This window comes from Lolium perenne, chromosome 7 (assembly GCF_019359855.2).
Source record: "Lolium perenne isolate Kyuss_39 chromosome 7, Kyuss_2.0, whole genome shotgun sequence".
Classification (NCBI taxonomy): domain Eukaryota; kingdom Viridiplantae; phylum Streptophyta; class Magnoliopsida; order Poales; family Poaceae; genus Lolium; species Lolium perenne.
This window is the reverse complement of record NC_067250.2, coordinates 193613808-193685497: the sequence shown is the minus strand read 5'-3', so window position 1 is coordinate 193685497 and position 71690 is coordinate 193613808. Positions and strand designations below refer to the sequence as shown.

Genomic DNA, 71690 nt, shown 5'->3' with positions numbered 1-71690 from the left:
GGATTTTACTTATGTGATCTCCGGAGACTCCTTGTCCCACGTGTGTAAAGGTGACAGTGTGTGCACCGTGTGGGTCTCTTAGGCTATATTTCACAGAATACTTATTCACTGTTATGAAGAGCATAGTGAAGTGCTTATTTATATCTCTTTATGATTGCAATGTTCTTTGTATCACAATTTATCTGTGTGCTACTCTAGTGATGTTATTAAAGTAGTTTATTCCTCCTGCACGGTGTAATGGTGACAGTGTGTGCATCGTGTAGTACTTGGCGTAGGCTATGATTGTGATCTCTTGTAGATTATGAAGTTAACTATTGCTATGATGGTATTGATGTGATCTATGCCTCCTTTCATAGCGTGAAGGTGACAGTGTGCATGCTATGTTAGTACTTGGTTTGGTTATGTTGATCTGTCATGCACTCTAAGGTTATTTAAATATGAACATCGAATATTGTGGAGCTTGTTAACTACGGCATTGAGGGTTCGTGTAATCCTACACAGTTAGTGGTGTTCATCATCCAACAAGAGAGTGTAGAGTCTAGCATCTATTTATTTATTCTGTTATGTGATCAATGTTGAGAGTGTCCACTAGTGAAAGTATGATCCCTAGGCCTTGTTCCTAAATACTGCTATCGCTGCTTGTTTACTGTTCTACTGCATCTGTACTGTCCGCAATATTACCACCATCAACCACACGCCAGCAAGCATTTTTCTGGTGCCGTTACTACTGCTCATACTTATTCATACCACCTGTATTTCACTATCTCTTCGCCGAACTAGTGCACCTATTAGGTGTGTTGGGGACACAAGGGACTTCTTGCTTTGTGGTTGCAGGGTTGCATGAGAGGGATATCTTTGACCTCTTCCTCCCTGAGATCGATAAACCTTGGGTGACCCACTTAAGGGAAACTTGCTGCTATTCTACAAACCTCTGCTCTTGGAGGCCCAACACTGTCTACAAGAATAGAAGCACCCGTAGACATCAAGCACTTTTCTAGCGCCGTTGCCGGGGAGGAAAGGTAAAAGGCACTCATACTCCGGTTCAGTGTAACAAGATTTTTCTGGCACCATTGTGTTTGTGCTCGAAGCTATTTCCTTTAGATCCTGCAATTGCATCTTTTTGTTTCTTGTTTACACTAGTAAGGCATAATGGACAACAATGAGCTTCTTATTCTATTTACTGATTTAAGACATGGATGGTTTGATCCGAAAATTAAAAAACCCATGGAACATATTAGCATGAACACATTGAACACCATTGTTGCTAATGATATGGAAAATTCTAAGCTTGGGGAAGCTGGTTTTGATGAGCATGATCTTTTTAGTCTCCCAAGCATTGAGGAGAAAATTTACTTTGATGATACTTTGCCTCCTATTTATGATGATTATAATGATATTGGTCTTTTGGTGCCGCCTGTTATGGAGGATAAATTTGATTATGATTACAATATGTCTCCTATATTTGATGATGAGAATAATAATGATGGCTACTTTGTTGAATTTGCTCCCACTACAATTAATAAGAATGACTATGCTTATGTTGGGAGTAGTAATAATTTTATGCATGAGACTCATGATAAGAATGCTTCATGTGATAGTTATATTGTTGAGTTTGCTCATGATACTACTGAAAGTTATTATGAGAGAGGGAAACATGGTTATATGCATCTTTACAATATTAAGTTTCCCCTCTTTATGTTGAAAATCTTGAAGCTGCACTTGTTTTATCTTTCTATGCTTGTTGCATTATGCTTCTTGAATTTGTTTATTTACAAGATTCCTTTTCATAGAAAGCATGTTAGACTTAAATGTGTTTTGAATTTGCCTCTTGATGCTCTCTTTTGCTTCAAATACTATTTCTTTCGAGTGCATCATTAAAACTGCTGAGCCCATCTTAATGGCTATAAAGAAAGAACTTCTTGGGAGATAACCCATGTGTTTATTTTGCTACAGTACTTTTGCTTTATATTTGTGTCTTGGAAGTTGTTACTACTGTAGCAACCTCTCCTTATCTTAGTTCTGTTGCATTGTTGTGCCAAGTAAAGTCTTTGATAGCAAGGTTGATACTAGATTTGGATTACTGCGCAGAAACAGATTTCTTTGCTGTCACGAATCTGGGCAAAATTCTCTGTAGGTAACTCAAAAAATTATGCCAATTTACGTGAGTGATCCTCAGATATGTACGCAACTTTCATTCAATTTGAGCATTTTCATTTGAGCAAGTCTGGTGCCTCAATAAAATTCGTCTTTACAGACTGTTCTGTTTTGACAGATTCTGCCTTTTATTTCGCATTGCCTTTTTTGCTGTGTTGGATGGATTTCTTTGTTCCATTAACTTCCAGTAGCTTTGAGAAATGTCCAGAAGTGTTAAGAATGATTGTGTCACCTCTGAACATGTGAGTTTTTTATTATGCACTAACCCTCTAATGAGTTTGTTTCGAGTTTGGTGTGGAGGAAGTTTTCAAGGGTCAAGAGAGGAGGATGATACAACATGATCAAGGAGAGTGAAAGCTCTAAGCTTGGGGATGCCCCGGTGGTTCACCCCTGCATATATCAAGAGGACTCAAGCGTCTAAGCTTGGGGATGCCCAAGGCATCCCCTTCTTCATCGACAACATTATCAGGTTCCTCCCCTGAAACTATATTTTTATTCGGTCACATCTTATGTACTTTACTTGGAGCGTCTGTATGCTTTTGTTTTTGTTTTTGTTTGAATAAATTCATGCTTGTGTGGGAGAGAGACACGCTCCGCTGTTGCATATGGACAAATATGTCCTTAGGCTTTACTCATAATATTCATGGCGAAGGTTGAATCTTCTTCGTTAAATTATTATATGGTTGGAATCGGAAAATGATACTTGTAGTAATTGATAAAATGTCTTGGATAATGTGATACTTGGCAATTGTTGTTCTCATGTTTAAGCTCTTGCATCATATACTTTGCACCTATCAATGAAGAAATACATAGAGCTTGCTAAATTTGGTTTGCATAATTGGTCTCTCTAAGGTCTAGATAATTTCTAGTATTGAGTTTGAACAACAAGGAAGACGGTGTAGAGTCTTATAATGTTTACAATATGTCTTTTATGTGAGTTTTGCTGCATCGGTTCATCCTTGTGTTTGTTTCAAATAAGCCTTGCTAGCCTAAACCTTGTATCGAGAGGGAATACTTCGCATGCATCCAAAATCCTTGAGCCAACCACTATGCCATTTGTGTCCACCATACCTACCTACTACATGGTATTTCTCCGCCATTCCAAAGTAAATTGGTTGAGTGCTACCTTTAAATTTCTATCCTTTACCTTTGCAATATATAGCTCATGGGACAAATAGCCTAAAAACTATTGTGGTATTGAATATGTACTTATGCACTTTATCTCTTATTAAGTTGCTTGTTGTGCGATAACCATGTTCCTGGGGACGCCATCAACTACTCTTTGTTGAATATCATGTGAGTTGCTATGCATGTCCGTCTTGTCTGAAGTAAGGGATATTTACCGCTAGAATGGTTAGAGCATGCATAATGTTAGAGAAGAACATTGGGCCGCTAACTAAAGCCATGTTCCATGGTGGAAGTTTCAGTTTTGGACAAATATCCTCAACCTCATATGAGAAAATTAATAATTGTTGAATGCTTATGCATTAAAGAGGAGTCCATTATCTGTTGTCTATGTTGTCCCGGTATGGATGTCTAAGTTGAGAATAATCAATAGCGAGAAATCCGATGCGAGCTTTCTCCTTAGACCTTTGTACAGGCGGCATAGAGGTACCCCTTTGTGACACTTGGTTAAAACATATGTATTGCGATGATAATCCAGGTAATCCGAGCTAATTAGGACAAGGTGCGGGCACTATTAGTATACTATGCATGATGCTTGCAACTTGTAAGATATAATTTACATAACACATATTCTTTATTACTACCGTTGACAAAATTGTTTCTTGTTTTCAAAATCAAAGCTCTAGCACAAATATAGCAATCGATGCTTTCCTCTTTGAATGACCTTTCTTTTACTTTTATTGTTGAGTCAGTTCACCTATTTCTCTCCACCTCAAGAAGCAAACACTTGTGTGAACTGTGCATTGATTCCTACATACTTGCATATTGCACTTGTTATATTACTTTGCATTGACAATATCCATAAAATACACATGTTACAAGTTGAAAGCAACCGCTGAAACTTAATCTTCCTTTGTGTTGCTTCAATGCCTCTACTATGAATTATTGCTTTATGAGTTAACTCTTATGCAAGACTTATTGATGCTTGTCTTGAAAGTACTATTCATGAAAAGTCTTTGCTATATGATTCATTTGTTTACTCATGTCATTTACCATTGCTTTGATCGCTGCATTCATTACATATGCTTACAATAGTATGATCAAGGTTATGATGGCATGTCACTCCAGATATTATCTTTGTTATCGTTTACCTGCTCGGGACGAGCAGAAACTAAGCTTGGGGATGCTGATACGTCTCCGACGTATCGATAATTTCTTATGTTCCATGCCACATTATTGATGATATCTACATGTTTTATGCATACTTTATGTCATATTTATGCATTTTCCGGAACTAACCTATTGACGAGATGCCGAAGGGCCAGTTCCTGTTTTCTGCTGTTTTTGGTTTCAGAAATCCTAGTAAGGAAATATTCTCGGAATCGGACGAAATCAACGCCCAGCATCTTAGAATTCTCGGGAGCTTCCAGAACACCCGAGAGTCGCCAGAGAGGACCCACAGGGGGCCCACACATGGGGCTGGTGCGGCCCAGGCCCTGGCCGCGCCGCCCTATTGTCTGGTGGCCCCAGACCCCTTCTGATGCCGCCTATTCACCTATAAGAAGCCCCTCGACCTAAAACCTCGAGATGGAAAAGCCACGGTACGAGAAACCATCCAGAGCCGCCGCCATCGCGAAGCCAAGATCTGGGGGACAGGAGTCTCTGTTCCGGCACGCCGCCAGGACGGGGAAGTGCCCCCGGAAGGCTTCTCCATCGACACCACCGCCATCTTCATCAACGCTGCTGTCTCCCATGAGGAGGGAGTAGTTCTCCATCGAGGCTCGGGGCTGTACCGGTAGCTATGTGGTTCATCTCTCTCCCTATGTACTTCAATACAATAATCTCATGAGCTGCCTTACATGATTGAGATTCATATGATGATGCTTGTAATCTAGATGTTATTATGCTAGTCAAGTGAATTTTACTTATGTGATCTACGGAGACTCCTTGTCCCACATGTGTAAAGGTGACAGTGTGTGCACCGTGTGGGTCTCTTAGGCTATATTTCACAGAATACTTATTCACTGTTATGAAGAGCATAGTGAAGTGCTTATTTATATCTCTTTATGATTGCAATGTGCTTTGTATCACAATTTATCTGTGTGCTACTCTAGTGATGTTATTAAAGTAGTTTATTCCTCCTGCACGGTGTAATGGTGACAGTGTGTGCATCGTGTAGTACTTGGCGTAGGCTATGATTGTGATCTCTTGTAGATTATGAAGTTAACTATTGCTATGATGGTATTGATGTGATCTATGCCTCCTTTCGTAGCGTGAAGGTGACAGTGTGCATGCTATGTTAGTACTTGGTTTGGTTATGTTGATCTGTCATGCACTCTAAGGTTATTTAAATATGAACATCGAATATTGTGGAGCTTGTTAACTCCGGCATTGAGGGTTCGTGTAATCCTACACAGTTAGTGGTGTTCATCATCCAACAAGAGAGTGTAGAGTCTAGCATCTATTTATTTATTCTGTTATGTGATCAATGTTGAGAGTGTCCACTAGTGAAAGTATGATCCCTAGGCCTTGTTCCTAAATACTGCTATCGCTGCTTGTTTCTTGTTCTCTCGCATCTGTACTGTCCGCAATATTACCACCATCAACCACACGCCAGCAAGCATTTTTCTGGTGCCGTTACTACTGCTCATACTTATTCATACCACCTGTATTTCACTATCTCTTCGCCGAACTAGTGCACCTATTAGGTGTGTTGGGGACACAAGAGACTTCTTGCTTTGTGGTTGCAGGGTTGCATGAGAGGGATATCTTTGACCTCTTCCTCCCTGAGATCGATAAACCTTGGGTGATCCACTTAAGGGAAACTTGCTGCTGTTCTACAAACCTCTGCTCTTGGAGGCCCAACACTGTCTACAAGAATAGAAGCACCCGTAGACATCACTTACCTAAATCGCAGCCATCAATTAGCTCTCTCTTTGCCAATTCTGCCATGCCAAGCTCACTCATATGTCCAAGACGCTTATGCCAAAGGTTAGTCTTACTAGATTCATCAGAACTAACAGCAGCAGCAATACCAGGCAAAGTGCTACCTCTAAGGACATATAATTTCGCTGAATTCATATCACCAATCATAATAATGAGAGAACCTGATGATACCTTCAAAAGTTTGTTCCCACCTTTGTACTTGTACCCGTCACAATCAAGGGTACTCAAAGAGATCAAATTCCTCGCCATGGAGGGTATGTGTTTCACTCCTGTCAACGTGCGTGTCATCCCATCATGGGTCTTGATCTGAACAGAACCAATGCCAACAATGCTGTACTGGTTGTCATTCCCCACACGCACAAAATCTCCACTCTGCACAGACTCATAAGAACTGAACCAATCTTTGTTACAGCAAATATGAAACGAACATGCAGTATCAAGAATCCATTCATCATCACGTGAAACACATGCAGCCAAGATAGCTAAGCAATCTCCATCAGAACTATCACTACCATCATTACCAGCAACAACATCAGCCTCACCCTTACTGGTGACAACGGCAGCCTTACCATTACCATCATTATTTTTCGGTTGGTAAGTTCCGTTCCTTTTGTCCTTGTTCTGCAGCTTCCAACAATCATCAATATTGTGGTTAGATTTCTTACAATACCTGCAGAACTTGTCACGTCCTTTGGACTTTGAGCGACCTCTGTCGCCCTTGCTCTTATCTCTGTTGTTGTGGTAGTAGTTATCTCGCTGCTCAGGCCTGCCACGGACCTCTAATGCCTCCGCCTTGGAGGACGAACTTTCAGCCTGCACCATAGATTTCATTTTCTCCTTTTGTTGTAGAGCATCATAAACTTCCGCGAGAGCTAGTTTGTCGCGGCTCAATAATATGGTGTCCCAAAAATTACTGAAAGAATTAGGCAGCGAGCATAAAAGAAGAAGACCTAAATCCTCATCCTCATAATTAACTTCTATAGACTGCAAATCAGAAACAATCTCTTTCCAGGAAGATAGGTGATTCATTACCGAACCTCCCTCTTGCAACTTATGCGAGAACAACTACATCTTCACGTGCAATCTGCCCGTGAGATCCTTGGACAAACAGATCTCCTCTAGTTTGACCCATAACTCGGCGGTGGTTTTCTCCTACAACACTTCCTGCATAATATTATTGGACAGATGGAGTTGAATCAACGATAAAGCCTTACGGTCTTTCCGCTTCTCCGCATCGGTCCAAGTATCCTTCGCTTTCTCGCCGAAAGCATCGATCGCTTCATCCAGATCTGAAGATTGGGCGAGAATCGCCCTCATCTTCACTTGCCACAAAGCAAATCTCGTGGTGTAGTCCAGCTGTGGTAGATCGAACTTCAGTGACGACATCTCGTAAACCCTAGATCCAAAGAACACGGGCTCTGATACCACTTGTTATAAACGAGATGCACAATAAACGAAGAACGAAAAGTAAAACACTGCAGGGGACACGAGATTTTAACGTGAAAAACCCTTGCAACACACAAGGGAAAAACCATGGGCGCCAGCCAGCAAAACTTCACTATTTCGGTGGTGTTTACAAACGCCGTGGGTGTACAATGATGCGACAAAACCCTAGCGGCGGCTTACAGGGAATATATATAGACGGTGTGGGCTAACTTCAGACTCGCTTCGCTTGGCCCAAGCCTACCGGCGACGGGCCTCGCTCCGCTCGTCAGAAGTTAGCCTCTTCTTTGAATTTGGATCACAATATAACATCCCGGATACAGTAGCAAATAAGTGAAGGACATCGCAAGGCGTCAAAAATAAGGAACTAGAACACGGTCCAAGTTGGTTAGAAATACAATACAGGACCTGGGAACCAAGTTGGACTTCCAAAATTTTCAAATAAATTTTTTGCACGCAGAGAATGCACGTATGTATGTGGGTGTCATTTTTCATTTGCAAATTTAAAAGTATGTATCTTATAGAATAATAATAAGTTTCAAATAAATAGTATGAAGGAAACTCACCCGCACAATAATTTCTGTAACTTAGAAATCGAGGCAACTAGGTAACTTAATCCCGGACTAAGTTTAATCAGGTTCAGAAACTATGACCCAAATCTCTGCCAATTGAAACTTTTCTACGTCAGCGGATGACCACTCCTCAAAATGCAAAAAACATGCTCATACCCTCAATATGAATATTTGCAATCTTCCTAAGCCTAGTTGGATCATCCTTTAAAAGAAGACCGCTCTGACACTACCTTCTGGATAGTAGCTAATGGTAGAGTGGTACAACTACTGATGTAGCCCGACCTTCGGTCTTCGTCACATCATATGCATCGACGCCGACATGTCACGCAAAGGTGAATCTTCTCCTTTATGCGTGCGTACAATTACCTATGTGGAATGGTATGCTACTTCATCCTCCGTCATATGACCATGATAGGAATACATCGCCAAGTACAGAGGAAGTGGAGGATGCCATGGATGCTCGAGGACTCAAGGCCGAGGTCGTGGAAGCATGGAAGAAGCTCCAGGCGCAGCTACACCGGAGTCGCCGGCCTCGCCAACTCACAACGGAGTCTCCGGCCCATGAAGATCAAGACCGGAGTCTCCGGCCTACATACACGAGAGTCTCCGGACTATGTGAAGCGCTAGCCACAAGTCAATTAGGGCCAAGGCCCATGTACCCCCTTCTATGCCTAAACTACCCCTCCTTAGTGGCTCCCTATATATAGGCTCCCACCTCCCCCTTCATTAGGTTAGAGTTGAACTTGAGAGAACCTAGGCTCATGCCTCCACCATCCCTTTGGGATTAGGGAAACCCCCTCCTTAGATTATCCAAATCTATTGTACAAGGCACTCCTTATATGATTAGTCTTTCACACTTGTGATTCTACCACGGTCTCTCACTCGTGTGATTCCACCGATCGTATACCGATCTTCCTCTCGGGGATTCTACCGCGTGTCTCTCCCTTGAGAGATTCTATCGGGATAGTGGTTCGGGCTATCGGGAGTAAACCGAATTGTATCGGGTTGGCGTGCGTTCGCGTGTGTTCATCGTGTTCTTCGCCGTGTTCTTCGTGTTCTTCCTCTCCCCCCGCCTTTCCCTCGGTCAATTCGTGAGATCGGGCAACCGCCGTGGCCTTAGGCCGCATCAACTACACACCCTGAGCTATGGTCGTCACACCGTAGTCCGAATCAATCGCCCTCTAGTTATCCTACCACCACCAAACCGGCACAACAATAAGTTCCTCAAGAGCCACAATAACCATTATAATGTTGTTGTTGACATGGTTGTTGCCAAAATGTTGGTTACCTTCATATTAGCCATCATCAAATTTACTGAAAACCTAGTTCTTCAAAAGTCTGATGACCATCAGGCCATTTGTCATTGTGATTCATGTAGCCTTTGTTGAGCTTGATCCAAATACAAAATGCCGAGGTACCTCCTAGAGAAGCTGATTCAGATTGTAAACCTGAGAGAGCCAACTAGACTGAACACCAACACCTTTCGCAACCAAGTTACCATATAGTCATCCCCGAGGTTTTGGTCCAGCCCCGGTGGTTGATGAATTGTCTAGGAGGTTGATTCTAAAAGTTAAAGTTTCCGTGTTTGATGGAAGCTGTTAGAGTATATTACGTTTAGTTAAGGTAATTTATGATTGTAACCTAGATCTATCTCTACTAGGCTTTTTCCCTCTAAGTCTTCTCTACTATATAAACAGTCCAAGAGGCTCAATATAATCACCAATTACCGCATATCAATACAATCATATTCCGCAATCTATCATGGTATCACACGTCTAGGTTTTCCGCACCTAAATAGCTTCGCCCACTCCGCCACCGCTGCCGACGTGTCCACTCTGGACCACGGCCGAGGCGCGCGCTGGCGCCGGCGCCGATCTATCTTCTTCCTCTACCTCTACTCTCCACCAAAATCCCCAACAAAATTCATAGCTCCCACAACTTACCCTAGTCGACACGATCGCCGACGTCTCTCCGTTCGCCCCGATCGTCCTCGATCTCTCCAAGCATAACTTTTACCATTAGCGCCACCTCTTCCATGTTCATCTCGGTCGCTGCGGCCTCCGTGATTACATCAACCTCGCCTCGACACCACGGCCCGCCGATCCACACTGGGTCAAGGATGACCTCACCGGCATTCAATGGATCTACACCAGGATCTCCACCGAGCTCTTCAACCTGGTCTCCACCGACGACGCCACGGCTGCCCAAGTATGGTCCGCTCTTCAGCAGCTCTTTCAGGACAACTCCGACTCGTGCGTCAACGCTCTTCACATCGAGCTCCGCACCAGCACTCAAGGCGAATCCCCCGTCACCGTCTTCTACCAACGCATCAAGGCCATCGGTGACGAACTTCGGGAACTCGGTGATCACGTCGATGACCGCACCCTCATCAATGCCCTTCTCGTTGGTCTTGGCGATCAATTTGAGAAGCAAGTCACCTTCATCCCGCTGCTGAAACCTTACCCAACTTTCGCCGAAGTGCGATCTATTTTGCAACTCGAAGCTCAGAATCAAGCTCGCAAGGCCGCGCGTCCTCCGCGAGTGTCTACACGGCGCTTCGCCCGCCCCTACTGCCTACCCCTGCTACACCACCGACGGCCCCTCCTGGATGGCGTCTGAGCCCCAACTACCGCGGCAAAAATCCCGTATATCGGCCACCCGCTCCAGCGCCGACTCCTCTGCCGCGGCCACCTGCTCCTGCACCAGCTCCACCCGCGCCGACATCACCAGCGCCGCCACCGCCCTCCACCATGGCCCATTGGCCGCCACAGCATGACCCATGGACGGGTCTCGTTCAGACCTGGCCGATGCCCTGGTCGGCCCCCTCTCCGTACGGCGCCCCACTAGCTTACACCGGGCACTGGAGTCCTGGGCTCCGCCCCTCCATCGACGCACCCGGGCCTCTCGCACCTTGTCCTCCACAGCAGGTCTACACCGACCAGGCTTCACCGACTTACATGCTCTCACCGCAGCAATACATGGCTCCGCCGACGTCGCTGCCCCACATGTACCACGCTCCTCCGGCTCTTTAGTACATGCCCGCGTCTCCCGCTCCGTCAACTGCTCCACCAAGCTGGGACCAAGCCGCCTTCCTCGCTGCCATGAACAATTTCACACTCAACAACCATGAAGGTACGGATTGGATTTCTGATTCTGGTGCTTCCTCGCATATGTCTTCAAACATGGATTTTCTATCAGCTTGTTCCTCTTCTCCATTTTCTACCATCACCATTGGCGATGGATCCTCTATTCCAATCTCATGCACCAGTCACTCTTATATCATTAATCCAAACACAAATTTTAAAAATGTACCAAATTTTATCATTCGAAATATTTTAGTTGCTCCATCATTAATTAAAAATCTGATTTATGTTCGTCAATTCACCATTGACAATAATGTTTCCATAGAATTTGATCCTTTTGGTTTATCTGTGAAGGATCTGAAAACGGGGGCGGTCCTCGCTCGTTACAATAGTTCGGGTGATCTCTATCCTCTCCATGGCGCACCGACCTCCACACATGAAGCCATGATTGCCTCCATTGACCTATGGCATCGTCATCTCGGTCACCCCAATAAAACTACTATGTCATCCATGCTACAAGAGTTTAGCATCCCTAGTTCTAGTTCTTCTCATGATCCCTCTATTTGTAATGCATGTCAATGCGGCAAACATATTAGATTACCTTTTGGCACATCAACTACATCTAGTACTTTTCCGTTTGAATTATTACATTGTGATTTATGGACCTCTCCCGTTCCAAGTGTTTCAGGGTTCAAATATTATCTTGTTATTTTAGATGATTACTCTCACTATGTTTGGACATTCCCTCTTCGTGCCAAATCTGATGTTCACAAACTTTTCATTAATTTTAGGCAATATGTTCTAACTCACATTGGTCTCCCAATTCGTTTCATACAATGTGACAATGGAAAAGAATTTGATAATAACCAAAATCGAAATTTCTTTCTCTCCCAAGGCATCCTCTTTCGTTTTCCTGCCCATACATATCTCCTCAAAACGGCAAGGCTGAACGTTCTCTTCGTTCTATCAACGATATCTTACACACCCAACTAATCCAATCATCTCTTCCACCACGTTTTTGGGCAGAGGCTCTACGGACAGCCACATATCTTTTAAACATACGACCAACTAAAACATGTTCTCTTTGTTCTCCCTTTCAATCTATCTTTCTATCTCACCCCAATTATTCTGATTTGTGTGTTTTTGGTTGTCTATATTTTCCTAACATCTCCTCTACCGCTGCCCATAAACTAGCTTCAAGATTTTGTGCCATGCATATACTTAGGTCCATCCGATGATCACAAAGGATCGCGATGTTTTGATCCTTCCTCTGGTCGTGTTCTTATATCCTGTCATGTCACCTTCGATGAAAATACTTTTCCCTTTTCAATTGTTCAGTCTCCGCCGATCCCTAACTCTATTTCACCGTCACCTACCCCCATGGCGGGTCATCTTTTAGTGCCTACCGAAACTCCAACCGCGGCAGCCGAGCCCCCTGCCGCGGCAGCACCACCTCCTGCCGAGAGCCCGCGGCACCCCGCCGCGTCACCTTCTCCTGCCACGACAGACTCTCCTGTCAGCACGTCCTCTAACTCAGTCTCTCCCGCATCCACCACATCTTGTTCTTCAGCACCTAATCCACTTCCTCCTAATGCCGTTCCCATACCTATCCCTACCAATGATCATGTCATGTGTACTCGTGGTAAAAAGGGTTTTCATATCCCCCGACGTTTTCTCAATCTCTCAGCTACTCCATCTATCTCACCTATCCCAAGCTCCTACAAACGTGCTCTTCTTGATCCATTATGGCACTCGGTCATGAAAGATGAATTTGATGCTTTTATTCAAAATAATACATGGGTTTTTGGCTCGCTACAAGGCTCATTGGGTTTGCAGAGGTTTTTCTCAACAACAAGGAATTGATTTTGATGAAACATTCTCCCCTATTGTCAAGCCAAGCACTATTCGCATCATCCTCAGTCTTGCAGTTTCTTCGTCTTGGCCTATTCACCAACTTGATGTTAAAAATGCCTTTCTTAATGGTACTCTCAATGAAACCATTTATTGTCAACAACCATCTGGATTTGAAGATTCCTCTAATCAAAATCTTGTCTGTCTTCTCAAGAAATCCCTCTATGGTCTTAAACAAGCTCCTCGTGCCTGGTTTTAACGATTTGCTACATTCATTCAAACTATTGGTTTTATCCCTTCTAAATCTGACACATCTCTCTTTATTTTACAATCTTCCTCTCACACGGCATATATTTTTTTATACGTAAATGATATTGTTATTACAGCTTCATCTGATTCTATTCTTAAACATATCATCACTCTTCTTAACAAAGAATTTTCTACGACTGATTTAGGATCACTTCATCATTTTCTTGGTATCACTGCCACTAGAACATCTTCTACTCTTTTTCTTTCTCAACGATAATATATTATTGATCTCTTAAACCGATCTGGTATGATTGACTGTCAACCCTGTCGTACACCAGCTGATGTTGGCATTAAACTCTCGGCTGACGGTGATCATGTTCCAGATCCAACCTTATATCGTAGTCTCACTGGTGCGTTACAATATGCTACTCTCACTCGACCCAACATCTCTTATTCTATTCAGCAAGCATGTCTCTATATGCATGATCCTCGTTTACCTCATCTTTCTCATGTCAAAAAGATTCTTCGCTACTTAAAAGGAACTCTTGATCATGACCTATTACTTAACTCATCTTCCCCAACAAGCTCGACAGTTTTTTCTAATGCAGACTGGGCAGGATGTCCAGACACTCGACGATCCACATCCTGCTTTTGTGTTTATTTGGGTGATAATCTTGTTTCTTGATCATCGAAAAGGCAGGTTACGGTATCTCGGTCTTCGGCTGAAGCGGAATACAGGGCGGTTGCGCATGCTGTTGCTCAAGCAGTTTGGATTCGCCAACTACTTGTGGAACTCCAGCGCCCCGTCGAGCACGCCACTATTGTCTACTGCGACAACATTTCAGACGTCTATATGGCCTCTAATCATGTGCAACATCGCCGTACCAAGCACATCGAGATCGACATTCACTTTGTTCGGGAAAAGGTTGCTCTTGGAGAAGTTCGTGTTCTGCATGTCCCAACAAGTGCACAATTTGCATAATTTTTTACCAAAGGACTCCATCCTACGTCCTCCGTCGACATACTCTCCAGTCTCAACATTGTGGCGCCCGATATTGACACTGCGGGGGGGGGGGGGGGTGTGTGTTATAGAGTAATTATGTTTAGTTATATTAGGTAGTTTATGATTGTAACGTAGATCTATCTCTACTAGGCTTGTTACCCTCCAAGTCTTCTCTATTATATAAACAGCCCAAGAGGCTCAATGTAATCACCAATTACCGCATATCAATACAATCATATTCCGCAATCTATCAGAGACTACCCGCCATGAACGTGGAACTCTCGTTGCTAGAGGAAGAAACATAATAATCCTGCCTGGAATGATACCTGATCGGGATGCGTACCCAACAACCAAACATAGCACCCTTTTTTAAGAGAAACGACAGCTCTAGCTAGGTCATGAGCATCAACATTCATTGCCCGTTGTTTGTAACTAAACCCAATTCTGCACTCAACCTTATGTGATCCTTGCCTCCTTGGATGTAAACTTTGAACATCTCGTACTTTGAAATAAAATGAAATGGCCGTGCGCATCTAGGCTGGGGCTAGCTCCCCATTTTGAAAGAAAGAAAAATCTGCACACAACAAATCAGCATGAGATGAAAGTACATGGACCGGTTCCTGCACTCAACAATGTTGGCTCTTGCACTGTTAGCAAAGCTAGATTAAACAAGTTGATATCTTGAAAAGCAAGGCCTTGCATGAACTTAGGTTGCGTCATAATTTTCCAAGATGCCCACACTGCATTTCGTTTACCCTTATTATCAAGCAGTGATTGGAAAAGTTCCCAACGTTTAGTCTTGTTTCAATTTTCCGATCGGAGATCAATGGCCTTATGGGCCTTGCTGACCAGAGGTGGCGTACTTGGATGTTTGGGCCTTGCACCCCAACGGCCCAACAAATTGAACGAGAACAGACCGGGATCTCGGATCTAATGACCACGGTGATGAAGGCCCACAAACTCTAAAGATTGGCACAGGTTGCATTGAATTGAAGCAATCCGAACTTAAAGTCGACGGCTCTAAAACGGGGACGTGGACAATCTAAAATTCATGTTCTAAAGTTGGAAAAAAAAATCTGAAACAAGATTCTGGAGATAGCCAATGATGTACACTACAAACTTGTAAAATTTCAATGCGAACTACTTTATTTTTGCACTACATAAGGTTTCGAAATAGTAACAAAATTAGATAAGATTATATGGTGTTGAAATGTGCATTTTGCACTACAAAATCAGTGAGATGGATGGCAAACAAAATTTGTACGTTTTCTTCTTCTTAGGTCTATATAAACGGGGCCTTACGAAGAGACGTACTGGTGGTGATGAACTGGTGGTGCCGGAGCCGAACGGAAGGATCTCGCACATTCCCACGTCACGATGCAGGTGGAGGCGGACGTCCGCTTGTCCGCTTCGTCCGCGCCGCTAAAAAGGCCAAAACGGCGGAGCGGCTGGGCCATGTAAGCGAGGCGGGCTTATGGACTGCGTCTACTTGGCCCGCCAGGCCGTCCATCCCGCCAGGCCGTCCATCGCTCGTAGAAGCAGAGTAGATAGGGCCCGCCGCCACGCTGGTCGCCGCCGTCGGGCCGGCGCCTGCTTGCTCGTCTCTGCCTAGCTCGCCGCCTCCCTGCACCTAGCTCGCCGCCTCCCTGCACCTAGCTCCGCCCATTGCCTGCCCGTATCCTTCTGCGCCCCCGGGCCCCGGCTCCCTTGCCGTCGCCGCCTCTGGAGAGATGGGCGCGGAGGTGGTGGAGGGCAAGAATCCGGTGGAGGAGGGACCGAATCTAGCAGACATGGAGGTGCACAAGAATCCTTCAGAGGAAGAGGTGAGTAGTAGTGGTCAACGCAATACTATTCGCCCGTCCATGTTAGCTGCTCTCCAATCCTGTCTATGGTCAAAATCGACAGTACTGCTAGCTAGTACCACTTCTTTGACGCTTGCGCTATTTTGGGTTGTTACGGTCTTGTCTGTAAAACTGTGAACTCGTGGAGACACTTGGGACAAATTACAGTCATACTTACAGTGTTTGATTTTTGTCTACAACTCTGATTGCTGGCGTATTATTTTACGCACGCGTTAGATTACAATATACGTACATCAGGATAGTGCGAGATTCAATCAATCTTTGGACTTTGGGGGATTTGTTGCTAGTTTCTTTTTGGGATCGTGCAAAGCTGGTTCTGTTCTGAGAGCTCTGATCTAGGGCCTTTCTGATGTAATCCCAGTTGGAGTGAGTTGCCCAGATGGTAACTTGATAAGATAACTGTCTTGAAAGATTTCAACTTGTAACTCTACGAAAAGGAACCATATATGCATTCTGGCACCATCCTCCTATACCCTTTGTAAGATGGAGCCATAGACCTGTTTGTGATGTGGCACCCTAGTGGTTTCGCCTTAGGTATGTACTTGTGTACAGCATTTAAACTCGATCAATCTGCAGTTTCCATGATAAGCTCCTTGAGTACGTATTTTAGGCCATTCATCTTCTTCCGGGCTCTCTGCAAAACATTTTTTAGCCTTTCCCTGGGGTAGTGCACTGAAGCTCAATTAGCCTGAGGTTTTGCCAAGTTACTAACTCACATTATATCTAAATCTTCTGTATATCCGATACTGGATAAATCATTGATTATATATTTGTACACAATCCATGCTCAATTGTGTGCTTATTGACAATAAATTGCAGTTACTTTATTATAACCTTCAAGTGAATACACAGTTTCAAACCATACTGCATGATACCATGCACCCATACCATGCTCATCAATTATGTCTGCAAATACTGTTATCCAGTGTCTTCCCAATTAGTATACATTTTATTTTGGCAGCCCCTATCTTCCTGAAGATATCTTGTAATCTAGGATCTTGCCATGATAATATCTGGGGATTTTTCGCTTCTTTTTTTCTAACAAGAGAAGGTGTTTCCACATAATCATATCTCTGTATGCCACACTAGAGTTCAGACTTTTTAGTTGTAGAAACTCTCTGTATAGCCGTAGAAGGTGATGATGTTCAGGCTAAGCACTGAACATCAATCTGAAAAGTATCAATCTGTAACCTCATATACTCATTCAGTTTTTCCATTCTGTATGTAGGACAAAAACAACGACAAAAGAAGTGAACTTGTGCAAGTCAAGAAAGAGCAGCAGTTGGGTAGTTCTCACCTGACCCAGTTGCCTGTTCACATAGAGGAGCCAGCAAACGCGGGTGTCAGTGCAATGCTCGACAAGGAACAAATCCGTCAGCTCACTATTGCAAAGGAAGACGTGCGAGAGGAGCCAGCAAGCGAGGGTGTTGCAGAGGGAGAGACTGCCTCGAAAAAGCTGCCGTTGAGGAAAAACAAGGACAAGAGAAGTGAACTTGTGCAAGTCAAGAAAGAGAAGCAGTTGGGTAGTTCCCACAAGACCCAGTTGCCTGTTGTAGCAGAGGAGCCAAAGCAAGACATGAGAGAGGAGCTCAACAAGGAAAAACTCCATCTGATGGATGTTGCAGAGGAAGAGGTTGCCTCGGAATGGCATGCCTCCTACTCCGTTCGCTTACGCAAACATCATCTTCGACGCATATACAAGGGCTCAGTTCTCCTCGACGCCGAAGTGAACCGCCTCCTCCTCTACGACATTGATGAAAGTTTCATTGATGAATATTACCTCAAGGAAGGAGAAATGATCTATCCAGGAGCAACTTTTAGTTGTCCTTGCCACAAGGTTGAGATTGGTGAGCGCATTTTTCAATCTAAAGAAGATACCCCTTTGCCGACCAACAATGCAACAAGAACAAAGGAAGAGAGGAGAGATGAGAAGAATAGGAAGAGGTTGAAAAGGAAGAGACCTGATGAGAATTTGGAGAGAACTAGTAACTTAAAGAAAGTAAATAAGAAAATGATGAGATCACCTCAAGCAAAATTGTTGAGATCTTCAATAGGCAGGTTTGCAAGAGTGGCGTCGCTAAGGAAGGGAATATCCCCTCAAGCACAACAGAGGAAATCAGAATCACCTTCAGTACCAAACGTTACTGTACATTTCCCATCTCCAAATCTTCCTCGTGCTAAGGCTAACTCCAGCCGGTTTCGACCACGGAAACTGAAGTCCCGTATCTGGAAAGAATTCATTCCTATATATGAAGATGGAAAACTTGCGGAAGGTCAGTGCAAACATTGCAATGAAGTCTTTCCTGCCTCGAAGGCTTTATTGAGTACTGTAGTATCCTGACTTGGTGATAATGTTCAGTAAATGGCGATCTGAACAGTTGATGTTGGCGTAAGAACCTAAAGGCAATGGGATGGCTTACATTTTACATTCTTTTTACAGGTGCATCTCAGAAGTCTCAGTGAAGATGGTTAAACTCTTCTTGAGGCGTATCTGAAAAGTCTCGGTGAAGATGGTTGAACTCTTCTTGAGCTACATGGAAAACATGTCCTCTTTCTATGATGTTGACCTGGATGAAAGCTGTCCTCTGCATTTGCAATCTGTGCTACATGATGAACATGTTATTTCTTTTTTGTTTGTTTAGTTTTGTGGATGCTGAACAGAAACTTGAGAGAGAGGTTATGTTCAGCTCGGTTATGTAAGCATGCAGATACGTGTTGTCCAAGTGGCTCGGCGTTAGCCAGTGATCGTATCTAGTGTTAACCATCGTCTTCCGACAGCATTCAGTAACTGAATGTGCGGAGTATCGTCCAGAACCGCGTCGGATTCTGCTGGCCTGATTTTATGTGTACTAAGCTTGTTCAGCTTAGCTCCCAGACTTTGATATTGATCGCTTGATGGAGGTCTGGCAATCCAACTGAGAACCATTTTGTTTGTGGTGATGGTATAATGTAGGCCTTTGTTGTGTGCTGTCTGTACTGCTCAATCTGCTTGATGAGCATGTGAGATTCTGGATAAAACAATGGAAACTGATCGTATCGATGGACTGTAACCTGCAACGCACACGCGCTTAACTGCAGCTCCGCTCTTCTCCACGGATGTTGGCGGATGTCCGCCGGAAACGACGGCCGGCAGAATTAGCGGACGCGGACGTCGCTAATTGCACAACTAATCTTGGCGGATGGAGCGGACAGGACGGACGGGGCCGGCGGCCTGTCCACTTGCATCGTGAATCCCACGGCACAACACAAGGTGGCGCAAAGCAACAAGCCGCGCGCGCCCAGGTCACACGCTTTGCCAATCTCGATCTCTTTCCGTTGAGCGCCCACATCTATATCTAGCCCACGTGGACACGTACGCGGCTGGCTCCGTTGAGGATAATGACGACGACGGACGAAGGCCGTTCCGTTTGCACGCGCGCGCGGAAGGAGCGACCTGCACGGCTCCGGCCGCGGCCGGCGACAAAGCCTAGCTTTGTTGGTTCCGTCTCACGCTTCTCCCCCGAGAGCGTGCGCAAGAAATTTCTTTTCTCCAATGATGGATGGAAGAGCAGGCGCTAGCTAGGTAACGGCCTGGCCGTATCACGTACGCACCATCGGCTTATCTCCCTGTACACCGGTCGGTTACGTGACGGAACGGTGCTTCACGTCGTGACCAATGACCATAGTAATTTCCCTGGTAATTTTGTGCTGAATGTAATTCATATATATAGATTTTTTCTTGAGATTTATTTTAGATAGAGGAAACATATTAATATCAGAAGATACCAATTACATTCAGCCTCTGCAACAACGCCCCATCCTAATAGCAGTACGGATGCACACAACTAAAAAAAAAGTAAAGAAAACTAAGAAATAAAAGTCCCGCTACAGCCTTCTAGACCTAGCAACAACAATACAACCACCACCGTGACAACATCTGAAGTACAGACTCTTCAAAGCGACGCCTCCAAGAAGAAAACAGTGCATCATCGCCATCATCGCTCGACCAAAGATCTGAGGTTTTCACCCTGAAGATAGTCCCCACTCTCAAAACAATGCCTTCAATAAGAACATTGCTAGGCACAACCAGTTAATGCCAGACCTTGGGTTTTCACCCTGAGAGGTAAGACTCTGAACTTCCTCTGTGTTGCCACCCCCACATGCCTACCACTGCTGCAGAGCCCGGAACACCAAGCAGATCAATCAGCATCACGAAGACTCGAACCTCCTTTAGCCAGTCCACCAATCCACCCTTCATGATATTTCTTCTTCTAACTTTACCATGGAGAAAAAAGTCACTTGATGTCAACACAGAATAGAGCTTCGCGCCGCTCCCTTCGGAACCAAACGGTTGGAAGAAAAACATGGGTGCCCGCGACCGAATACCACCCGATCCAGCAAACTGCAGACAAAAGATGCACTGTTCCATTCGCCAGCGAAGCTTTTCGGAACTCATCTCTCCAGCCATATCAAAGCAAACTGACCTCCGGAAGATCTTCATCCTCGCATTCGAGAAATCCAAGAACCGCCACCACGCCGGCAATCCCTCCAGCCGGATCACCAAGGAAAAGGATGCTCTTTTCCGCTGACTTCACCGAACATCATTCTATCATTATCTCAGGGTGGTTAGCTGCTCTCTATTTTTTTTCCCTTCTAAACCTCCATCCCCTATATATTTTTTGTTCGCATGCTTGTGGTAAGAGCTTTGCAAAGTTACTGGAAGAAAACTATATTTGGTACGTGTGTGATGCCCTATTTTACATCAACCAGCGTGGCAGCGGTGCCCTGAAATATACATCATCAACAGTAGAATGTGTTTTGGTTTGGTGGCCTAAAAGTTTGGTGGGTGCCCTGTTTTACTATCAAGGAACTCTTATCAGGCCCGTCAGCTCGGGTTCAGGATTCAGGAATGTCGTTGCGCTGACACGCTCGTAGTCATCCCCCATCTCCACTTAAACCACATCGTGACCATTAATCTCCATCTAAAAATCCATCGCCACTGCTCGAAACTCCAGACGGCACCTGGCCTTTCCGGGTCGTGGAGGCCGGGCCCAGGCGACCCCGCAGGCCAAGTTACACGTGACCGGGCCCGCACGCCAGCCACCGAGCACCCCGTGACCCCGTGGCCGCCACGCACCCCAAACCTAACCACGGTTAACCCCAGACCCAGACCCAAACCCAGGGTCACGTCGCTCGCTCCCATCTCCGAAGTCCGAACCCCGTCGCGGCGCCTCGCCCCAGCCACCAACCCTCTCCGCCTCCTCGCTCCGCGCCCGGCCCCCGAGTCGAGTCCATGTATAAAGCCGCCTGCTCCGCCCGCCTCCTGCTCAGATCCCTCTCCGCCTCCCCCCGCACCGCCTCCTCCTCCTCGCCTGCGTCGCGCCTCGTCGCCTCCAGGTGTCTCGCGCTCGCGCGCCCCTGCGCCGCCTTCGCCGGACGCTCCCCCTCCTCCGCCGTCCGCGCCCAGATCGGGGCCGCCGTCGCGCCTGCCGTCGAGCGGGTCCACCGCAGGATGGCCGCCTCAGGTGCGTCTCGCCGCCCGTCCGCCCGCCCGCCTTTAGTTCCAGTGGACACTGCTCACGGCGCTACTACGACGCATCGGTTGCCACGCCCACGCCGGTGCCGTCTAGCGGCGTCTCTCCCACGCGCACGCGGCACACGCACCGCTTACGTGGATACTCGAAGCGGAGGAGGCTGCTCACAGATTTGAAATAATAGATTCGGTGCTGTCGATCGGCAAGCTGGGATCGCGATTTATTACGTGCTAAAAAATAGATTTAAACTGGTCTCGCGACGCCACTGATCCGTGCTGCTGAGTGGATCGGTTCCGCTGCCGTTAGCATCGGCCCGCAGATTCGAACGGATTCAAGGCGAGCTCGTGCTGGAGCGCCACTTTAGTGGGAAAAGGCGCGCTGGATTCGCTCGTGTCCTCCGGGGCAAAGGGTTTATCTGTTAGTGGGAATAGATTCTAGTTCCAGCGCTTTATTCGAGACGTATATGCGCTGCTGTGATTTGCTTCAAGTGCTCCTCCTGTTTGGCCGTCAGCTTAAAATGACCTCGATGCAGAGCTCTGCCCCAGATCGATCGTTTGTGGTTTGGTGCTGTGAATAGTCGTCCTACCAATGCTCACTACTACACTGGTTCTCTCCACCATTTCATCTGGAAGATATAGTATAGTAGTTTAAGCTGCAGATTTTGAATTGCTATTTTAATGTAGTTATTGAAACAAAGGACCCTTCTGAGTTTAGTGTATTAGTTGGAGTAAGTTGAGCTGTTCAGGATTTATTTTATTTTATTTATTATCCTATGCATTGTATATTATACCTGCTACACTGCTACATGAATCTTAGGCCTGGTCTTCTTGGATATGTTAGAGTTCACAAAATGCTACTAATCATAAATGCGACACCAACTTGAGGACCTACCCAGTTGACTTGGAAGCCACTTTTTAATAACCCCCCCTTTCATTATGAAGTGGCCTATGCATTGAAAATGGAAATTCTACTTTACCAATTGATGTCATCCCTCTGTTTTTTTGTAACGACCAAGTAGCACTGTTTTGCTAGAGCATTACCCTTCATTTATGCTAATTATTCATCTTGTCTTTGCATGCAGCTACTGAGCATGCCTTCAAGAGTATTTTGACCAGCCTCCCTAAGCCTGGGGGCGGCGAATATGGGAAGTTCTACAGCCTTCCTGCACTAAATGATCCAAGGATCGGTAATTGCTCGGCTTGTTTTTTGAATTATTTGTGTTTTCTCCCTTCACTTTCTAAATCACAGTTTACACTCTTATTTGGCTGGTCAGTTGTGTCTGCGGAGTCTTTTTTTTTGCATCATCCTAGGCTTAATGAAAACAATAACACATGCTAACTGTGTACGTCAACTTTGCATTCTATCACTTCCTTCTGACAAGCTGGTAGAATTGCTGTATTTGAAAAGGATTTGTCTCGTCCCCCCCCCCCCCCCCCCCCCCCCTCTTTTTTTTGCAACATTCAAACTTTTTTGAGAAAGCTATATTTCAGTAAGGTGTCAAGTGGGATCCCACCTAAGTTCCACTTATAGTTCATTTTGTCTTTCCTTAGTACAATTTTTTTTTTCAAAATTTACACTAGAAAAACCTAAATGAACTACAAGTGGGATTTAGGTGGGATCCCACTTGACACCCTATATTTCATCATTAGTATTTGACTTATGGCTATGCTATGCATGATAGTATGATTAACATCTCAATTGCTGTGGCCCCTTTAATCTATATTGTGTCTATTTTAAGCAGTTGCAGGCATAATAGATTTGTTAATGTTGTTATCCGACTGACAAGCATTTTCTTCTTCGTTGTGTCAGATAAGCTGCCCTATTCTATCCGTATTCTTCTGGAGTCAGCTATCCGTAACTGTGATGACTTCCAAGTCACAAAGAATGATGTCGAGAAAATCATTGACTGGGAGAACACATCTCCGAAGCTTGCTGAGATACCTTTCAAGCCAGCACGAGTTCTTCTTCAGGTTTGAACTGTAACATGACACAAATCTCCCTGTTTCGATCTGTCTTTTGCTTACGATTGGTGCTACTCTCTAGGACTTCACTGGAGTCCCAGCAGTTGTAGATCTTGCAGCTATGCGTGATGCGTTGGCCAAGTTGGGCAGTGATGCCAACAAGATCAATCCATTGGTACATCTCATCTTCATGTTATCTGAAAAGCTCAATCAGTTTGTTCTGACCAACCTTTGGTTTTCACAGAAAAAAACATTTGAGTAGCCCATTTCAAACTGTATTTTTTTGATATATATCTATTCATTCGGTGTGTAGGTTCCAGTGGATCTTGTTATTGACCACTCAGTTCAGGTAGATGTAGCAAGGTCGACCAATGCATTGCAATCCAACATGGAGCTAGAATTTTCCCGCAACAAAGAAAGATTTGGTTTCCTTAAATGGGGCTCAACTGCTTTCCAGAATATGCTTGTTGTACCCCCTGGTTCTGGCATTGTTCACCAGGTAAATGCTTTGGATCAAATATTTTTTTATTGCCAATATCTCTTATAACTGAATAAAGTCTTTATCTTCATTTTCTATTTGTATGCATATTTCAGGTCAATCTTGAGTATCTTGGCAGAGTTGTTTTCAACACAAATGGCATTATGTACCCTGACAGCGTGGTTGGCACTGATTCACACACCACTATGATTGATGGTCTAGGTGTTGCTGGTTGGGGAGTTGGTGGTATTGAAGCAGAGGCTACAATGCTTGGGCAGGTAAATCTGCAGTGGAGCTCTACCAACTTCAACAATATTTATAAGATCTCGTTGACGAGAGGGAAAATTAACTGATGAGTAATGATCATCTATTTGCAACACAACTATGTCCCAACACCCTTTTCTCATACCTAAATCGTAGTGGCCTTTCCTTAAAATAGTCTACATCGCTATAATCTGGTGACTTTTGAACCTTTTGTGAAGCAACTTATTGGCTGTTATATCCTTTTGGCACGATGAGTTCACTTGGAATTGGAATTCGTGGGTTGTTCGGTTTGAGGAATTGGATGATCAGTGAACAAAATAACCTAGCCCACTTGTTCTTTCCGCATGTTTGAGGAATGATTGGGTTGGTTAAACTATGCCTTCCCTCATAAGCATAAGATCAGTGCATCCCAACGAAACACATGGGATTATCCCATGATGAGCCAATCCATCCTCTAGGATATGGTGGTCTCTGAAGCCAAATCCCCTATTTATTCAGACTTGGTCTCAGAAATGCTGACTTATTTGGGCACTTTTTATGTACCTCCATTGACCCATATGTTATTTCCTTATACAGCCGATGAGCATGGTTTTGCCTGGTGTGGTTGGGTTCAAGTTGACTGGAAAGTTGAGGAATGGTGTTACTGCCACCGACCTTGTTCTTACTGTTACCCAAATGCTAAGGAAGCATGGTGTTGTTGGCAAGTTTGTTGAATTCCACGGTAATTATTCATGTTAAACTACACATGATATTTATTGTCTTGACATGTTTAAAAAAAATCTTATTGCTGTTGTTTTCTTTCCGTTTGTTTTATTCAGGTGAAGGTATGGGCAAACTGTCTTTGGCTGACAGGGCCACAATCGCAAACATGTCGCCAGAATATGGAGCTACCATGGGCTTCTTCCCTGTAGACCATGTGACATTAGATTATCTCAAATTGACAGGGCGAAGCGATGAAACTGTAGGTTCCACGATCAGCGAACTTTTTTACCCGTTCCATCACTTAGCGAGTACTCTTTGATAGATAAAATAAATAGTGTAAAATAGGTGTTCAGTGTTTACAAAACAGTTCATTACAGCTCTCCATAGCATTGCTGATGCTTGATTGTAGCCATGGTTTTAAAGGCGTCGCCTAGGCGTCGCCTAAGCGACGCTTAAGCGTCAGAGCGCTCCAGGAGGTCAAGGCGTCGACGTCGCCTTCGTTTCCTGTCCAAGGCGTCCAGAGGCGTCTCTGAGGCGTCCAGAGGCGTCGCCTAGGCGCAAAAATCTCCGCCTTCCTCGCTTCTGGACGCCTCGGTCAGGTCGAGCGGGAAACTGCGATGGCGGGAGGGAAAACTGAAATTGGCGGTCATGGGAGGGAAATTGGGGGCCAGGGATGGGGAAAGAGAGGGAAGAGAGAGAGGGGAACATGCCAGGGGAATCGATTGGGAGAGAAGAGAGAGAGGAGGGAGCTCCTCTCACGCGGCCTCCCCAGCTCCGGCCAAGCTTGTGGCTGCCTCTCCGCCCGGCCTCCTCCTCCTCCTCCTTGCCCCATGGAGACGGGAGAGGCGGCGGTCGCTGCGACGGGAGAGGCGGCGGTCAGCGACGGGAGAGCCAGGAGAGCCGGCGGCGCTAACAGTGGAGGACGACGTGCTCGTGTGCGCTGTTCCTGGGATCGCTAGGGTTAGGCTTTAGATAGTTAGTTGGGCTTTTTGGGCTGAAAGGGGCTTTTGGGCTGAAAGGGGACGACGTCTTGGACAGGAAACGAAGGCGACGTCGACAGGAAACGAAGGCTTCAACTTCCAGCTTCAACTTCAACAGAGGCGTCGCCTTGCAACGCGCCTTAGGCGCCTATGCGTCCAGGCGCCCCCCCATCGCCTTGGGACGCCTTGGCGCCTTTAAAACCATGATTGTAGCAATAAATCCCCATGTTTTCCTGACTGGGGCTTTGATGGGTATTATTTTATCCCAATGTTGATTCATGCCTACCTCCGCTCCACCATCACCACAATGGAAGCTATGCAGTGATACGAGTTCAGTGTGTTCCATGTGCAATTTTTTGTTTATGCATGAAATATTATTAACTATATCTAAGAAGTATTCCTGGCAGTTCATTGTAGCGAGTAATCAAGTATATTGCAGCATGCTAGGGCTATTTCTAGGGATGAGGAAGGTTGCCCATGCTAGGGCAATTGAGGTGGTGGACATACAGTACAGCAGTAGCTCCTAATTTTCCATAATTGTGACAGCCCTGTTGCCATTCTTGCCAAACTGCAATTATTTCACCCTGCTCCCAAGTTTTTGTAACGGACATATAGTGCAATCATCCTTGCCATTTTTTCCATACTGCCACCATTGCCGGTGTTTCTTCTTCATTGTGTTATAGTTTGAAGTACTTATTTTCATTTGCATATTGGTATATGTAAGTTCTACCTGCAGCATTATGTTAACCGTATCTGGAATTGATTCAGGTGTCAATGATCGAAGCATATCTACGAGCTAATAATATGTTTGTGGACTATAATGAGGTAAGCTTTTTTTTGGTTATGTTTCTTGGATTTCAGTTATTTGTTATTTTTTTTATCACAATGTAGACATATTTGCATTCATGATGACAGCCTCAAATAGAAAGAGTTTACTCTTCATATCTCGAGCTGGACCTTAACGAGGTGGAACCTTGCATTTCTGGGCCCAAGAGGTATGAGTATTGGTTTAATCGTTGAAGAAATTTTCCGTTAATTGGTTTGTGCATTATGAGTTTGAAGTGCTGTTTGATTTCAACCTTGTAGGCCTCATGACCGGGTCACTTTAAAGGAAATGAAATCAGATTGGCATGCTTGCCTGGACAACAAAGTTGGTTTCAAGGTACGCTGTTGTTTATATGTCTTTGCATTGCAATATGTTGTGTTGTATCTGACATTGCTCGTGATACACAATAAATGTCAGGGTTTTGCGGTGCCGAAGGAACAACAGGATAAGGTTGTGAAATTTGACTTTCATGGACAAACTGCTGAACTGAAGCACGGCAGTGTTGTTATAGCAGCAATAACTAGTTGCACAAACACATCAAATCCCAGTGTTATGCTTGGTGCTGCCCTTGTCGCAAAGAAAGCCTGTGAATTGGGTCTTGAGGTTTTTTCTTCCCCAAAGTCCTCAGATATATTGTTATATTCCTGTTTTCTCTGTGCTTTCTGTTAACTGTGGAGTAATACTTCTCTTCAGGTGAAACCATGGGTAAAGACCAGCCTTGCCCCTGGATCTGGGGTTGTCACGAAATACTTGCTAAAGAGGTATCTTGTTGCCATTCACTAATTTTACTGTCATATGAGGTGGCATGCTAATATGGTGATTTTCATCATGCAGTGGCCTTCAAGAATACTTCAACAAGCAAGGATTCCATCTTGTTGGATATGGATGTACCACTTGCATTGGCAATTCTGGTGACCTTGATGAATCTGTATCAGCTGCCATCACAGAAAATGGTATGCCTAGGTTATAAGCATGTTGGATATATTTAGTTGCAACGACTTTTCTTGAACACATGCCAAAGCATGCGTCAAAGCTTCAACGACTTTGTATGATTGATTCATCATTTGTTTTTTGCGTAGATATTGTTGCTTCTGCTGTGTTGTCAGGCAACCGGAACTTTGAGGGTCGTGTGCACCCTTTGACTCGGGCTAATTACCTTGCTTCACCACCTCTGGTTGTTGCATATGCACTTGCTGGCACTGTAAGTCCAGGACATTTCCCCCCTTTGATGCTCACATAACTTTCATCAAACGGCTTGTAATGTCAAATGCCGCATTTTTTGTCTGCTGTATTGCACATTACAACGTCTATTTTTCAGGTTGACATTGATTTTGAGAAGGAACCCATTGGAATAGGGAAGGATGGCAAGGAAGTTTACTTCAGGGATATATGGCCCACAACTGAAGAAATAGCCGAGGTATAAACTGTACTGTAACTTCAGTAATGCCTTTCATCCTTCTCTACAACCAGGACTGATATCTATCATGCCACAACATTACAGATGTTCTATCTACAATTAATTATTTTGTAAGTAACAATTATAACTTAAATGATATTCAACAGGTTGTCCAATCCAGCGTGTTGCCTGATATGTTTAAAAGCACATATAATGCTATCACGAAAGGCAACCCAATGTGGAATCAGCTTCCTGTTCCAGAAGCATCGCTCTACTCCTGGGATCCAAACTCTACTTACATTCACGAGCCCCCGTATTTCAAGGACATGACCATGTCCCCACCTGGCCCACATGCAGTGAAGGATGCTTACTGCTTACTGAACTTTGGGGACAGCATTACCACAGATCATATTTCACCCGCAGGCAGCATACACAAAGACAGCCCTGCTGCCAAGTATTTACTTGAGCGTGGCGTGGACCGGAAGGACTTCAATTCCTATGGTAGCCGGCGCGGTAATGATGAAATAATGGCAAGAGGAACATTTGCAAACATCAGGATCGTGAACAAGTTCTTGAATGGAGAGGTTGGGCCCAAGACCATCCATGTTCCTACTGGGGAGAAGCTTTCTGTTTTCGATGCGGCCACGGTATGTTCTGTGGATAATGTGATACCTGTCTCCTTGTTATTAATATTGCATCTATATATCCTCAGTTTTGTCTGTTGCCATAATGCAGAAATATAAGTCAGAAGGTCATGATACTATTATTCTTGCTGGCGCTGAGTATGGGAGTGGCAGCTCACGTGATTGGGCAGCGAAGGGACCGATGCTTCTCGTAAGTTGCAGATATAATGACTTGTTCCAGTCCTTTTATTCATGAAACAATAGCATCAAGTATGTCCTATTTTCAGGGTGTGAAAGCAGTGATTTCCAAGAGCTTTGAGCGGATCCACCGAAGCAACTTGGTGGGTATGGGAATCATCCCACTCTGCTTCAAAGCTGGGGAAGATGCTGATTCACTCGGCCTTACTGGACACGAGCGGTTCACTGTTAACCTTCCTACTGATGTCAGCGAGATCCGTCCTGGCCAGGACGTGACCATCACGACCGACAATGGAAAATCTTTCACCTGCAAGCTTCGATTTGACACAGAGGTACATATATATTAGAAACTTGGTCAATCTCGATATCGGTCATACAGTCATGTAATGCTTTAGTTTGGAACCTTGCTGCTGGATTGTAACATTCTTGGTTGCGCTTGCAGGTGGAGTTGGCATACTACAACCATGGAGGCATCCTCCCCTATGTCATCCGCAACATGGCAGCAGCTCAGAACTAGGCGAAAGCAACAGTGCAGTCTTTTCAGCACCAGCATCAACATCGAGAGTTCGTTTGGAATTCTGTGGCCTTTGTTCAGCGTCTAAATAAACTGAAAATAAAGCTGCCGGAGACAGGAACCACAACAATGACATTTCCACACCTGGTTGTGATTATGAAACCTTGAGGCTGTCCGAAACATATCTTGAATTGTGTATTAAACCGTTCAGTTGTAGTCTATGAGACTGAGAGCATGGTGTACATTAAGTTGTGCTAAATATATCTGAATCGATAGTAAAGCTCTCCTTCTGCAAGGGTGTACTCTGCTTAAGACGCTTTGTGTCCGATGCCTCTGCGATGAAGAATCCAGCCTTTGCTTCCGTCACATGTAGGGATAGCTGGATGGTTCACGTCGTATGCAAATCGTACGTTCTGTAGAGGCATAGCAGCCCTCTCGCTTGAATCTTTTTGCCTGAAGAAACGACTGCCCTAGTACCCCCTCCGTCCCGTGTAGAGGCATTTACTTCGCCTTTCCAACTTGTATGCCTTTGTCTGCGTGTATGGTCGCACGAGCACATTCCATGGAGCATGTCGGAGCGGTGCATAACATTTTTTTTTTGTCCTATGGTCGTTTGATTCACAAAATTTCTTAGAATCTTTTACCTAAGGATTTAATAAGACACATTTTTGGATGAATTTTTTTATGCAGACATATCTTTCTCAATTTCATCTATGTTTACTGTAGTGTGAAACATGATATTGATCTAAATCCTATAAGGTCCATGAAACAATATACATATCATTATTTTTGGGCTATACTAGGTTTGCCAGATATATGGACAAAATGCGCTGAGTAATGCTAAGTGGAATTTTGGCATACTCCATCCATTCCGGCGACGCCAAAGGTTAGAGCATCAAAGGTTAGAGCATCTCCAACAAATGCTCGAATTGTTGTCTGCGCGGTAAAAACTGCCAGTTTAGCGCGCCAGTGTCGAAATAATTCGTTCCAACAGACGCACGGAGCGCTAACTTTTTCACAGTGCGCGAAATTCCAGCCTAGAGCGCTGGATATTTGACTCATGCGGCACCACACGCGGTAAAGAAAAGGCGAGCGTGCGAAGTCCAACTGCCGCTCTGAAACTTCCGCGCTCCGTCGCTGCCGAAGCATCCACCCCTTTCTTTTCCGGCGGATTCACGATGCCTACCAGGCGAGTTCGACGCGGAAAAAACGACAAGGCGCGCATCCAGGCGCCTGAATCGCCAAATCGCCACCGCGACCTCCCTGCATCCGGAGCGCCCGCAAGGTGTTTGAAGGTATGGTCGGCTTTTTTTGAATTAGATTTAGTAGTTCGTTTGTTGAAATTGCAGAGGAGCTCAAGAAGTACGACAAGTTCTTTGAACAATGGAGGAATATCACCGGAGAACTAGGGCATAGTATGGAGCAAAAAGTCACCACTACTTTGTGTATGTTGCCATACGGGATACCAGCTGATCTAGTTTATGACCATTTGGCGATAGGAGAGAGCCAAGCTATCAAGTGTGTCAAGCACTTTGCCATTGCAATGGTGAAGGTGTTCGGCGAGATTCATTTTCGAGCACCCAATCAAGCTGATACGGCAAGGTATCTTGAGTTCAACAAGAATCGTGGATTTCCAGTTATACTTGGTTCTATCGATTGTATGCATTAGAGTTGGAAGAAATGTCTTGCCACATGCCATGGATAGTTCAAAGGCCACAAAAAGGATTCCACCATAATCCTTGAAGCTGTGGCCGACTATGAAACTTGGATTTGGCATGATTTTTCCGGATTGTCCAGAACGACAACAACGTTGTCCAACGATCACCCTTAATGAGTAGAATTTTGGGTGATACTCCATCGGTTCAGTTTCAAGCCAATGGGCGCACATACAACTTTGTGTACTTGCTAGCCGACGATATCTACCCAAAGTGGCAACCATTTTGTGAAGCTAGTTGTGAAACCATCTGGTAAGAAAAAAGTTCAATTTCACAATGCACAAGTGGCATTTAAGATTTTGCAAGCTCAATTTATTATTGTTAGAGGACCGGCTAGATTTTGGGATCAAGAGGTCCCTTGGTAGATCACGAATGCTTGTATCATCATGCATAACATGATCATCAAAGATGAGTGCGGTCAAGACAATGACTGGTTGCACTATGAGTTGATGGGCCTGTTGGTTGACCTGTCAGGTTTAAGAGACAAAAACGTTCTAGTCAAATAACATCAGGTTTAAGAGATAAACATTGACAAAAACGTTCTAGTCAAATAACGTTAAGGAGGAGGCCCACGAACCAACGTTCGTGACCATCTCGTTCGCATCTCACGCGCCCTGATCGGGGGCACCAAAACCAACTCGATGGTTTGGTCCCCTGTCGCCTGCGCCATATAAAAGGGGGGGAGCCTGGCTGCTATCGATTAAGCCAGTTTTACGATCAGCTCGCTGCTTTCCCCACAACTCCTAAAGCCCTACCGATCTAGGGAGGCGCAGAACGACGGGAAGACCAGCCTACACCCCGGCGGTGCCAGAGCAGTGCCGCTGGAGACCTGAGGGGATCAGGAGGATCCCCAGATCATCAACGACCTCTCTGCTTCACGCCTGCAACGAGCAGGCGACGATGGCAACTCCTGCAATGCGTAATGCATCCCTAAACCCTCTATGTCTTATGTTAACTAGGTGTTCTAGTGGCTGCTTTTGCGATCTTGTGCATTTTTAGGCCTAACAATGGTATCAGATGCCTAGTACTGCTAGCACTAGAACCCTAGTAGTGATCTAAGATCACGTTTTTTTGTATAAAGATCATATTTTTAGGCAGTTTATGTTCATGTTTAGGCTCTCAGATTATTCCATCTGCAAGCGATCTCATGATGCTATCATTTTTTTTAAGCCTCAGATTAGATGATGTATGAACCCTAATTTATGTTCCCCAATTTCTGAAAACGAAATTGCAAGATTTGGAGTGTCACCTTACGCCGTCGGGTCGCTGCCTATCCCTCCGGGGGCCGTCGGAGCAGCCGCTGCTCCGACGAGGGCAGAGATCCCGCGCCGCCGTTTCCTCCCGACGGAGGGGCGTGCGGGTAGACGCGTCGCGAGGCACGGAATGGACGCAGACGCGGGTGGCCGCGCGCCGCCTGCCCCTGTCGTCACATAACGGCTGCCGTCCTCGCCGGTCAGCACCACCCCTCGCCTGCCCTCAAGGAGACAGCGCCAGTAGCCACGCTCGACGGAGGAGCGCGTCGGACATGGTCCGTCGCACGCTGCTCCGGCGAGCGCCGCCACCGCACCGGGATGAAGCAGGGAAGGGGAACGCGGGCCGCCGGGGCCGTGGCTGCCTCGCGCGCTCGGGCCGCCGGGGACGTGGTCGCCTCGCACGCTCGCCGTGGCCTCTGGCGCCCTCGCGCCCGCCGGGGCCGGGGCCGCCTCGCGCGACCGCGCCGCCGGACGGTGGTTTCTTCGCCTCTGTCTCTCTGTCGCGGATTAATCGGGGGAGGAGGCGAGAAATGTTTTAGGGTTAGGGCTCGGCCGCCATTTTGTTCTGGCCGCGGGGGATCTCGGCCGTCCGATCGATCGGACGGTCAAGATTGCTGCGGGAAGGGGAAGCCGGGCCGGGCTAAATCTGAGGATGGGCTTCGGCCCAGGTTGTCGGTAGTCCAGTAATTTTCTGGGCTGTCGATTTTCTTTGTCCATTTTCTGTGTTTTTTAGTGCATTCTAAATGTCATTCCTTATGTTTTTTGCACTATTGTATACAGAAAAATCATTGCCTATAAAATATGATCAGAAAACATGTTATTGTTCTGGAAAGAAATGAACCAATGAGATTTTCTTGTCTAGAATATTTAATATGTTTTAATGTTGAATTATCAAATTAAGCATCACATATGTTGTTCCTTAAATGATTTAAAGTTGATGTTTATTTTGAGAATGTTATGGCTGCAAAATAATTCTGACCAACGTTGTATTATTTCTGCAAGTCAACTCCCTAATGTTGTTCTAATTCGTGTCATTTCTGCCCAACGGTGTTTGACATAGAATAAGAAATTTATGGCATGTTTGTTTTATATGCATGCAATTTTACTAATGAATGTCCATGTCAAATTTCAGCTTCCGCTGCGATGCGTTATGATGCTGTCGAGCAGTTGACCGGCAACAACTTTCCTCGTTGGAAGAACTCCATTGAGCTATGTTTGGATTTCAACGAGTTTGATTATGCCTTAAGGGAGGATAAGCCCGTGGCGCCAGTTGCTGGTGCTACGGGGTATGATGAACTAAAGAAAACTTATGACTCCAAGATGGAGAAGTGGGACAAATCCAATCACGTTGCAATGCTCGTGATGAATTCTTCCATTTCACCCGAGATTATTGGGGCTCTCCCCAAGAAAGATACTGCTAAGGAATTTATGGAAGCCTTGGAGGAGCAATTCAAAGGCTCTGAAAAGGTTTATGCTCATGAGCTTTTTCACAAGCTACTTGGCAAGTATAAAAATGATGGTGATGTTAGGGGACACATACTGAGAATGATAAATGCTTCAAATAAACTGAAGCACCTAAAGTGTGAGCTCAGTGCCAACCTCCTTATCATCATGATCTTGGAGTCCCTCCCTGAAGAGTTCGATCAGTTCAAGATCAACTACAATTCCATGAAGGAGAAGTGGACACTTGCTGAGATATCCCCTAGGATTGTCCAGGAAGAAGAAAGAATGATGAGGCAGAACAAGGATCAGGCTTTTCATGTTGGCTCCTCAAAGAGAAAGCATGACGGGTCAGGCCCTTCAAAATCGCCAAAGAAAACCTTCAAGAAGGAAATGCCAAAGTTTAAAGGAAAGGAAAAGGATAATGGACAGTCTTCAGAGCCTACTGATAATGTGTGTTTCTTTTGTAAGAAGGAAGGCCATTACAGGAAGGACTGTCATAAATACCTCAAGTGGATGATGAAGAAAGGTACAGATGAAATCACTTTTGTTGATGAAATGTTATATACTGATTTCTCTTGTACATCATGGTGGATTGATTCAGGTGCAACTGCTCACGTTGCTAATTCTATGCAGGGATTAAATTTGATCCAAACCGTAACAAGCGGGGCAAGACGACTTAGAGTTGCAAATGGAGTTGAAGTTGATGTTGAAGCTGTTGGGTCACTCACCTTGGAGCTCCACACCGGCTTTCACCTTCATTTAAATAATGTTCTTTATGTACCTACTTTAAGTAGGAATTTGATTTCAGTTTCTTGTCTCGATGATAACATGTTTGAGTGCAAGTTTGGTAACAAACAATTTGTTTTAAATTATTGTAATAAAGATGTTGGCCTCGGTGTCAGACGAGGCAAACTATATATGTTATCTATGAATGATTATGTTTTGCATGTGAGTAATGTTTCAAATGTTGAGAATAAATGGAAGGGTACTAGCACTTCTTCGAAATTGTGGCACTGTCGTTTAGGCCACATTTCGAGGGGGGGAATGGAAAGACTTATTAAAAATGATGTACTCCTCCCATCAGACTTCTCTGATGCGGACAAATGTGTTGATTGCATCAAAGGTAAATATGCAAAAACAATTAAGAAAGGAGCGGTAAGAGCCACGAGTGTCCTCGAACTCATACATACTGACATATGCGGACCTCTTAATGTTAAGTCTATAGATGGTTTTGATTCGTTCATCACCTTCACAGACGACTTTTCCCGTTATGGGTATATTTACCCTATACGTGATCGATCGGAAGCTTTGGACAAATTTAAAGTGTTCAAAGCCGAAGTTGAGAACCAACTGAATGCAAAAATTAAAGTTGTACGATCTGATCGCGGGGGAGAGTATTACGGTAGGCACGCTCCTTATGGGCAAATTCCAGGACCTTTTGCTAAGTTCCTAGCTGCGAATGGAATTGTTGCCCATTATTCAATGCCTGGTGAACCTCAACAAAATGGTGTGGCTGAGCGCCGCAATCGCACGCTTTTGGATATGGTGCGTAGCATGCTCAGTCATGCAAGTTTGCCGGTAAGCCTATGGATGGAGGCATTGAAGACGGCTGCACATATTTTAAATCTTGCTCCCACTAAGTCAGCACCGAACACACCTCACGAGATGTGGACGGGAAAGAAACCGAGCTTGAACTATTTACGTGTGTGGGGCTGTCCTGCTGAAGCTAGAATTTTCAATCCACAACTTAAGAAGTTAGACCCAAAAACGGTTAGTTGTTTCTTCGTCGGATACCCGCACAGGGGAAAGGGATATCGTTTCTATTGCCCTGGTCATACCACTAAGTACGTGTGGAGACCCGGCAAGCGGTATTTTTTGAGGATAATGAAGTTAATGAAATAAGGAAGATCGATCTTGAGGAAAAGCGGGTGTGTGCTCCATCCCCGATTATCCAAAAGGTCGTTCTACCAATGCAGAGGAGAATCACTTCTAATGTTGAGACCGAACCTCACAGTTCTGGTCCTCAACCTGATGGTGATCCTGAAACTAATGATAACGCAAATCCAGAAGGTGAAGATAATCACCAGTCGGATAATGAAGAAGATCCTCATAATAATAATGCCCCTCCACCACCATCGCCTGTGAGAAGATCACATCGAGAAAGAAGAAAAGCCATCTCAGATGATTATATCACCTACATGAGTGAGGATGTAGATGATATAGGAAAGGTGGAGGATCCAACCTCATACAAGGAGGCCATTAAGAGTTTGAATTCGTCTAAGTGGCAAATCGCCATGGAAGACGAGTTGAAATCTATGAGCTCAAATGATGTTTGGGACCTAGTAGAAGTTCCTAATGACGCCAAAAGAGTAGGTTGCAAATGGATCTACAAAACTAAGTACGACCCCAAAGGGAACATCGAAAGGTTCAAAGCTAGACTTGTGGCAAAAGGTTTCACACAGAGAGAAGGAATCGATTATAATGAGACTTTCTCTCCTGTGTCATCTAAAGATTCCTTTAGGATCGTCATGGCTCTGGTAGCTCATTTCGACCTAGAATTGCATCAAATGGACGTTAAGACGGCATTTCTAAATGGCGACCTTGATGAAGACGTGTACATGACTCAGCCGGAAGGTTTTGTTGTGGAAGGAAAGGAACATTTAGCATGTCGTCTGAAGAAATCCATCTATGGCTTGAAGCAAGCTTCAAGGCAGTGGTACCTCAAGTTCGATAAGATTATTAGAACTTTTGGTTTTACCGAAAATGTTAAGGACAAGCGCATTTATGTTAAGTTTAAGGGCAGTAGGTTCACAATATTAGTCCTGTATGTGGATGACATATTATTGGCCTGCAGTGATAAGGATATGCTGCACGAGACCAAGAATTTTCTGTCTTCCAATTTTGATATGAAAGATCTCGGTGAAGCTTCGTATGTCCTCGGCATTGAGATTCATCGAGATAGGTCTAAAGGTGTGTTGGGACTATCACAAAAGGCATACTTTGAGCGAATACTAAAGAAATTCAATATGCATAAGTGCTCTGGCTCACCTGCCCCAGTAGTCAAGGGCGATAAGTTTGGGACATTTCAATGTCCGAGGAACCAAATTGAAACTGATCAGATGAAGTCGGTTCCTTATGCTTCAGTTGTCGGAAGCATCATGTATGCACAAGTTTGTACACGCCCTGATTTGGCTTTTATAACCGGGATGCTTGGCAGATTCCAATCAAATCCAGGACTAGACCACTGGAAGGCCGCAAAGAAAGTCTTGCGTTATATGCAAGAAACAAAAGGGTACATGCTTACGTACAGAAGGTCTGATAACCTACAAGTTGTTGGTTATTCAGATTCTGATCATGCCGGTTGTGTGGATAGTAAGAAATCCACGTCAGGTTATATATTCACACTTGCCGGAGGAGCTATATCGTGGAAAAGCTCCAAACAAACTATAGTTGCTTCATCTACGATGCAAGCAGAGTTTATAGCATGTTATGAGGCCCTTTGGGCATTTGTATGGCTAAAGAATTTCATTCCCAGACTTAAAGTGGTCGACAGCATTTCAAAACCACTTCTATTGTACTACGATAATGAACCCGCAGTTTTCTATGCGAATAACAACAAGTCAAGTGATGCTGCCAAACACATTGACATTAAGTATCATGTTGTGATGCATAGGATCCAGGATCAAACAACTAAGGTTAAGCATATAAGTACGACTCGTATGCTTGCGGATCCGCTAACGAAAGGCTTACCACCCAGAATTTTTCGTGAGCATGTTGCCGGCATGGGATTACTGGAAGCCTTATGATTCTGGAATAAAGGGACCATAATAAGAATGACTCCCAATAAGTATTATGTTATCCATTTCAAGATAGGCTGGTATGCCATAAGTGTTGAGGTTCAATAGCATTTCATTGGTTGTTGTAACACCTCACTTTGGTTTATTATTCCTATGGAGAATGGGCAAATGATGTTAAACCTAACGATCAAGGGGGAGAATGTTGGTTGACCTATCAGGTTTAAGAGACAAAAACGTTCTAGTCAAATAACGTCAGGTTTAAGAGATAAACATTGACAAAAACATTCTAGTCAAATAACGTTAAGGCGGAGGCCCACGAACCAACGTTCGTGACCACCTCGTTCGCATCTCACGCGCCCTGATCGGGGGCACCAAAACCAACTCGATGGTTTGGTCCCCTGTCGCCTGCGCCATATAAAAGGGCGGGGGGAGCCTGGCTGCTATCGATTAAGCCAGTTTTACGATCAGCTCGCTGCTTTCCCCACAACTCCTAAAGCCCTACCGATCTAGGGAGGCGCAGAACGACGGGAAGACCAGCCTACACCCCGGCGGTGCCAGGGCAGTGCCGCTGGAGACCTGAGGGGATCAGGAGGATCCCCAGATCATCAACGACCTCTCTGCTTCATGCCTGCAACGAGCAGGCGACGATGGCAACTCCTGCAATGCGTAATGCATCCCTAAACCCTCTATGTCTTATGTTAACTAGGTGTTCTAGTGGCTGCTTTTGCGATCTTGTGCGTTTTTAGGCCTAACAGGGCCGACTAGTTCAAGTGCATAGGAGAGAAGAGAGAGTTGATAAGTTTATTGCCTCCTACAAAGCTATTCGGAAGGAGGAAACTCATCTTGACATATTATCCAAAAGTGGTGGGCATGGGATGGGCAGCAGTAATCATATCTCATTTGTAGTTGTTTATTTCATTTATTCATAGTTTGTTGTATTAACAATAAATTTTTATTTCGTACTGCTGTAATAGACTATTTATATTTTATTTATTTGATTGTGTTTGATCTTCATAGCGCTTTATAGATGTTGTTTTATGTTTATGCATGCGCTACCGCGCTGCATTTTACAGCGTCTAGAATCGACGCGTTTTGTGCGGGCTAAACGCCTGGTGAAGGGATTCGTAAACACACGTGCTAAAACTGGAAAACGGCGCTATATAATTGTTTTACCGGGTGGTGCCAGCGCGCATATGTTGGAGATGCTGTTAGGCGTGCCTGTGCCTTGTCTTTGTCTGACAGCCCGTGCTGGCCCAACATGGCCTGTTTAGTTTTTTCCTATTTTTTGAAAAAGCAGCCAAGAAAGGGTGCTGCTGTATGCCGAGCTGGTCGGCGCGGAAGCCGGTTGCCGCACACCCCGCGCCCGGATTACTAAACTGGGCCGCAGCCCAACATCAGGTAAGCTGGTTTTTTCTTTTTCGTTTCTTTTTTTTTCTGTTGTTTGTTTTCTTTTTTAAAAGAATCTTTTTTAAAAATCTGAACATTTGTAAAAAAAATTAAAAAATCAAATTAAAAATAAATTACTTTTTAAAAAATCTGAACATTTTCAGATTTGAACATTTTTTAATTTGAACAAAAAATGTATTTTTTTTCTATGAACAATTTCCGAATTTGAACATTTCTAAATTTGAACAAAATTTATATTTGAACAATTTTCGAATTTGAACGATTTTCATATTAGAACAATTTTCAAATTTGAACAAAATTCAAATTTGAACAAATTTCGAATATGAACGATTTTCATATTTGAACAAATTTTGAATTTAAACAGTTTTCGAATTTTCGTAATTCTCAAATTTGACGTTTTTTGAATAAAAACTTTTCTAATTTGAACAAAAGAAAAAATATACAGAAAGAAAAAGAAAAATAAAACAGAAAACGGAAAAAGAAAAAAGGAAAAAAAAAGAGAAAACGAAAGCGAAAAAGTTAAATGGGCCAGGCCCAATACCCGACCAGGGGTGTGCGGCAACCCGCATCGGCACCGACCTGGTCGGTGTATAGGACTGGCCGCCAAGAAAGGGTTAAACGAGGTACTGGGCCATGGCGAGGCCTTTGTACCGGCATGACACAGCTCAATTATTCACAACTCCCATGGGCCGTGCAGGGAGGGGGGCGTTGTGTCGGCCCGTTGGCCACCCTCTGTCGGTACTCGCAAGAATATTTTCCTACACCGAAGTTGGTCGCCGAGTCGGTCCGACCCACCGGAAGCCAATCCTCTTTCCTCTCCTCTTCTCTTCCTGCCGAACCCCGAACTCCGATCACCGGCGGCGGCGGCGGCGGCGGCGATGGTGTGCACCAAGTGTACGAACCCTTCTCTCCTCCCACCTCCTCTACGCCCAACTCTTCTCCTGGATCAGCAATCCTTCCGCTCGAATCCGTCGATTTCTTCCGCACCCCACCCTAGATGACCTAAGCCGTGCGCGCGCGCGCGGCCCCCTTTTTTCGCAGGCGAGAAGAAGCTGGGGAAGGTGATCGTGCCGGACAAGTGGAAGGAGGGCGCCAGCAACACCCTCGAGGGCGGCGGCCGCAAGATCAACGAGAACAAGCTCCTATCCAAGAAGAACAGGTCCCTCCCCGTCCCTTCCCCCACTCCTAACCGCCTTGTTCCTTTCACGCTGAAAGCTACGATTCTCTAATTTGAGCGGAATCCTTCTGGTCTCCGTATGTATGGTCCTGTCCCGGTTGGCATCCGTGTTGGGAATCTCGGTGCTTGCTGGTATGGTTGGTCGGGTGGAGGATCTCGGGGAAGTTGAGAAATAGATCCCGCCACGAATTGATGATTAGATGGGCATTGGTTAGATGGTAGCCGTCGTTGCAATTGATTTCACTTGCTGGTGTCAAAGAAAGTAGTTCTGGGATGAGGACACCAGTTTCAAGGTTCTTAACCTAGGGCATCGATAATATGCCAAATCTGTTGCGTAGAGAGTAATACGGAGTAGGAGTTTTTTTTCCCTCAATCAGTTGAGGGGGATATTTTGTAGTAGTTAAGTATATGATGGATGTTCACGCAAAGATCCACACTGATTAGAGTTGCTTTGTGGTATTGGCCATGGGAATCTGGGTGTTGGTCTGATTGGTTGGATGGAGGATCACGGGGAAGTTTAGGAATAGATCCTGCCATGGGTTGATGATTAGACTGGCATTTGTTAGATGGTAGCTGTCGTTGCGATCGATTTCACTTGCTGGTTTAAAGAAAGTACTAGTACTGGAATGATGGCACCAATTTCAAGGTTCTTAACCTAGGGCATTGATAATATGTCAAAGCAGTTGCTGTAGAGTAATAGGAGATCTGATTGCAATTGATTCAGGGGATGTTATGTGGTTAAGGAGACGATGGATCATCACACAAAGATCCGCACTGATTATAATTGCCTTGTGGTTGAATTCGGATACCAGTATGGTATACTTGAGGTTCAAGCAACCGAAAGGAAGTTTGAGAAAAAGTCATCTATATGAAAACATTTTTTCTCCTACCTAAATCATGCTGGCAACAATTGTGCGATTTGAAATCATGTGCAGTCGCCTTATCTACTAGGGTGAGAACCACATGAACCTAATTGCAACCAAGAGCTTATGGCATTTTGCCAATGCAAGGCCTTATGTGCATGTTGAACTTAACCACAAGGTTGCCTTATATTAAATAAAATTAGTGAAGTACTATTATTATAAAGTTTTGAAGTGCTGCAGATCTGGATCACATAAGCTATGTACAGGAAAAGTAAATTTATCAAGGGGGACTGTTCGCAGTAGTTATATTTAATTCCCATACTATCATTTATTTGAACATTACCTTGGGTAATGGATAGAAATGAAGGCGGAAAATAAAGGTGGAATAGGAATATACATGTTCATTTCGTGTTGTACAATTAGAGGTAGGGATTAATATATATATGGAGAAGGAACCACAGTTTTGTGAATGATCTTGACGCACTGTGCTGCTATGACCAATGTGCGTCAGCCGTGGTGAGATGTGAGGGTGGGTGCGGGGATGATGTGTGACAGAAGAGAGATGATACAACTGAATAAAGGAGGGGATGACATCTCTTGTCTAGTTCTTTGTGTGTTATCTCTGCATGTTTTGATAGTCTGGGGGTGTAAGTGAACAATTCGTGCCAGTGTTCAGTAGGGTTATTTCCACATGAATTTCTCTGTTGCCTCTATTAGCCTCAACCTATTCAATTTTTTATTGGAAGGTAATATGGTGTGAATGTGGTTTAACTCTTTGCCGTTGCTTAATATCAGGTGGACTCCATATGGAAACACCAAATGCGTAATCTGCAAGCAGCAGGTGCACCAGGACGGCAAATACTGCCACACTTGTGCCTATTCAAAAGGTAAGCATGGAAGCATCTAACTCCTTTAGGAATAGCACACCACGAGGTGTTGGTTTTCCTCCACTGTGGTTGTTGTCGGCACATTAAGTTTGTCTGCTAACCATGACATGAGCTATTTTGCGATCTTGGTATCTGTACATAACCATGTAATTTTGTACTAATAAAAGGCATATTAGTTCACTTGCTATATTTTCCTGTAGAAGAGTTTGCAGAACAAGCTTACCTTTTGAAATTCCCAGATTCTGACCGTGTTACTGGCTTATTTCAGGTGTGTGTGCAATGTGCGGAAAGCAAGTTCTGGACACGAAGCTGTACAAGCAAAGCAACGTATGATGTTATGACATTGCCAGCTTATAAGCTGTCAAGGATAATCCTGTAGCTGTCTGTCTATGTTTAACTTGTAACTTTGTAAGGGCATGTACTCACGACATGACTGTGGAAAGATACTTCTATGCGTTAAGAAGAAAAACCATTCACTTGGCTAAATTCTGTAACATGAGCGGTTGTCTCCGAAAATTCAAACACATGTATTTCTATGACACAACGATGCGAATCTGTAGTTCTTTCAGCCAGTTGTGAGTCAGGACGATAAAATGTGCTCGTTTTGTTTGTTAGTTGTTTCATCTTGGCTTAGCAACTGGCTTAGAGCATCCCCACTCGTTGACGCTTCCCATGCCCAAATCCGGCGAAATTTTCGTCCGGATTGGAAGAAGATTTGGCGTGGGGAGCGCCGAAGTTCCAGCCGTCCCCCCGGCAGGAAACCCCCAACCTCGACCATTTGACATATTTCAAACAAATTCAACATAAAATTTAACAAGTTCGGCAAACAAGAGTACAAAAATTGCTGAAACAAATTCGGCGATAATCAGTACAATGTTTAACAAGTTCTGAAACAAATGAAGCACACAATTTAACAATTTTTCAAACAAATTAAGACAGACTAGTTGGCGTCGGCGTTGGCGTTGCCTCGGAGCCTCCATATGTGCTCCACCAGATCATCTTGCAGCAGCTGATGCATTGTAGAGTCTCGAATCTCCTGGCGCATAGCAAAGAAGGCGGCCCATGATGGAGGCACCTGGTGATTAGGCTGTGCAAGAGGACCCTCTCTCTCATATGGTGTTTCTTGCTCAGCCAGAGGAACCGGATGCTTTCGCTCATTTTCAATAATCATATTGTGTAGGCACACACAGCAGTTCATCACCTCCCACATCTGATCTCTGCTGGAGGACACCAAATGCACGCTCGACGTCTTTTCGGCAAGCTTCTTGTTTCTTGACAAACTCGCAAAGTTTGGGGGTGCTAGGGTTGGAGATAGTCTTCACAAATGTTGCCCACTTTGGATAGATACCGTCTGCAAGGTAGTATCCTTTGTTGTAGTGCCGACCATTGATCACATAGTCCACCGGGGGAGCATGACCCTCAACAAGCTTGGAAAAGACCGGGGAGCAGTTTAGGACGTTGATGTCATTGTTGGATCCAGGCATACCAAAGAAAGAGTGCTAAATCCAGAGATCATGGGTAGCCACTGCTTCAAGTATCACAGTGCAGCCTTTTTTGTGACCCTTATACATTCCATGCCACGCAAACGGACAGTTCTTCCATTGCCAATGCATGCAGTCAATGCTTCCAAGCATCCCTGGAAAACCCCTAGCTTCATTTGTTGCAAGGATCCTCTGAATGTCTTCGACAGTGGGTGATCTCAAGAAATAGTCCCCGAACACTGCTATGACGGCCCTGCAGAACCGGTAGAAACAATCAAGGGCGGTGGACTCCGCCATCCGAAGATAGTCATCTGCAGTATCATCGGGAGCTCCATACGCCAGCATCCTCATAGCCACTGTGCACTTCTGCAGTGACAAAAATCCAACCAAATCAGTGCAATCCGCCTTGCATCTGAAGTAGGGATCAAAGTGGCGGATGGCATACACAATTTGCAGAAATAGCTTTCTGCTCATCCTGAAACGACGCCGGAAAACACTCTCACCGTGCAATGGATTGTCGGCGAAGTAGTCGGCGTACAACATGCAATAGCCCTCTATTCGCTGTCTCGGCTTGCACTTCCGGCGACCTGGTGCCGACCCACCACGTCGACCAGTTGCCAGTCCGGCGTACATGCTTGCCAAGCAACCGAGGATCATCATGTGCTCGTCGTCTTGGGCGGCTGCTGCCATCTCTTCTTGCATAAGCTCGACGAACATCTGCTCCTCCTCTTCATCCGAGTCCATGGCCGGCGAGGCAAATGGACGAACACCTGACGGACGTGGTCGAGGCAACACGAGCCGCGAGCGACGAGGAGCAGGCCAAAGTCGGAAAACAGGCCGGCGGAAGAGCAGCCAGATAGGCCGTCGTCCAAAGACGGCGGAATATAGACAGGTGGGGAAGGAGGGGCGGCGGAATCTGGGCAACAAGCCGGCGGGGTGGTGCCGGCGGCGAGAGAGATACGAGGGGTGGGGGAGATTTTGAGCGACGTGGCGGTGGGGTTCGTGCGTCGAGTCACCGACAGATCGGGCCCTTCCCCGCTTTTCACTCGTCCGGAGTCCCCGAGCGCGCCCCGGGGGGCCGAGGATGGCGTGGGCTCGCCGGATGGATGAAGGGCCAAATCCGGACGAAAACGAGGAACCGGGGGCGCGACTGGGCCGAATTTCGCCGTCCGGATCGGAAAAACGTCGCTCGGGGGCCTCGTCGGGGGGACGAGTGGAGAGTGGAGATGCTCTTACTGGCATGTGCATGTTGTTGAAGTACCACCAGTTTAACAAGGTAGCTCACGACATGAATGACACGGTAAATACAAAAGTGTACCTTGATCTTCCAGTTACTGTGAACCAGTGGACTCAATACAGGCGCTGGGGGGAAAAAGATTACTGCAATTCAGCATAAGTGTAATGCTTTGCGGTAACAAAGAAGCAGCTGCTGTTATTTGATGAATAAAGTTGTATTCCGATCCAAAAGTAAACGAAAACAATGATTCTTGATTATCAATAGCAGTTCGTTTGAACAATGCAGTTTAGTGCTACAATTATACAGCAACAACGACACGACACTACAGCCTGTCAAATGTACTAACACAAATGGGACAGCATCAACTACGGCTAGATCAGGCTACATACGGGCTAGCTAATGAAGTAGACTACGTTACAAGAGTGAACTGCAGGGTAAATCGTGTCCTTGGACTTATTTCATTGGCGTAAACTGAGCGCATCTCACTCTTCCCTCCTTCAGGTTCTTTGGTTGAGCACGTGGCGAAGTTGGATCTTCTGGCTTTCCATCCGGGCTTCTAGAAGCTTTGCCTTCAGGCTCTGCCTCTGGACCAGCTCCATGCAGCCTCTGAAGCCGCGGTTGAGCTGGCTGTTCATCGAGTCCGGCGAGCTCCACCGCTCCATGCCCGGGGAGCTCAGTTCCACTCCCCGATCCCCACCTTCGGTACCATAATATATACCGCCATTTGATAGCCTGCCAGTCATCGAATTTACCGGTTCCTCAGCATCTTCCTCATGGATTTCACAGTTTTTCTGAGGGGAAGATCTCCAGAGCTTTGATATTGCCGACTGTTTCTTCTTGTGTTGCTGTTTCATGTCAGCCAAGTACACATTGCTCAGTTCATTCAGCCCATCCTCCGAATCGTTCCCACTCGTCCAGGAGATTGTGTCGCATATCTTGTTGACTGAAGGTTCACTTCTGTTTCCGTTCTGAGAAAAGCTTGAACCCTGCAAATCTTCGTGGCTTGTAGTCTCCCAGCTGCTGCCATCTTCGGTTTCGCTGTCTTCGCAATGGCTTCTACTCGAGTACAGTTTGGTTGGGTTTTCCAGGAATATGTCAGCCATTGGGTTAGCTTCTTGGATTTCTGATTCGTGTACTGAAGGGCTGTGCTGCTTACGGCATGTCTCCTTATTCCCAACCTCTTCACTGGGGCGGAGCTCCTCGAATATGGATAGTATGTCCTCCGATGCTGCAGGCGGCTCATACTTGAATTCAACCTCCTGTTCCCTGACCGACTCAATTTCCCTTATAATGTTCTCTGCTTCTCGTACTATAGTGCTATCTCCCTTGGTATGATCGAAAGAGGCGACAAAAACCTCGACATCCTGTTGCAGTTTGCTTAACTGCTCATATTTGTCTTCAAGAGTGAGCCTTGCATCCACAAGTTTCATCTGAACCCGCTCTTCACGCCACACCTCAGCCATCTGTAGCAATTTTTTGTCCTCTTCCATATCCTCCCGCAATTTCTGAGAGTCCCGCTTCATGAGTTCAATCTCGGATTTGTAGTCCTCGACCTCCCTCACCAGTTTGTTGCACACCTCCTCAGTGAGTTCCCGCGTCTTCCTCTCGTTGTCATACTCCTGCAACAGATTATTAGCTGCCATTTTGACCTCCTTCAACTCATCAACAAGCTTCAAGTTAATTGTCTCTAGTTGCCTCCGGTTCTTCTTCTCATGGTCGAGGTCTGCCTTCATGTCTTCAAGAATGGACTGAACCTTCTTGTGTTCTCTCCTCCTCCAAGCTGCTTTCTCCTCCCTCAGTTTATCGAACAAGCGGTCAAGTTGCTTCTTAGCAGAAACCCGTTCGGCTTCTAGCTTGCATACCCTATCTTGTGCCCGCTGAAGCTCCATCTGGAGACTATCAGTATGAGTATCCCCTTGCTGTTTATCAATGTGATTAAGTTGGCTGGCAATCACATATGCACCATCCAATTCAACCCCCTTTACGCTGTCAGGCTCCCACTTCGTTGCATTCTCCAAGCCGGTGATAGGCATCAAAGCTGACGCAAGATGAAGTTGAACCTGTGCAGGTAAAACCACAAAATTAACTTGCCGCATAGCACAAACAACACCAGTTGAGGTGCAAGTAATTTCTAGCTATACCTTCTGGAGCTCTCCACTGTGTCGCTCCAAGACGGAATTGGGGCTTGAAGTTTCAACCTTCAGACTATTTTTGTGGCCAAGATGATCCTTTCTGAGAAGCTGGGCTTGCAGATGTCTTGGTATATGCTGCCATACAAGTCAATGAATCCAAGTGAATACATGACTGCTAAATTGTCAACGGCTAACGAATAATCATCGTTAATTTCCATCTGGCTGGAGCAGCAACATGTTATATTGCTAAAGAAATTAGACAGCACGCTAAGATCTACTTCGTATCATAACTTCTCGGTAAAGACAACAAAAGGCTTGCAAACAAAACAACTCTATATAGATGTGCCAATAAACATCAGGAAGTTGCACTGCTTTGGGTCAGAGATTTTTTCACCAAATCTGAGCAAGAACAGTCAAACAGAGCTGTATAGCACCCTCCAAGTGGAAATTAAATCAGCATGAGCCAACCCACTGAGATCCACAAAGTCAGACATTTCTGAATCCCAACACATACAAGCATTTTTTTTGTTCACTGAGCAACATGGAGCTGAAGCTAGTTATAATTAGGCACTTCACATAATTAACTAACTAAACTGTGAGGAAGTTTCTACTGCATTGTAATAATTAGGCACTTTACATAATCAACTGACTAAACTGTGAGGAAGTCTCTACCGCATTGTAATAATTAGGCACTTCACATACATTTTCCACCATCATCGAATCATCGTACAGATATGAGTTGAGAAAATTGCGAGAGAGAGGTTATCAGTACAATTTTTCTCTCAATCCAACCACCAGTACGTTGCACAACTTACACTAAACCACCTGGTGAGGTGATAGCAACTCCACTAAGCACCCAATAAAGTGATAACCCCAATAAACAGCAGGAGACAAACCGATTACTCCTGCATCAACAGCATCGGCAGGACAAGGTACTAGTACGAGCGTACACTGTGATTCAATGTCGAGGTCGGGGCCCACCTAGGTGGGTGTCGAGGTGTAGTAGAGGGGAAGATCACAGGAGCAAGATTAGTGTAGCTCACAGGAAACGCGCCCATGGGCGGGCGGCCAATAAATGCCACCCCTAAACGACGGCTCACATGGCTAAGCACCAATAAATTTGGGGGATCTATCTTTGCTTCGATTCGGAAGCTCCGGACGGACGTCGCAACGGCCGGCCCATTAACTGCTGCGCCACGAGCGAGCGCGAAGGTACGGCGGTGCACGAGATGGCGCGCTTTAATGCGGGCACCAGATTCGCCGCCGGCGCGCGCGCCAGATTGGCGACGGCGGTAGTGAGAATTCGAGCGTGGGCTTGGCTAGAGCGGCCTAGGGTTTAGCGTTGTGTGTGTGGAATGGGGGAATGTGGCGTGGGATTGTGTACGTACCTCGAGGCCGACGCGGGCGTCCGCATGGCGCTCGGCGGCGGGCTTCTCCTCCGGTGGCCGCAGGCGCCACACCGCGGCGGCGAGGCGCCTCACGGAGGCTGCCTTCTGCTCGGGCGCGGCCTCGTCGCTGTCCCGGACGCTCCATCGAAGCTTCGGGGTACTGGGCCCGCCGCGGCGGCCGGTGGCGGCGGCAGATGCGGGGGCGATGGGGGGTTTGAGCAGGCGGCGGCGGCGGCTGGGGGCGCGAAGCGCGGCGGTGGCGGCGGCCGAGCGCGGCATTGTGGCGGGCTAGGGTTCCGGCGGCGGTGTGGGCATGGGGAGAGCCGTTGGAGGAGGCGGCGGTGAGGTGAGGTAAATGATAGGTGAGCGAGGAAGGAGTGCGTGGGAGTGGGAGGGGGGTGAATAAAGGAGGAAGGAGCACGTTTGTTTCGGGACTTGTAAGGAAGGTGGAATTAATGAGAGGTTATTTTTCATTTTTCACTGCAAAAGGTGCTAAACTGAAACATCAGGCCAGAAAAGTATTGTACCCACACTGTTGTTCACTAATATAAGATCTTTAGAGGAGTATTTTAATTAGACTAAATACGAAATAAAGTGAGTGAATCTACGTATTAAAAGATGAACTAGATACGAAACCAAAATAAGTTAATTTAGAAAAGCTAAAAGATTCTACATTGGGGGAAGGGGAGTAGTACAACAAGAAGGGACAAAAGAATAAACCAGATTCTCTTGTTTTCATTGCAATAGGAGAACCTCATTTGTATACATGTTGAAGGGACTATGTTGAGACACATCCTGGGAGACATCTTATCGTTGTGCGATCGACCAGTATGCCATAGAGGTACCTCACAGCGTGGAGAAAGAGAGAGGTGAGCGAAAGGTAGGGAGCTACCGGGACGGCGAGTTACCTAGCTTCAGATCTCGCAACAGCAGCGAGATCTTACGTGCTGCTATAATTTACTACTATAAAGACAACAAGTGCGTAATTACAATTCGAGGGTTGGTTTTGCCTCAAGGACTCCAGGCATCCGGCTTATAAAGGCAGCAAGATCTAGAGTTTACAAGGAGTAGTCAGTGTCGTACTCTACTAGCATTATCCTAACTAGGTACAAATTGACGTACGACATAAGGATCCGACTAACCTATGTCGGTATGGATCCGTCCAACTACATCGATGTGGATCCGGCTAGAATTTATGATCCTGGAATCTCCATCTTTTGGTGAATCAGCAACTATGCCGTCCATTTAGGCCCAACAACCATATGAGGATCACCCGGACTTACCGGTATTAGACTATGTCGTTGGCACACCCATGTAGTATCTCCATAATAGTAGCCCCCAGAGTTCTTCAAGATTCGCATGTTCCTCCACCTAGCTCAGGTCACACAATTTCTCCGTCTTGTATCTTCAAGGCGGATCTACACAGAATCTCGAAGGACTCCAGGAATTGAAATTTGATAGTTTCCGCCTAACATCTTGGCGAAATTTCTTCTTCTTCTTCAAAGTTATTTCCAATGATTAGATCCATGGAATATTCTCCCCAATGGTCACTGCGCAGAAATTTCGTATCTTTGAATGGAAGTTATCGTGAATTTTACCTGGAATGTACAATAAAATTTCCGCTCCGTCTTAATAAGCATCAGATAAGGTAGTTCAAACGGTAAAATACTTCACGAGGACATTACCACTAGTGTTTTAGGGACACGTGTCAACGATCCAACGGTCATGATGTTTGTGTTTGAACCACATGATGCGACCCATTCACCTCTATAAATACCGCGCAGAGGAGAGCTCAAATTCATTCACCGCCCATTCGTGTTTGCTTTGTCTTCTCCGCCTAGTGCGGCAAGCGATCTTTGAGCTCAAGATTAGCACCGTCACGCTAGATTTTTCACCATCGACGAGCAGCGGCGTTGGAGCTTCCATCGGAGTAGTTTCTCCATCGAGCCACCGTGCCCAAACTTAATTCATCGCCGACGATCATCCTCGCCGCATCCGCCATGGCCGGTAAGTTTTTATGCCAGAATTTTCTTCGTCGTAGCTGATACGTCTCCGACGTATCGATAATTTCTTATGTTCCATGCCACATTATTGATGTTATCTACATGTTTTATGCACACTTTATGTCATATTCGTGCATTTTCTGGAACTAACCTATTAACAAGATGCCGAAGTGCCAGTTGCTGTTTTTTGCTGTTTTTGGTTTCAGAAATCCTAGTAACGAAATATTCTCGGAATTGGACGAAATCGATGCCCAGGGTCCTATTTTGCCACGAAGCTTCCAGAAGACCGAAGAGGAGACGAAGTGGGGCCACGAGGTGGCCAAACCCTAGGGCGGCGCGGCCTGGCCCTTGGTCGCGCCGACCTGTGGTGTGGGGCCCTCGTGTGGCCCCCTGACCTGCCCTTCCGCCTACTTAAAGCCTCCGTCGCGAAACCCCCAGTACCGAGAGCCACGATACGGAAAACCTTACTGAGACGCCGCCGCCGCCAATCCCATCTCGGGGGATTCAGGAGATCGCCTCCGGCACCCTGTCGGAGAGGGGATTCATCTCCCGGAGGACTCTACGCCGCCATGGTCGCCTCCGGAGTGATGTGTGAGTAGTCTACCCCTGGACTATGGGTCCATAGCAGTAGCTAGATGGTTGTCTTCTCCCCATTGTGCTTCATTGTTGGATCTTGTGAGCTGCCTAACATGATCAAGATCATCTATCTATAATTCTATATGTTGCGTTTGTTGGGATCCGATGAATAGAGAATACTTGTTATGTTGATTATCAAAGTTATGTCTATGTGTTGTTTATGATCTTGCATGCTCTCCGTTACTAGTAGATGCTCTGGCCAAGTAGATGCTTGTAACTCCAAGAGGGAGTATTTATGCTCGATAGTGGGTTCATGTCTCCGTGAATGCTGGGAAGTGAGAAATCTCTAAGATTATGGATGTGCTGTTGCCACTAGGGATAAAACATTGGTGCTATGTTCGAGGACGTAGTTACTAATTACATTACGCGCAATACTTAATGCAATTGTCTGTTGTTAGCAACTTAATGCGGAGGGGTTCGGATGATAACTTTGAAGGTGGACTTTTTAGGCATAGATGCATCTTTGGATAGCGGTCTATGTACTTTGTCGTAATGCCCAATTAAATCTCACAATACTCATCATAATATGTATGTGCATGGTCATGCCCTCTTTATTTGTCAATTGCCCAACTGTAATTTGTTCACCCAACATGCTGTTTATCTTATGGGAGAGACTCCTCTAGTGAACTGTGGACCCCGGTCCTATTCTTTACATCGCATACAATCTACTGCAATACTTGTTTTACTGTTTTCTGCAAACAATCATCTTCCACACAATACGGTTAATCCTTTGTTACAGCAAGCCGGTGAGATTGACAACCTCACTGTTTCGTTGGGGCAAAGTACTTTGGTTGTGTTGTGCAGGTTCCACGTTGGCGCCGGAATCTCTGGTGTTGCACCGCACTACATCCCGCCGCCATCAACCTTCAACGTGCTTCTTGACTCCTACTGGTTCGATTAAACCTTGGTTTCTTACTGAGGGAAACTTGCCGCTGTGCGCATCACACCTTCCTCTTGGGGTTCCCAATGGACGTGTCAACTACACGCATCAGTAGCTCATAAAGATGATAGGTTTTTTTTAGAATCTCAGTTTCACGTCCGCCATAGCTTACTTTATGCCATTTAATGAAGAAACATCTTCTCTGTCTCCCTCCCTATCGAATCCTTTGGAGGTGCCTCCTATCTCAATCGTGGTTCCATCCACTACTCCTGTGATCCTGGTTACTGATTTCTACCAGGCCTCTTTCAAAGAAAATGATACTTGAGGGCCAAATCCAGGAGGACGATTCAAAGGAAGAAGAGGAGGAGGACGACATGCAAGAGAAAGTGGAGGAGGTCACCAAAAAATCCAAAGCTAGAAACCGTTAAGGAGATATGAAGGGTAAATGATGGCCTTGTAATTTATCGGAGAAGGGCGTTCAGAACTTGGAGTCAGAGGGGTTCCTCAAGCCCAAATCTTGGTGGATCATAACTTCCGCAACCACAGATGCTCCTCGAGATGACGAAAGGGCGGTCACCAAAGCTTTGGTGGAACGAGGAATCTCGTTTCAGCCAAGCGACTTCTTCGAGGAGCTATCGACCATGTACCAGCTCCATCCGCACAACATTCTTCCCAATTCCATCACCGCCATATCAAACTTCATCACACTTTGCGAGGGCCACTTAAAGATCATGCTAGAGCTGGAGATATCTATAGTTCTTATTGTGTTCATCAAATTGCCAAAAAAAAAGCAAGATCGATAAAAATCAAGTCTATTCCTCACTCCTTTAGGAATCTCGAAAAAAGATAACATAAACATGGGTAGACTAGTAAGAACAGAGTTGATAAGGATTAGGCGATCACCATAAGATAGCATTTTCCCCGCCAACAGCCTTATTTTGCAGCAAAACGATTTTCCGTCGGAAGTATATAAGAACATCAACCTTGCATGATATTGGAGAGGTTGGATCAGTGTTGAGAACCAGCTTAAGGTGAGGTCTTTGCCGGAAAGTCCGGCTTCACGAACTTCGCGTGATTCACCTGGCCATCCACCACAAGTTAAGATGCTCTCAGAGAACTAGCATGGAGTTCCAGTACGGAATTTCAGTCGAGCGCTATCTTTGAGCGGAGGAAGCCCTTGTTCTTTACCCGTAGCATTTTTATCCTTTATGTAGAAGAAGCCACTAGACCAGTGCATGTCGTACTCGTGGTGGTTTAGCATGTGGTGAACTCTGTTTGAGCGGATCTTGAAGGTCACACTCCCATAGTTTGCTAGCGGACCACCCCTTACCATTGTTTCCTTCTTTATAGAGTAGAAATATTTACCATTGTTTCCTTCTCATTGGAATATAATTTGTAGACCAAAGGATCAAGGGGGTCTAGGCATTGAAGTTATTGAATTAAAAAATAAATGTTTGCTAAGTGTAAGGGTATATTGTCCCTATGTGTGGTTTTGGTAATTAATGACAACCCCTATGGACTAATGTTTTCATTGAGTTTATATGAAGGAATATTCTATAGGTACTACTTGTATTCCATATGTTGGATTCAAGTATGGATGCCATGAAGATTAAGATATACCTTGTGTATTGGCATCAGTATCATCGATTTGAAGATATATATGTGATATGATCAAGAAGAAGAAATGAAGATGGAGTTCTTATGTGGAACTCAATATTAGCCATGCTCTAGCTTATGTGATAAGCAATGAATGATCAAGATCTTGAGTGCTTGATTCCAAGTGAAGAATTCAAGTTATGGCTCTAAGTCGGTGTCATGATAGTCTCATAAGTTGAGCTATGGTTGACTAAGATTTAGAGCATGCAAACAAATAAAGAATTCTATATACACCCCAAGATAGTATGATAGAGCATGAGAAGATACAAGGTTGACCAATACAAAGAGTGAAGAATAGATTCAAGATTGGTGAACACATGAAGAATGAAGAATGTGCCATGAGAAGTCATGTGGTATGGTAAACCATGTCAATTATGCTTTATGACCTAACTCATCATATATGTTCCCTTGTGTTGTCTATGTGGTTTAGGTATCTTTCCATGAGCATGCATCAAAAGTGATGAGAGGATGACATCAAGTGGTGATCGTCATCAAGGTTGAGTTGGCCAAGTTCAAGTTGAGCATCTCAAGAGGATTATATGCTTGAAGCTTGCTGTCCATTTGGTGATAATGGACATGTGAAGATGTGCATCAATGGAGATTTCCCATCATGGTGTATGGGGGAGCATTTGTGAGTCTTCACTAAGCACAATGATCAAGTGAGGCATCCCGGCTTGAGTGGAGCTTGAAGAGATATCATCAAGATCAAGCGGGATCCACAAGGCAAAGGTATAGCCTTGCTAGGTTTTCCTTTTACCGGTCTCAAGGTGGTTGTTGGTGAAAGAACATCTCTCGGTTTATGTTTTGAATGTTTGATGTCAATATATTTGATACACTAATGTTTGATGAAGTGGTGCAGAGAATATATATATATATATATACATGTATATGGGTGTTTTGTGTGGAAAACGAGACAAAAAGAAGCAGGAAGTTTTTCTCCAGGCCGGATATTTGCACCAAAAATCGGCTAAGGACTTTTTGAAAAGTGGCTCAGTACTACCCTGGACTAGGGCCGGATTTTTGGCCGGACTTTTTCCCGGAATTTCCCAGCGCCGGATTTTTCAGGGGGGGCGGATTATCCGGCCCCAACTTACACCGGATAATCCGGCCCTCGAAGAGTTCCAACGGCTAGATTTTGGGAGGGGGTATTTATACCCCCTTCTTCCTCCTCCCCAAGCTGCTCAATCATTCCACAAGTTCATCACCATTAGAGCCACCTCAAGAAACACAAGAATCACAAGATCTCCTCCTCTACCCAACCAAAGAAATTGATCTTTGGAGATTCAAAGGAGAAGACCCCGATCTACATCTTAAGTGAAGAGGAGGTGCCTGAGGGGCCCACCCCATAGGGCGGCGCGCCCCCGTCTTGGCCGCCCCAGCCTATGGTGTGGAGGCCGTGGGCCTCCCCCTGGCTTGCCCTTCTGGCTCCGTGTGTCCCTCGGAAAAATAGGAGGTTTGAATTTTGTTTCGTCCAATTCCGAGAATATTTCCTGTGTAGAATTTCTGAAACCAAAACAACAGAAAACAGGAACTGGCGCTTCGGCATCTTGTTAATAGGTTAGTACCGGAAAATGCATCAAAATGATATGAAGTATGGATAAAACATGTAGATATTGTCATAAAACTAGCATGGAACATAAGAAATTATAGATACGTTTGAGACATATCAAGCATCCCCAAGCTTAGTTCCTACTCACCCTCGAGTAGGTAAACGATAACAAGGATAATTTCTGAAGTGACATGCTACTATCATAATCTTGATCAATACTATTGTAAAGCATATGAGATGAATGAAGTGATTTAAAGCAATGGTAAAGATAATGACTAAACAACTGAATCATATAGCAAAGACTTTTCATGAATAGTAATTTCAAGACAAGCATCAATAAGTCTTGCATAAGAGTTAACTCATAAAGCAATAGATTCTTAATAGAAGGTTTTGAAGCAACACAAAGGAGGATTTAAGTTTCAGCAGTTGCTTTCAACTTCAACATGTATATCTCATGGATAATAGTCAACACAAAGTAATATGATGAATGCAAATAAGCAAGTATGTAAGAATCAATGCACACAGTTGACACAAGTGTTTGCTTCTAAGATGGAAAGAAGTAGGTAAACTGACTCAACATAAAGTAAAAGAAAGGCCCTTCGCAGAGGGAAGCAGAGATTAAATCATGTGCTAGAGCCTTTTAAGTTTTGAAATCATATAGAGAGCATACAAATAAAGTTTTGAGAGGTGTTTGTTGTTGTCAACGAATGCCACTCTAACCCCCTTGTGTCAAACAGACTTTCAAAGAGCGGCTCCCATGAAGGACGTTATCTCTACCAGCAAGGTAGATTGAAGACCCACAAGTATAGGGGGTGTATCGTAGTATCTTCGATAAGTAAGAATGTCGATCCCAACGAGGAGTAGAAGGTGTTGACAAGCAGTTTCGATGAAGGATTCACTGTAAATGCTCACAGACAAGTATTCAGGGGGTTTTGGTGTAACAGTTGAATAAAGTACGAGTAAGTAAAGTGCGAGAGTAACAATTGCAGCGAGTGGCCCAATCCTTTTTAGCACAAAGGACAAGCCGGTTTGTTTACTTATAATGACCAAACGTTCTCGAGGACACACGGGATTTTAGTCTAGTGCTTTCGCTACATACGGCTAAATAATCTTCATTGTTATGATAAGTGTTGTGTGGGTGAACCTATGCTAATGTACCGCCCTTCCTAGGACTAATACATCTTGTGATTATACCCCTTGCAAGCATCCGCAACTACAAGAAAGTAATTAAGAATAAATCTAACCACAGCCTTAAACTCTGAGATCCTGCGATCCCTCCTGCATCGATATACCAACGGGGGTTTAGGTTTCTGTCACTCCGGCAACCCCGCAATTGGCAAACGAGTACAAGATGCATTCCCCTAGGCCCATAAATGGTGAAGTGTCATGTAGTCGACGTTCACATGACACCACTAGAAGAATAACACCACAACTTAAATATCATACCATTGAATATTACTCATCCATAGTTCACTACTAACATTTAGACTTCACCCATGTCCTCAAGAACTAAACGAACTACTCACGAGACATCATATGGAACATGATCAGAGGTGATATGATGATGAATAACAATCTGAACATAAACTTGGTTCAATGGTTTCACTCAATAGCATCAACAACAAGTAGAGATCGATACCGGGAGAGTTTCCCCTATCAAACAATCAAGATCAAACCCAAATTGCTACAGCGGTGACGAGGTGCTGCGTAGGAGACGGCGGTGATGATGGTGGAGATGATGATGATGGTGATGGAGATGATGTCCAGCTCAATGACGGTGACGATGGCGTCGATTTCCCCCTCCCGGAGGGAATTTCCCCGGCGGATTCCTGCCCGCCGGAGAGCTCTTTTCTCTCTGGTGTTCTCCGCCCCGCAGAGGCGGCTGTAACTCTTCGCGAGGTACCCTCTGTGGCTTAGATTTTCGAGACGAAGGGTTTCGTGAAGAAAAGGAGGCGAAAGGGGCTGTGGGGCCCCCACACCACATGGTGGCGCGGCCAGGTCATGGGCCGCGCCGCCCTATGGTGTGGGCCCACCCTGGGTCTTCTCAGCTCCCCCTTCTGGCTTCCTTCGTCATCTGGAAAAATAGGATTTTTGGTATAATTTCCTTCCACAGTTGATCTTCCGAAATATTGCGTTCTGACGGTGCTTTTTCCAGCAGAATCCTGGCTCCGGTGCTTGATCCTCCAATAATGATGAAACATGCAAAATAGATGAAATAACATAAGTATTGTGCCCCAATATGAAATATATCAATGAATAACATCAAATTATGATATAAAATAGTGATGCAAATTGGACGTATCAACTCCCCCCAAGCTTAGACTTCGCTTGTCCCCAAGCGAAACTGAGCTCGGTAAACAGGACCACATGTTTATGGAGTGAAGAGTCGATAAATAAAATACGGACAAGAAGCATCATATTCATTCGCACAAGACATTATAGTAGACAACTTCCTCATATAACTCAACTTGAAACAAGTATAAGGTAATCACAAATAAAGGTGCATAAGAAATCATAATTGGTGATGGCAAACTTCGTTCTTGGTCAGAGAACAATTAACAGATTATACTTATCTCATTGAGCAGCGCTCTCATGTTAAAGTTTATATGGCACAACTTGCATACTCAATCATAATAGTCTCCTCGTAATCATTGATAACTTGCAAAGTTATATTCATTCAGATAAAACTTGTACTAAACAAAGAAGAATAAAAGACATGATGAAGCAAATCACAATATAATGGTTTGATCACAACTACTCAAATGCTTGCTTGAGATGGAGGGAAATAGGTTTACTGACTCAACATAAAGTAGAAGACAGGCCCTTCGCAGAGGGAAGCAGGGATTAAATCATGTGCTAGAGCTTTTTCAGTTTTGAAATCATATAAAGAGAATAAAAGTAACATTTTGAGAGGTGTTTGTTGTTGTCAACGACTGGTTGCGGGTACTCTAACCCCCTTGCCAAACAAACCTTCAAAGAGCGGCTCCCATATTATTTTCATTTTGTGTGGCACTCCTTCCAACCTTTCTTTCACAAACCATGGCTAACCGAATCCTCGGGTGCCTGCCAACAATCTCATACCATGAAGGAGTGCCTTTTTATTTTGGTTTTATTATGATGATGACACTCCCCCCAACCTTTGCTTACACAAGCCATGGCTAACCGAATCCTTCGGGTGCCGTCCATCAATCACATACCATGGAGGAGTGTCTATTTAGTTTGATTAGTTTGGGACTGGGAATCCCATTGCCAGCTCTTTTTGTAAAATTATTGGATAAGCGGATGAAGCCACTAGTCCATTGGTGAAAGTTGCCCAACAAGATTGAAAGATAAAACACCACATACTTCCTCATGAGCTATGAAACATTGACACAAATAAGAGATAACAAGTTTTGAATTGTTTAAAGGTAGCACATGAAGTATTTGCTTGGAATGGCAGAAATTACCATGTAGTAAGTAGGTATGGTGGACACAAATGGCATAGGTATGGGCTAAGGTTTGGATGCACGAGAAGTATTCCCTCTCAGTACAGGTCTTTGGCTAGCAAGGTTAATTAGCAAGCATAAGAGTCGAGGGAAACAAACAAATATACATGTGATAGAAACAATCATGCATCTTCCTTATAAGCACAAACAATTTTAACTTCAGAATGATAAGCTATGAGCTAACAAGAAAGAAAGACAACGAAACAACTACATGTATTTCTCTTTTCTACTTAAACCTCAAAGTGTTGTTGCTATTGACCAATGCTAAGCTTGCCAAAACCAAATAGATTTATTCAATGCTCCCAAAGTGATACCAATACTAACAACAAGGTAAATCATATAATAGGGATTGCAAACTAGAATAAGATGTGCAATATGTAAATGATAAGACTTCTCATTAATATTCCATAACGATAACTCACACCAAGGGATACATAGACAACCAACTAAAGGAGAGATACTTCCAAACTGCAACCCATCTTATATGATAACTTCCCTACTCATGATATGACACTACTTGACAATAAAAGTAAAAGGTAGTGATAATGTGATACCGCGGCACTCCCCCAAGCTTGGAACAAACCAAGGGGATGCCAATACCGATGATGAATTACTCCTTTGGCGATGGTGGTGATGAATTCCTGACAAGCTTCTTACAGATCTCCTTCAACTTCAGTTTCTCAGCTTGGCAATTCTGCACTAAGACTCGAAGATATTCATTGTTATCTGAAGTTGGCGATGATGACCTTGTGATGTGAATCGAATGGTATTCCAGTATTCTTCGGAGACGGCAATTCTCCTCCTGGAGTATCTCCACTTCTCTTCTTAGAGCCCGATATTGATCACAAAACTCATCGGTGGTCCGTAGAGCTTCTTCCAACACAGGGAAGGAGTCGAGGCTAAGAGCAGGTGGTAAAGGTCCCTGCAAGTTATGAGAAAAAGAACGTCGAGTGTCAACAGATCCCACCAAGATTTGCTTGCTCCCAATGGCTTGCTGCTCTTGTCTTGATGGCACCCTCTTCACTTCTTCCTCCGAAAGCCCCTTGCCCTTGTTGTTGGAGGCCATGGTGCTTCTAGACCGAAAACAGATCCTGGCAGAAACAGCTCGAAACAAAACACGTCGAGAAAACGATATACGGACCTCCAGGGGTCCGGGGGATTATATAGCAAAAAATTTCGCGACATAAGGAAAGTACCAGATCGAACCAGAGTCGGAAAGGGGCGACGAGGCGGCCAGACCATAGGTCGGCGCGGGCCCAGGTCAGGCCGCGCCGGCCTATGGTGGCACCCCCTCGTGCGTCCTTTCCACTCCGTTTCGAACTCATAATTTTTCATATTTTCCAAAAACAGCAAAAATATTGTTCGGAAAGTAAATTGCGTACTTTTCATTACCAGTACTGTTACCTATTCAAAGTCGAGTTCGCGGATGTCAATTTGCCCTTTGATGAAAGCCTCCGGTGTTTCCACTTGAATAATATCAACATCAACATTATAGGAATCACCTGAGATATAATGCTTGAGTCTTTGTCCATTCACCACTTGCGTAGCATTGCCTTGGAGAGAGCTAATTTTAATTGCTCCTGAACGATACACCTCCTCGACAACATATGGTCCTTCCCATTTCGAGAGTAATTTCCCTGCAAAGAATGCGAGGCAGAGACCGATACAATAGGACTTTATCCCCAATATTAAATTCTCTTTCGATAATCCTTTTATCATGCCATTTTTTAACTTTCTCTTTAAAGAGTTTAGCATTTTCATAAGCTTCACTTCTCCATTCATCTAGAGAACTTAATTGCAACAACCTCTTATCACCGGCAAGTTTAGGATCTTTATTTAACTCTCTAACTGCCCAATAAGCTTTGTGCTCTAGTTCTAAAGGTAAATGACAAGCTTTCCCATAAACCATTTTATAAGGTGACATTCCCATGGGATTTTTATAAGCAGTTCTATAAGCCCATAGTGCATCCTTCAATTTACTAGCCCAATTCTTTCTAGTTTTATTAACAGTCTTTCCCAAAATAGATTTAATCTCTCTATTTGATAATTCTACTTGACCACTAGTTTGAGGATGATAAGCAGAAGCAATTCTATGATTAATACCATACTTAGCAAGAGTTTTTCTAAAACCTCCATGAATAAAATGAGAACCTCCATCAGTCATAATATATCTAGGCACTCCAAATCTAGGAAAAATAATGTCTAAAAGCATTCTTAAAGAGGTCTCACCATCAGCACTTTTTGTAGGTATTGCTTCCACCCATTTAGTAACATAATCAACAGCAACAAGTATGTGAGTGTTACCTTCTGAAGACGGAAAAGGTCCCATGAAGTCAAATCCCCAACAATCAAACGGTTCAATAACAAGAGTATAATTCATAGGCATTTCATTACGTCTGGAGATATTACCAACCCTTTGGCATTCATCACAAGATAAAATAAACTTTCTCGCATCCTTGAAGAGAGTTGGCCAATAAAAACCTGATTGTAGAACCTTTTGCGCGGTTCTTTCTCCGGCGTGATGTCCTCCATAAGCACTACCATGACATTTACTCAATATCTCTTGTTGTTCATATTCGGGAACACACCTTCGCATAATACCATCCACTCCTTCTTTATATAAGTGTGGGTCATCCCAGAAATAATGCCTCAAGTCATAAAAGAATTTCCTCCTTTGCTGAGCTGAAAAGGTTGGAGGCAAGTACTTGGAAACAATAAAGTTAGCGTAATCAGCATACCAAGGACTGTCTCGCGAGCTCACCTTTATTACAGCCAATTTTTCATTTGGAAAACTATCATTAACAGGAACAGGATCATAAGCAATATTTTCCAATCTAGACAAATTATCAGCAACAGGATTATCAGCACCTTTCCTATCTACAATATGTAAATCAAATTCTTGCAAAAGAAGTACCCATCTAATAAGCCTTGGCTTAGCATCTTTCTTAGTCATAAGGTATCTAATTGCAGCATGATCAGTATGAATAGTAACTTTTGAATCAACAATATAAGATCTAAATTTATCACAAGCAAAGACTATAGCTAATAATTCTTTTTTAGTTGTAGCATAATTTCTTTGAGCAGCATCAAGAGTTTTACTAGCATAATGAATAACATTCAGTTTTTTATCTACTCGCTGTCCAAGAACAGTGCCTACAGCAAAATCACTAGCATCACACATAATTTCAAATGGTAAGTTCCAATCAGGAGGTTCAACTATAGGAGCAGTTGTTAAGGCTTTCTTTAGAGTTTCAAAAGCTTCCTTACAATCATCATCAAAAACAAATGGTACATCTTTTTGAAGAAGATTAGTAAGAGGCTTTGAAATCTTGGAGAAATCTTTAATAAATCTCCTATAAAACCCAGCATGACCAAGAACACTACGAATACCTTTAACATCCCTAGGATAGGGCATCTTCTCAATTGCTTCAACTTTAGCTCTATCAACTTCAATACCTCTCTCAGAAATTTTATGTCCCAATACAATTCCTTCATTAACCATAAAGTGGCATTTCTCCCAATTAAGAACAAGGTTAGTTTCTTCACATCTCTGCAAAACTTTATCAAGGTTTCGCAAGCAACTATCAAAAGAATTCCCATAGACGGAAAAATCATCCATGAATACCTCTACAATACTCTCGCAAAAACCATGAAAAATAGCAGACATGCATCTTTGAAAAGTAGCAGGAGCATTACATAAACCAAAAGGCATACGTCTATAAGCATAAGTTCCATAGGGACAAGTAAAAGTGGTTTTCTCTTGATCTTTAGTTTTAACAGCAATTTGTGAAAACCCAGAATAACCATCAAGAAAGCAAAAATGAGTATTTTTAGACAATCTTTCTAGCATTTGATCAATAAATGGTAAAGGGTAATGATCTTTCTTAGTAACTTTATTAACTTTTCGAAAATCAATGCACATTCTATACCCTACAACTACTCTTTGAGGGATGAGCTCATCATTATCATTAGGCACAACAGTCATTCCTCCTTTCTTGGGAACGCAATGCACAGGACTAACCCATCTACTATCAGCAATAGGATATATAATACCAGCTTCAAGAAGTTTTAATACCTCATTCCTTACCACCTCCTTCATCTTCGGAATTAGACGACGCTGATGTTCAACAACAGGCTTTGCATCATCTTCCATATTAATAGCATGTTGGCAAATAGAAGGAGAAATCCCCTTCAAATCATCAAGAGTATAGCCAATAGCTCCTCGGTGTTTCTTCAATATTTCCAATAACCTTTCTTCCTCAATCTCTGAAAGCTTAGAACTAATAATAACAGGATATATTTTCTTATCATCAATATGAGCATATTTAAGATTATCAGGCAAAGGCTTTAATTCAAAAACAGGATCTTCCTTTGGTGGCGGTGTTGTACCCAGATCTTCCACCGGTAAATCATGCTTGAGAATAGGTTGGCGAAGAAAAATTTCCTCAAGCTCATCTCTTTCTTTCCTAAAAACTTCACTCTCGCTATCCTCCAAATGTTGCTGCAAAGGATTATTAGGAACAAGAACAATAGATGCACATTGCTCCATTTTAAAATCATCACTAGGCAAATTAGCTTTATAAGGAGTTTTGGTAAATTTAGAGAAGTTAAACTCATAAGATTCACCAGCAAATTTAGTCAAAATTTTCTCTTTCTTGCAATCTATAATAGCTCCACAAGTATTTAGAAAAGGTCTACCAAAAATAATAGGACAATAATCACTAGCAGCAGAATCCAAGTACCAAAAGTCAGCAGGATATTTAATCTTACCGCATAAAACTTCCACATCTCGAACAATACCAATTGGAGAAATAGTTTCTCTATTAGCCAGCTGAATAACCACATCAATATCTTCAAGTTCACAAGAATCAATTTCGTGCATAATCTCCGTGTAAAGATCATAAGGAATAGCACTAACACTTGCACCAATATCACATAATCCATAATAGCAATGATCACCAATTCTAACAGATAGCATAGGAACACTAACTTGTTTGGGTTTATTAGGATGTGAAACAATATTAGAAGCATCTTCACAGAAAATAATATGACCATCCTCCACATTTTCAGTCACAAGATCTTTAACTATTGCAACAGCAGGTTCGACTTTTATTTGTTCTTCAGGTTCTACAGGTTTCTTTTCACTTTTATGAACCGCACTATTTATAACAGAGTACTCCTTCATTTTAGCAGGGAAAGGAGTTTTTTCAATATAAGCTTCAGGAATAACATGATCAGCAGTTTCAACTACAACGCATTTATTAATAGATGAAGCAATTTTATCTTTATAAGGTTCATGATACTTATCAAAATTCTTCTTTGGCAATTCATAATGAGAGGCAAAAGCTTTATAAAGATTTGCAGCAACTTGAGAATCAAGACCATATGTAGCACTCATATTACGAAATTTATCAGTATCCATAAAAGCTTCAATGCATTTATAATCATAAATTATACCTGATTCTCTATCCTTGTCGTTCTCCCAGCCTTCAGTATTTTCTTGGATCCGATCAAGAAGGTCCCTTTTAAACTCTTCTTTGTTGCGTGTAAATGATCCAGAACAAGAAGTATCCAGCAAGGTCTTGTCTTGAAAAGAAAGTCTTGCATAGAAATTATCAATAATAACATTACCAGGAAGCTCATGAATGGGGCATTTGAGCATTAAAGACTTCAATCTCCCCCAAGCTTGGGAAATACTCTCTCCATCATGAGGCCAAAAATTATATATGCGATTCCGATCCTTGTGAATTTCACTTGGAGGATAGAACTTAGAATAAAACCAGGGCACAATATCATTCCATTCAAGAGAATCCCCATTATCCAGTAATTTATACCAATGCGCCGCCTTACCAGACAACGATAAAGAGAATAGTTTCTTCCTCACTTCATCCATAGCAATACCTGCACACTTGAATAAACCGCATAATTCATGTAAGAACAATAAATGATCTCCAGGGTGGACAGTTCCATCCCCTTCATAGCGGTTATCCATAACACGTTCAATAATTTTCATAGGTATTTTATATGGTATCACTTCCTCACCTGGCGCCTCATCCACTACCGTTGCAGTAGTAGTAGATTTCCCAAATAGAAATTGAAGAGAAGATCTCTCCATAATGACTTATAGCAGCAGGCAGAGATAAAATCAGCACAACAGTAAAGGTTTTCCTTACCAATTCCACTTACCAATAGCGCTTCACTCCCTGCAAACAGCGAGGCGCTTTAAAAATAGTCTTGATGACCCACAAGTATAGGGGGTGTATCGTAGTATCTTCGATAAGTAAGAATGTCGATCCCAACGAGGAGCGAAGGTGTTGACAAGCAGTTTCGATGAAGGATTCATTGTAAATGCTCACGAGACAAGTATTCGGGGGTTTTGGTGTAACGATTGAATAAAGTACGAGTAAGTAAAGTGCGAGAGTAACAATTGCAACGAGTGGCCCAATCCTTTTTAGCACAAAGGACAAGCCGGTTTGTTTACTTATAATGACCAAACGTTCTCGAGGACACACGGGATTTTAGTCTAGTGCTTTCGCTACATACGGCTAAATAATCTTCATTGTTATGATAAGTGTTGTGTGGGTGAACCTATGCTAATGTACCGCCCTTCCTAGGACTAATACATACTTGTGATTATACCCCTTGCAAGCATCCGCAACTACAAGAAAGTAATTAAGAATAAATCTAACCACAGCCTTAAACTCTGAGATCATGCGATCCCTCCGCATCGATATACCAACGGGGTTTAGGTTTGTCACTCCGGCAACCCCGCAATTGGCAAACGAGTACAAGATGCATTCCCCTAGGCCCATAAATGGTGAAGTGTCATGTAGTCGACGTTCACATGACACCACTAGAAGAATAACACCACAACTTAAATATCATACCATTGAATATTACTCATCCATAGTTCACTACTAACATTTAGACTTCACCCATGTCCTCAAGAACTAAACGAACTACTCACGAGACATCATATGGAACATGATCAGAGGTGATATGATGATGAATAACAATCTGAACATAAACTTGGTTCAATGGTTTCACTCAATAGCATCAACAACAAGTAGAGATCGATACCGGGAGAGTTTCCCCTATCAAACAATCAAGATCAAACCCAAATTGCTACAGCGGTGACGAGGTGCTGCGGAGGAGACGGCGGTGATGATGGTGGAGATGATGATGATGGTGATGGAGATGATGTCCAGCTCGATGACGGTGACGATGGCGTCGATTTCCCCCTCCCGGAGGGAATTTCCCCGGCGGATTCCTGCCCGCCGGAGAGCTCTTTTCTCTCTGGTGTTCTCCGCCCCGCAGAGGCGGCTGTAACTCTTCGCGAGGTACCCTCTGTGGCTTAGGTTTTCGAGACGAAGGGTTTCGCGAAGAAAAGGAGGCGAAAGGGGCTGTGGGGCCCCCACACCACATGGTGGCGCGGCCAGGTCATGGGCCGCGCCGCCCTATGGTGTGGGCCCACCCTGGGTCTTCTCAGCTCCCCCTTCTGGCTTCCTTCGTTATCTGGAAAAATAGGATTTTTGGTATAATTTCCTTCCACAGTTGATCTTCCGAAATATTGCATTCTGACGGTGCTTTTTCCAGCAGAATCCTGGCTCCGGTGCTTGATCCTCCAATAATGATGAAACATGCAAAATAGATGAAATAACATAAGTATTGTGCCCCAATATGAAATATATCAATGAATAACGGCAAATTATGATATAAAATAGTGATGCAAATTGGACGTATCATAGATCATCCCTCTTCTCTTTTGTTTACACATGTATTTTAGTTTTATTTATAGATGACACTCCTCCCAACCTTTTGCTTCCACAAGCCATGGCTAACCGAATCCTCGGGTGCCTTCCAAAATTTCACATACCATGGAGGCGTGTCTATTGCAAAATTAAGTTGCTTACTGATAAATCAGGGCAAAACATGTGAAGAGAATTATTAATGAAAGCTAATTAATTGGGGCTGGGCACCCCGTTGCTAGCTCTTTTTGCAAAATTATTGGATAAGCGGATGTATATGCCACTAATCCATTGGTGAAAGTCTGCCCAACAAGATTGAAAGATAAAACACCACATACTTCCTCATGAGCTATAAAACATTGACACAAATAAGAGATAATAACTTTTGAATTGTTTAAAGGTACCACATGAAGTATTTACTTGGAATGGCAGAAAAATACCACATAGTAGGTAGTTATGGTGGACACAAATGGCATAGGTTTTGGCTCAAGGTTTTGGATGCACAAGAAGCATTCCCTCTCAGTACAAGGCTTTGGCTAGCAAGGTTGTTTGAAGCAAACACAAGTATGAAATGGTACAACAAAACTTACATAAGAACAATGTTGTTAGAATCGTGATTTTGAATCGGATCGGAACCTCTATGGTAGGATCGCAAAATGTAGGATCTTAACTTTTAGAATCGTAAAATCTAAGATTCTACTTAGCAGAATCGTTGAATTGTTCCACTGAATTTGGGACGTAAAGTCGTAGAATCGCATAGTAGAATCATGATTCTGACAACTATGCATAAGAACATATTGGAAGCATTATAAGACTCTACACTGTCTTCCTTGTTGCTCAAACACTTTTACCAGAAAATATCTAGACCTTAGAGAGACCAATCATGCAAACCAAATTTCAACAAGCTCTACGGTAGTTCTCCACTAATAGGTTTAAACTACATGATGCAAGAGCTTAAACATGATCTACTTGAGAGCTCAAAACAATTGCCAAGTATCAAAATATTCAAGACCATATACCAATTACCACATGAAGCATTTTCTGTTTCCAACCAAATAGCAATAAATGCAGCAGCTTTTAACTTTTGCCATGAACATTAAAAGTAAAACTAAGAACACTAGTGTTCAGTATGAAAAAGCGGAGCGTGTCTCTCTCCCACACATGGATTGCTAGGATCTGAATTTATTCAGAGAATGAAAATAACAAAACGAAAATAAAACACACATACGCTCCAAGTAAAGCACATAAGATGTGATGGAATAAAAATATAGTTTCACTAGAGGTGACCTGATAAGTTGTTGATGAAGAAGGGGATGCCTTGGGCATCCCCAAGCTTAGATGCTTGAGTCTTCTTGAAATATGCAGGGATGAACCACGGGGGCATCCCCAAGCTTAGACTTTTCACTCTTCTTGATCATATCGTATCATCCTCCTCTCTTGATCCTTGAAAACTTCCTCCACACCAAACTCAAAACAATCTCATTAGAGGGTTAGTGCATAATCAAAAATTCACATGTTCAGAGAGGACACAATCATTCCCAACACTTCTGGACATTACCCAAAGCTACTGAAATTTAATGGAGCAAAGAAATTGTGGTGACCCGGCATACCACTGCATGGTGTAGTATGCAAGTCTGATATAACACCAATGAAACACCGTTCCACTAGTATTATATCGCTCAGAGTGGTACAACAGAAACATATGCGGGTCCAAGGCATGTCTATAGAATTACATCTGAGACTACTGTTACATAAGATCAAGACAAACCTCCTACTTTACAATGAGGTAAATCTGCAACTAAACTCCAGAAGAACGACTCGTAGTCTAATCCTAACACGAACTCTATTTGTAGAGTATTTCACTAACTACAGAGGCTAAGAATAGATTCTAGCTAAATAGGAGCTAGGTTTAGGAAGCTAGTTCCCTTCTATGGATAATCTAGGTTTTATCCTTGTGTATTGTGATATCTGACTCCTCTGACAGGTCCTGTCTCCTGAAGTAGTTGATGACTCCTCGATCCTCGAGTTGCACTGTAGATCCTCCTTTGATGCCTCCATATCTAAGCAGGGGATTTAAGAGTGGGATGAGTACGAGCGTACTCAACAAGTTCATTATAGGAAAGAGGTGTTTAATGCACTAGCTACAGCATTAGACCAGAAAGTCTAATACCAATGCAAGTTTTCATAACCATTTCTTTAAAAGATTGCTTTTATTCAGAAGAACTATGTCCGTCAGCCTTCACCGGTTTACTAGAACTTCATGGAGCTCCTTTCCGGCAGCGTTCGCAGTTCCATATCCCGGAACAGGGAGTGACAGGTCACGGTTCTTTACACTCTGCAGAGGTGTGTTGCTTTACCCATAAGAGATCTTAATCTTGGTGCCAACCAAGCTGCAGGCTTGTCCACACTTCCTATGGTGTGAGGCCCGGTATAAGGTCATAGTCAATCATATTCCTCCGCTACCTCGCACACCCACCCTTTGTTGCATGCCCCGACCCTGGGTCCTCGCCGGTCCCATTATTCCCGTAATTTCAGGGAGGACCCCGGCCACGACGACAATCTGGGATCGAACCAAACTCCTTCACCGGTAGCTGCAACCCATCATAGACCACATTACCGTGGGGACTTAGAATGGGTTCCCCACCCACAAGTTGTTCTGCAAGCCGCAACCGCTACGGTATGCACAGCATAACCGTGGGGACTTAGATGGGTTCCCCACCCACAAGTTGCTCCGCAAGATACAACTGCTACGGTAAGCGCATCCGTTGATGTACAAGAGGTGGAAATACGATTGACTAGTCCGTCCCACTCCAGATCTTATGGTTAACACGGGTATTACGGCACAAGAATCACTGGCGACATTTGTTGTTTAATCGTAGATGGATATAAACCCTTGCAATGGAACCTCCACCATATCAACACAATCCATGGTTCCATTGCCCACCACATAGTCATATTCATAGTTATGAAAATAGTGGTTTTGGTTTTTATGCAATAGTGATAATCATAGTATTTTGCAAGTAATTTGATATAAATACTCAAATGACATGAGCAAGTGATGAACTTGCCTTTCTTGACTGCAAGATTATGCAGGCAAGGCCTTCGTTACGCAATAACTCCAAATTCTGAAATAGCATCATCGTCCGGTAAGGACGATGTTTAAAAGATTGCCAAGGATGCAATAATGCATAAGTATGAGATGCAATCGTTCTAAGCGTGACCTAACCCCGATGATTTAGGATTAGTTAGTTGAAATGATTTGCTTAGGGTGTGTTGCACTTTTAGAGTGATTCCACAAACAAGGTTCTTATTATGGTTTTGTTGTCTTAGAATCATAAACAAGTGGTATAATGCAAAGTAACAATCATACACAGCAAACAATAGTAGTTGTATAATAAGTAAAGAGCAGTTTGTCACTTTTAAGTCCTATAGTGCATGGTTGATGATTACTTATTATATCATTTAAAAGAATAACTTTTGAAGAACATGTTCTTAAATGAAGAACAAGTATGATAATTAGGTTGAGGGGGTTCTAGGGTTGACTATGGTTTTAGTTAGTTCTGGAGTAAGTATTTGATGGATCACAACCTAGTTAGATTCATCAGCTACTAGGCTTGTATTGTTGAATTAAGCCTAAACATCTTAATTACCCATAGTGGCTATCAAGGTGGCATACCTTGTTGGTGATAGTTGGCTAGGGTTTATAGGTCCTTATAAACAGGGTTGATGATGATTCTTTATTTACTTCAAAAGAATAACTTTTGAAGAACATACTTCTTAAGTAATAAGAAGTATTACAATTAAGGTTGAGGTTGTCTTGTATTAGCCATTGGATTCACTAAGTAAGGGATGGTGGTTTCCTAAATAGGATGTTAATAATTATCTCACACTAATAGGGTTTAGTGTGTATGGGATATGATGTCAATATTAGCATGGTTGCTATTGGAGTTCATCACAATGGTGTGATGCTATATAGGTATGAGTAAGGTTGATGGTTTTGACAGTAGAGGCTAGGTTTTAAACTTGGTTGATCCTACTGGATCAACTAGGTTTATGCATACATGTAATACTAAATTGCTAGTGATAGGGTTCTACATTTTATGTGGACATAGGTATGTCTTTTAGTTGCTAATGGTAGCTCTGTGATTTGAATCAAAGTACCATGATCACCTGTTCTAACCTTGGGTTTAGGTTAGAAGCAAATTAGGGTTCACATGTAATAATGGAACTAGGGTTCCTAGTAGAGTTAGGGTTTTTAATTGAATTAGGGTTTTGGTTTTACACATGAAATGATGAATTCCTGTTTCCCTACCATATGGAACTAGGGTTTTCTGGTTACCCTATAATTATTGGATTAATAACTTCATTAAGGAAATTGAAGTTATTAATAATTTTGAAATAAAAGAAATAATGTTGGATTAGGCATTTTATTATTTTTAATGAATTTAATAATTAAGGTAATTATTAATTAGGGTTTAAATTTCCCTAATAATGATTTAATAGGATTGCAAATAAAGAAAATTAGTTTTCATGTTTTCTTTATTTGCTTATTGGTTTTATTTAATTTATAAATGGTTTCTTAATTTCTGAATTTTTTATTGTATTTAGAATTAAATTAAAGGCTTAATTAACAGGTATTAAACAATTAAATTTTTATTAAAAATAAAAATTTCATATTATATTTTTATTAAATATAATTTACTTTTATAAGAATTTTGATGTCTTATTTTTATTTTTCTGAGTTAATATGATTTTTCTATAATTATTTGAAGTTGCAGTATTTTCTGGAATTTAAATTTGAAACGAATTGGCTAAACACACCCGGCTATCTACCCAAACAGTCACTGGCTGGTGGACCAGTGACCAGGTCATCTGCCACGCAGGCATTGACCAGGGTCAAAATCGCCACGGTGACAGAGGAGCTCACTGCCGGTGAAATTGGCGGCGATCGCCGGCGATTCCGGGCGAGCTAGGATGGGCGACTGGGTTCTTTCGAACCAGCACGCCGAGGCAGACCAGATGGTGGCGGCGCCGCCCCGAAATGGTCGCCGGAGCGCTACCGATGGCGGGGTACTGCGGCGGTGCTCGCCGGTGATCGAATGCGGCGATGGTACAGGCTATCATCGAGCATACCAAGCACACGAGGAGGAAGAGGAGCTCACCCGGAGCATGTAGGGCTTGATGGCGAGGCAAGGGGTGGTCGGCATCGC

General features: G+C 43.9%; 4 protein-coding genes across 4 annotated transcripts; 3 read left to right on the top strand and 1 right to left on the bottom strand.

The window, feature by feature from the left end:
* The first annotated feature begins 15917 nt into the window (after positions 1 to 15917).
* LOC127314621 (uncharacterized) lies at positions 15918 to 19236 on the top strand. Its single transcript, XM_051345125.2, has 3 exons — positions 15918 to 16249; positions 17517 to 18561; positions 18729 to 19236. Exons 1-3 carry the CDS (start codon positions 16157 to 16159, stop codon positions 18749 to 18751), a joined length of 1161 nt encoding a protein of 386 aa, XP_051201085.2. The 5' UTR covers positions 15918 to 16156; the 3' UTR covers positions 18752 to 19236.
* Positions 19237 to 21508: 2272 nt separating this feature from the next.
* Positions 21509 to 30038, top strand: LOC127314620 (putative aconitate hydratase, cytoplasmic). Its single transcript, XM_051345124.2, has 20 exons — positions 21509 to 21792; positions 22883 to 22987; positions 23611 to 23771; positions 23845 to 23937; positions 24076 to 24261; positions 24357 to 24518; positions 25081 to 25225; positions 25323 to 25465; positions 26955 to 27011; positions 27102 to 27181; positions 27273 to 27348; positions 27430 to 27615; positions 27706 to 27773; positions 27847 to 27965; positions 28092 to 28213; positions 28331 to 28429; positions 28576 to 29055; positions 29144 to 29242; positions 29319 to 29561; positions 29672 to 30038. The coding sequence occupies exons 1-20, from the start codon at positions 21561 to 21563 to the stop codon at positions 29744 to 29746; spliced, it is 2931 nt and encodes a 976-aa protein (XP_051201084.1). The 5' UTR covers positions 21509 to 21560; the 3' UTR covers positions 29747 to 30038.
* A 10055-nt stretch (positions 30039 to 40093) lies between these two features.
* Positions 40094 to 42853, top strand: LOC127314622 (uncharacterized). Its single transcript, XM_051345127.2, has 4 exons — positions 40094 to 40252; positions 40400 to 40517; positions 42194 to 42285; positions 42554 to 42853. The coding sequence occupies exons 1-4, from the start codon at positions 40237 to 40239 to the stop codon at positions 42616 to 42618; spliced, it is 291 nt and encodes a 96-aa protein (XP_051201087.1). The 5' UTR covers positions 40094 to 40236; the 3' UTR covers positions 42619 to 42853.
* Positions 42854 to 45234: 2381 nt separating this feature from the next.
* Positions 45235 to 48923, bottom strand: LOC127314623 (uncharacterized). The gene is made up of 3 exons (XM_051345128.2): positions 48524 to 48923; positions 47145 to 47270; positions 45235 to 47063 (listed from the first exon to the last, which is right to left on the bottom strand). The coding sequence occupies exons 1-3, from the start codon at positions 48800 to 48802 to the stop codon at positions 45501 to 45503; spliced, it is 1968 nt and encodes a 655-aa protein (XP_051201088.1). The 5' UTR covers positions 48803 to 48923; the 3' UTR covers positions 45235 to 45500.
* Positions 48924 to 71690: the final 22767 nt, after the last annotated feature.

Bases quoted from the DNA above. Each gene is read 5' to 3' on its own strand.
- LOC127314621 (XM_051345125.2), top strand. From the start codon at position 16,157: ATGGGCGCGGAGGTGGTGGAGGGCAAGAATCCGGTGGAGGAGGGACCG. The intron at 16,250-17,516 runs GTGAGTAGTAGT...TTCTGTATGTAG, and splicing joins AGAATCCTTCAGAGGAAGAG to GACAAAAACAACGACAAAAG. The intron at 18,562-18,728 runs GTCAGTGCAAAC...TTCTTTTTACAG, and splicing joins AGATGGAAAACTTGCGGAAG to GTGCATCTCAGAAGTCTCAG.
- LOC127314620 (XM_051345124.2), top strand. From the start codon at position 21,561: ATGTATAAAGCCGCCTGCTCCGCCCGCCTCCTGCTCAGATCCCTCTCC. The intron at 27,012-27,101 runs GTAAGCTTTTTT...TCATGATGACAG, and splicing joins TGTTTGTGGACTATAATGAG to CCTCAAATAGAAAGAGTTTA. The intron at 27,182-27,272 runs GTATGAGTATTG...TCAACCTTGTAG, and splicing joins TGCATTTCTGGGCCCAAGAG to GCCTCATGACCGGGTCACTT.
- LOC127314622 (XM_051345127.2), top strand. The intron at 40,518-42,193 runs GTCCCTCCCCGT...GCTTAATATCAG, and splicing joins CTCCTATCCAAGAAGAACAG to GTGGACTCCATATGGAAACA. The intron at 42,286-42,553 runs GTAAGCATGGAA...GGCTTATTTCAG, and splicing joins CACTTGTGCCTATTCAAAAG to GTGTGTGTGCAATGTGCGGA.
- LOC127314623 (XM_051345128.2), bottom strand. From the start codon at position 48,802: ATGCCGCGCTCGGCCGCCGCCACCGCCGCGCTTCGCGCCCCCAGCCGC. The intron at 47,271-48,523 runs GTACGTACACAA...CTTGTATGGCAG, and splicing joins ACGCCCGCGTCGGCCTCGAG to CATATACCAAGACATCTGCA. The intron at 47,064-47,144 runs GTATAGCTAGAA...TTACCTGCACAG, and splicing joins ACAGTGGAGAGCTCCAGAAG to GTTCAACTTCATCTTGCGTC.